The sequence below is a fragment of the Canis aureus genome, chromosome 4 (assembly GCF_053574225.1).
Source record: "Canis aureus isolate CA01 chromosome 4, VMU_Caureus_v.1.0, whole genome shotgun sequence".
In the NCBI taxonomy this organism is placed as follows: Eukaryota; Metazoa; Chordata; class Mammalia; order Carnivora; family Canidae; genus Canis; species Canis aureus.
The window spans coordinates 58,392,041-58,443,251 of record NC_135614.1 but is presented as its reverse complement, the minus strand read 5'-3'; the positions used below and the strand labels follow the sequence as shown (position 1 = coordinate 58,443,251).

At 37.9% G+C, this 51,211-nt stretch overlaps 1 long non-coding RNA gene and 1 pseudogene across 1 annotated transcript; both read left to right on the top strand.

The window, feature by feature from the left end:
- The first annotated feature begins 6,882 nt into the window (after positions 1–6,882).
- LOC144311904 (keratin, type I cytoskeletal 18 pseudogene) lies at positions 6,883–8,261 on the top strand (annotated as a pseudogene).
- A 2,224-nt stretch (positions 8,262–10,485) lies between these two features.
- LOC144311903 (uncharacterized) lies at positions 10,486–41,121 on the top strand. Its single transcript, XR_013377388.1, has 11 exons — positions 10,486–10,704; positions 11,015–11,116; positions 11,429–11,540; positions 13,353–13,498; positions 14,332–14,482; positions 26,660–26,738; positions 27,663–27,812; positions 32,753–33,152; positions 35,403–35,606; positions 36,366–36,449; positions 39,195–41,121. It is a non-coding gene; the product is annotated as an uncharacterized LOC144311903 (long non-coding RNA).
- Positions 41,122–51,211: the final 10,090 nt, after the last annotated feature.

The following is a 51,211-nucleotide window of genomic DNA, read 5'->3' as shown; positions in this document are numbered from 1 at the left end:
GGGCCAGGAGCCACCCCATCCATCAAGACATCCACAGCAGTAGTGGACCTACTATAACAGTAAAACATATGCAGCTCATACATGGGACACCACTGGAGCACCTGGCTTTGGTGTCTAGGGGATTATTATACCTGTGGGCTTCAAGGATGTTTCCTAAATAAGACCACTCTTTCAAGAGCATGAGAAATAGCTGAACATACACTCTGAGGAAGTGGGATTTATTTCAGGAATACAAGGATGGTTAAACATCTGCAAATCAATCAATGTGATATACCACATTAATAAAGTAAAAGATAAAAATCATACAATCATCTCAATAGATGCAGAGAAAGCATTTTACAAAACCCAAGAGCCATTTATGATAAAAACAAAGTGGGTATAATAAAATACACCTCAACATAATAATAAATATGGATAATAAACCCATAGCTATCATCATACTCCATATTCAATGGTAATACGCTAAAGGTTTTTTTTTCTAAGATCAAAAACAAGATCTGAAAGCTCATGCATGCCACTTTTATTCAAAATAGTATTGGTAGTTCTTGCCACAGCAGATAGGCAAGAAAAACAAAATTATCCAAATTGTAAAAGAAGTAAAACTGTCACTATATGCAGATGACATGATACTATATACAGAAACCCTAAAGTCTTCACACACACACACACACAAACTATTAGAGTAAATGATTTCAGTAAACTTGGAGGATTTAAAATCAATATACAGAGGAGCACGTGGATGGCTCAGTGGTTGAGTGTCTGTCTTTGGCTCAGGTCTTGATCCTGGGTCCTGGGGTCATGTCCCTCATCAGGCTCCTTGCAGGGAGCCTGCTTCTCCCTCTCCCTATGTCTCTGCCCCTCTCTCTGAGTCTCTGAGGAATAAATAAATAATCTTAAAAAATAAAATCAATATACAGAGATCTGCTGCATTCTATACACTAATAACAAGCTATCAGAAAAAGAAATTCAAACAATCCTGCTTATAATTGAATCAAAAAGAACAAAATACCTAGGAATAAATGTAATCAAGGGAGTGAAAGACCTGTACTATAAAAAATATAAGAGAATGATGCAAGAGATTAAAGACACAAATAAATGGAAAGCTATACTGTGCCCATTGAATGGAAGATTTAATATTGTTAAAATATCCTTAAAATCCAAGGAAATCCACAGATTCAGTGCAATCTCTACCCAATACCAATGGCATTTTTTTCACAGAACTAGAAAAATAAAATAAAATTCGTATGGAACCATGAAACCCAAATAACCAAAACAATCCTGAAAAAAGAACAAAGCTGGAGGTATGTTCCCAGATTTCAAACAATACTACAGAGCTATAGTAACCAAAAAGGTATGGCACTGCCATAAAAACAGACACATAAATCAATAGAACAGAACAGACTACTCAGAAGTAAATTCATGCCTATCTAGTCAATTAATCTATGCCAAAGGAAGACCATCCAATGAGAAAAGACAGTCTCTTCAATAAATGGTATTTGGAAACTGGACAGCTACATGCAGAAGAAAGAAACCAGACTACTTTCTTACACTAAACACAAATATTAACTCAAAATGGATTAAGGACCTAAATATAAGACTTGAAACTGTAGAACTCCTAGAAGATGACATGGTCCTTAAGCTCTTTGACATCAGTTTTAACAAAATATTATCTGGATCTGTCTTTTCAGGTAACTATAACAAAACAAAAACCAGTGGAACTATATCAAATTAAAAATCTTTTGCACATGAAAGAAAACCATCAATAAAACAAAACAAAACAAAAAATCTAATGAATGGGAGAACACATTTACAAATTATGTATCTGAAAGGGGTTAACAACCAAAATATATGATAACTCATACAACTCAATATTTTAAAAAAATCCATTTTAAAAATAAATGGAGAATCTAAATAGACATTTTCCTAAGGAAGATATACACATGGCCAATAGTTATATGAAAACCTATCAACCATGTAAATATGGCTCAGCATCGCTAACTTCAAGTAAATGCAAATCAAAACCACAATGAGGGATCCCTGGGTGGCGCAGCGGTTTGGCGCCTGCCTTTGGCCCAGGGCGTGATCCTGGAGACCCGGGATCGAATCCCACATCGGGCTCCCGGTGCATGGAGCCTGCTTCTCCCTCTGCCTGTGTCTCTGCCCCTCTCTCTCTCTCTCTCTCTGTGACTATCATAAATAAATAAAAATTAAAAAAAAAAAAAAAAACCACAATGAGATGTCATCTCACATATGCTAGAATGGCTATTATCCAAAATACAAAAATTGTAAGCATCCACAAAGATGTGAAGAAAAAAGTGCCTCCATGCACTGTTGGTGGGAACGCAACTACTATGGAAAATAGTATGGAAATGTCTCAAAAAATTAAAAATAGAACTACCATACTATTAAAAAAATTCCACTTCTCGGTAGTTATCTGAAGAAATTGAAAACACTAATTCAAAAAGATATATGTATCCTTATGTTCATGGCAGCATTATTTACAATAGCCAAGCTATGGAACCAACATAAGTGTCCATCAATCGAAAAAGATGTCATTGGTATATATGTACACAAACACACATGAAGTATTATTCAGCCATAAAAACAAATGAAACGTTGCCATTTGTAACAACATACATGAAAGTAGAGGATATTATGCTAAGTGAGTTAAGTCAGAAAAAGAAAAACACCATATGATATTCATTCATGTGGAATCTAAAAACCAAAACAATTAAACAAAGAAAATGAAACAGAAACAGACTCATAGATACAGAGAAAATGGTTGCCAGAAGGAAAGGGGGTAAAAAATGGAAGAAATAGGTGAAGAGGATTAACAGGTACAAACTTTCAAATATAAATAAGTCATGGAGATGTAACATACAGCATTGGGAATGTAGTCAATAATACTGTAATAACTTCATACAGTGATAGCTGGTAACTTACTTAATGTATATAAATATCAAATCACTGTGTTGCACACCTGAAACTACTACAATATTTTATATCAATTATTCTTCAATTAAAAATAAGAATACTATACAACCATATAATTAAGAGCTCTACCTTAGAGCTAGATGCTCAGGTAGAGGCTTTGACTTAGTCACTAAATGTGTGACCTTGAGTAAGTCACTAAGCCCATCTAGATAGCAATTTGTCTTTTGCACAGTGAGGGGTAGGATAAGACCAAGTGTTTCATATATTCTGCAAAATGGCCCTATGTGGTGAGACAGTATCCATTTGGCAAAACTGTGTGTCCTCTATTCGCTCTGCTAACCGAAGCAGTCCTACTTTTCTATATTCTATATGTTAGGAATCTGTTTCTGTTTCGTTTGCAAGTTTCTGTCACTAAAAATGGAACTAAATTTCCTCTAAGTCATGTTGTAGCTCATAATAGACCCTGACATTTCTTAGGGGAAAGCAGTCAGAGGTGAAAACTAGTAAGTGTGTCCATGAAAGATCCACTTTGTCTTTAGGATATAATGTCTTTAGTATATCAACTCCCAAGGAAATCCTTTTAGGTTGAGATTTGTGCTACATTATATATTTCTAAAACTTTCCCCAGCTGTTCACATTCACTTTTTTTTTTTTTTCTGCTAGGATTAAACCCCTCGATTGCTCTTTTACAGATTTCTAACCGATTAACAGCCAGGATTTCAGGCAAGCAGAATCCAATTAACATACTTAATATATCCATCAATTATTAATTTAATTAAAACATTTAGTAAATTGCCATCACTGTACCCAAAGCTGGATGAGTATCTTGAATACTTTGGGGAAGTCTGGATTGCAACATAGACATTTTTTGTATCTCTTAGGGCCTAAAACTGGAAGAAAATAAAATGGCCTGTTCCTTCCTTCCTTTTCACTCTCAGATAATTTGGAAAAGTTTAGCTCCTCCTAAAAAATTCAGACTGCAAATTGGCTTTTCCAGTGTCAACAGTTCTTTCAATTTTCAAGCATACACTTAATTTCTCTAGATAACTACTATACCCTTAATTCAGTCATTCTTCCTTATCTACTAATCATGACCTCGTCTTAATAAACCAGTCTTGGTTATGTTATGCTATGCTATATAAAATTAGGTAAGGAAATGACATTAGTTGTTAAATGTTCAGTCTAGTAAATAAGTAATACAAGTCCCACTTTTTGATACCTTGCCCTCCCACATAACAGACATCACAAATCAATTACTCCACAACTTCTCCTTTCATCTAAGACTTGTTCAGCCCTGTCTTATCTTTCTTTTCTAGTCACTTTTGAAACCCTAAAACCACTTTTACCAAACACCATATACTGAAACTCCTCCTTGGATGCCATGTCTAGATTCTCATATTCCTCTTCTATCACTCTCAACTAAACCTAGACATCATAATACTTTTGTGTCTGATGAACACAAACTTCACAAGCCCAGGTAGAAGAAAAAAAAATCAGCATAGGTCAGAGCTTCAAAGGAGCAGTGCGGACTATAATAAAGCTCTTTCTTCCTACCAAGCCCCCTCTGACCACACCCCACTTTATCAGGGCACTCCAACTCTCCTTTCTTCGGGGAGGCTCTCTTCCTAAAAGCTTAAATGTGGGCAATTGCTTGACAGAGCAAGCCAAGAGTGCAGTAATCACCTCTATTGTTACTCTCCGTGTCCTCTGGGTAGATGTTAATTATAGCTTTTGGAGGCAACTAGTAAAGTAACTGGGGTAGGGAGCCCTGAGATTAGGTGGATTGATTTATCTGAACTCTTCTGGTTCTTTCCAGGACCTGTGCTAAACGGGGTGAGAAATTTGATTAACTCTAAAGCAAGGCAAACTATTCAAGGAGATGATTTAGCAAAACAGGAGTATAGGCTTCTCAGGTAAACTCCGGTTCCAATCTGACCTCTGCCACCCGCTAGCCTGAGGACATTGGCCAATTCTGTTTCTTCTTCTACAAGACAATATTAGTAATTCTTTATCACATGATTGGTGAGACAAATTTTTAAAAATATTTTATTTATTTACTCATGAGATACAGGGCGGTGGGGGGGGGGGAGAGAGGGAGGGAGAGAGAGAGGTAGAGACACAGGCAGAAGGAGAAGCAGGCTCCATGCAGGACGCCCGATGTGGGACTGGAGCCCGAGACTCCAAGATCATGTCCTGGGCCAAAGGCACATGCCAAACCACTGAGCCACCCAGGGGTCCTGAAATAAATTTATTAAATGAATTTATTCATTCATTTCATTCATTAAATGAAATCTCATTCAGTAAATGAGATTATGAATATAGGGTTTCCAGCACATTCCTTGGCATAGAGTCATCATATAATAAATTTGTATCAAATTCTATCAACATGCAACTTCAAATAAATATATAACAAGTTGGGATGCCTGGGCGGCTCAGCAGTTGAGCATCCGCCTTCGGCACAGGGTGTGATCCTGGAGTCCCGGGATCCAGTCCTACATCCATCTACCTGCATGGAGCCTGCTTCTCTCTCTGCCTATGTTTCTGCCTCTCTGTTTCTGTGTCTTTCATGAATAAAGAAATAAAATCTTAAAAAAAAGATATGACAAGTTTTTCTTGTTAGGTAAGTGTGTCAAAGGAACAGGAATGCCTAGACACACCAGCAGAATCACAGTGGATCTCAAATTTTCTCTTGGGATATGATGAAGATAAAGGTTTTACACAAATCTTCTACTCAATAAATTATTTTTCTCAATTCTAACATATTAGTTTTAATAAATTCTTACTATTCCTGAAATTAGTCTTAAAACTGATACTTACATTTAGCATGGTACTATAACTTTCTCTTGAAAGTTTGTCTTAAAATCCATAGGATGTCTTATACTCAAGGATGTTTTAATTACATAATTAAGTGAAAGAGTATTATTAAAAAATGTATCATCTCCTTTAAGAAATGAGCATAGCTATGCTCTGAGAAGCCTAAAAGACCTGGTTGACTATCCCAGGTGTCACCAAGTTTTTCCTTCAAATTTTTACTTTGTCCTTGAGTCTCTCTCACTTTAATTCTTTACTACATCCCTATCTTCTAACTACTATTTTCTGATCACTTGCTATGTTCCAAGTACAGTGCCAAAGGCCTTATAAAGCTCATTTTATTTTACTGCTTACAGCTCTAGAGGTGTAGGAAATTAAAGGGGTAGATGTGGAGGCTCTGATTAAAACACTGAGGTACAGACAGGTGAAGTGACATGGTTCTAGTTTATAGTATCAGAGATGGGGGTCAAGTTTAGGTCTGACACTGAAGCCGTGATTCCTGAGCTTGACCAAAGTTCCTTGATTATAAGAAAAAGGCTTTACAAGGAAAGAAGTACCATAGTCCCCAATAGGGATAACCTCAGAGATAGGGCATAGTGGAAAGCAGAAGAGGGTGCTGTCAAAGTAGCTTCAGAGAAGGAAAATTAGCAAAATCAAAATATACATTGTGTGCCTTAACATTATTTTTCAATCGGTGAATAATATACATTTTTAGGCTCCATGGAACATAACATGCAGAGGAATACGAGATTGATATTATATAGAATGTATTTAATATATACATTTATATATTTTTATATATTTTTCTATATTTTTACACTTTAAAAACAATAATTGATTAAAATTCATGGTGGAAAATATTTTATTGGGGCCATAATTCAAAATGGGAAGTTTCATCTTTTAAACTATGTGGATGTAAAAATACTTCTTTAAAAACAGTAAATGATAGAAATGTTAAAACAGAAAAAAAAGAGAAAGAAAAAGTAAAGCAAAAGGAAAAAAACTACAAAAGTAAGATAAACAAGCGATAACTGGCAAATATTCATATGTTATATTAACTACATTTAAATCACTTACCTGGCCTGGCCCAAGCCTGAGTCCTGGCCTCCCGAGTCATCCTCTTGCTCTCTGAGCAGCATGAGCTTCACCACCCACTCCACCTTCTCTTCCATCTACTGGTCCCTGGACTCTGTGCAGTCGCCCAGCCACCGGGTCCGGCCGATCAGCAGCAGCGCGGCCAGCGTCTATGCAGGCGCAGGGGGGCTCTGGCTCCCAGATCTCCGTATCCCACTCCACCAGCTTCCCGGGCGGCTGGGGGGCTGGGGGACCTGGCCGAGGTAATGGCCGGGGGTCTGGCGGGCATCGGGGGCATCCAGAGCAAGAAGGAGACCATGCAAGACCTGAATGACTGCCTGGCCTCTTACCTGGAGAGGGTGAGGAGCCTGGAGGCTGATAAACAGAGACTGGAGATGAAAATCCAGGAACACCTGGAGGGACCCCAGGTCAGAGACTGGGGGCATTACTTCAAGACCATCGAGGACCTGAAGGCTCAGATCTTTGCAAGTGCTGTGGACAATGCCCGCATCGTTCTGCAGATTGATAATGCCCATCCTGCTGCTGACGACTTCTGAGTCAAGTATGAGATGGAGCTGGCCATGCGCAAGTCTGTGGATAATGACATCCATGGGCTCCGCCAGGTCATTGATGACACCAATGTCACTCGGCTGCAGCTGGAGACAGAGATTGAGGCTCTCAAGGAGCAGCTGCTCTTCATGAAGAAGAACCACGAGGAGGAAGTAAAGGGTCTACAAAACCAAATCGCCAACTCTGGGTTGACGGTGGAGTTGGATGCCCCCAAATCTCAGGACCTCAGCAAGATCATGGCAGATATCCGTGCCAGTATGATGAGCAGATATCTGGGCCCAGTATGACGAGCTGGCTCAGAAGAACTGAGAGGAACTGGACAAGTACTGGTCCCAGCAGATGGAGGAGAACACCACAGTGGTCACCATGCAGACCACTGAGATAGGAGAAGATGAGATGACCCTCACGGAGCTGAGACGTACTGCCCAGTCCTTGGAGATCAACCTGGACTCAACGAGAAACCTGAAGGCCAGCTTGGAGAACAGCCTGAGGGAAGTCGAGACCGCTACGTGATGCAGATGTGCAGCTCAACGGGGTCCTGCTGCACCTGGAGTCAGAGCTGTCCCAGACCTAGGCAGAGGGGCAGTGCCAGGCCCAGGAGTATGAGGCCCTGCTGAATGTCAAGGTCAAGCTGGAGGCTGAGATTGCCCCCTACCATTGCCGGTTGGAAGATGGGGAGGACTTCAGTCTTACTGATGCCCTGGACAACAGCAACTCCTTGCTGACCATCCAGAAGACCACCACCCGCAAGATCGTGGACAGCAAGGTGGTGTCTGAGACCAACGACACCAAAACTCTGAGGCGTTGAGGCAGCAAAACAGAGTACCCTTTGAGGAGAAGGAGGCCAATTAAAGATTCAGAGGTCAAAAAAAGTCACTTACCTGTTGCATGCATAAAACATCTCCACTCACATGCTTTATTCTGACAAAGCCTACAGCAACTCCGAGCTTTTATTTTCCTAAGAGGTGCTGGCTTATAACAGCTGTCCCAAAGCAATTATCAATACTCTCAAATTTTTCTCAATTTGGACAGTAAATTATACAGTTACCCTAATATTACTCAAGCTTTGACTTTTTAAAAAATATTACATTTATTTATTTGACAGAGAGAACAAGAGAGCATAAGCAGGGGGAGCAGCAGCAGAAGAGGGAGAAGCAGGCTCCACACTAAGGAGGGAGCCCCATGGGCCTGATCCCAGGACCCTAGGGTCATGACCTGAGCCTAAAGCAGATGCTTAACTGACTGAGTCACCCAGGTGCCCCTACTCAAGGAGTTTTGACTTTTTATGCTAGCCCTGCCAATTATAAACCATAACATATTTTTTATTCATCAGATTCCTTTAAATGGCAATTTCCCCATACGTACTAGTAGAAATGGTATCATAGTTCACTTTTCAACAAACACCAGGGAGTTGCAGAAACTTACAAGGTAAGCACAACATGATGACTGCCTCCTTCTACAAGAGTTCCTCCTCCTGAGAGCACCTGCTAACTTGACCCACAAAATATATTAATTCAGACTCCAGTGAGGATTGAAAAGACAGTAATGGACATTCTGACAGGATTAAAAGTGAGTGCTCATGGCAACTTATTATATTGGTAGAGTTTTCTCCTTGAAGCACGATTTTCACTTCCAAATATCACCTTAAAGTGTGATGTCTTCTTCAGAGCACTGAGTAATCCAGTATTGTGCTTTGCACCCCTCCAGATTTATCTTCCATTACTTGGGACTGTGACACTTTGAGAGGAGATGTTCTGGGAAGAGCAAGCCTTTTCTATGACAACACATTGCTTTCCACTGCACCAGGCTTCTTGGGAAGAGAAAGAAGTGGGCTGCCACCAAGAAGGAGAGGTGTTGGTTGTAAATTATCTATCAGTAAAATGTCTCTTAACAAAAAACATGTCTGGCCAACCGTAATATCTGCATTTTTTTTATGACTGAATTATTCCTTTGGACAAAGACTTTTTTCCCTCTAGGTCCAGATGTGGCCCGATAAGAGCTTTTAGCGGTTTTTATTAGGCACCCAGCATCCATCTTTCTTTTATATGCTCTACATACGCTCAGGATGCTGTGCTTTTTATATATGATTCAAGGGAAGGTGACCTTACCACCTAAGTCAAGTACAGATTTAATTGGTCCAAGCAAGCAGCCCAGAGTCTTTTCTGGATGATTGATAGGAGTCAGAGATGACTCCTTTGGTATGAATGGAAGGTCTCAGTCAATGCTTTATTGACGGGGTTCTTTCTCTGTTTGGGTGTCTGCATCTATCTCTTTGTCACCACAAAATAATCAGGATTACAATGAAGTGAATTAAAGAAGGCAGAGTGGAGACAAGGAAAAATCTTGGGTCTGTGGTAGTATTACTAAGCCTAACCTACCTCTGAACTTTGAGTAACAGACAAAATAAACATAACATTGTTTATGTAGATTTGAGTCAAAGATTTTGTTTCTTTCATCCTAGAGTATGGACACTGATTCAGTGTTTGGGGAGGCATAAGTGATTGATTTCCTTCACCACGGGAGGTGAAACAGTCTCTGTGAATGGCAGCAACATCGATCCAATTCAATTAAGCCAAAAATCTGGGAATTATCTTTGGTTTCTTCTTATTTTTTCTCACTTCAAAACTATTAGAAACTTATGTCTACTAGCCTCCAAGATATCCTGCATTCCATCTACTTTCCTTGAACTCCATCCTTGCATATGTGTACTGATTTTTGTGTCTGGGACATGTCCATATCCACCCAAATGATCTCCCACTACCACTAATATCTCACTCCCGTTGTGTTCATCTATGCCACAGAAATAAGTCTGAAACCTTTTAATGACTTTCCATCTGCTTGGGATAGAAGCTGTATATCTTATCAGGACACACAGAATCCCACATGACCTGCCATTCACCTACTAAACCTTTTTTTCTTTCTAAGACTTACTCTTCCTCAGCCACACTGGGGTCTTTTTAATCTGTCTGCTTAAGTTTATTTCTGCCCCAGTGCTTTTGCACTTTCCTTTCCATCTAGAAAGACTTTCTCTTGGTGTTTCATGGCTGAGTCCTCATCCTTCAAGTTTCAGCTTAATATTAACTCCCTGGAGAAGTATTTCTCGATTGCTTACTTCATGTTTCATTTCACCATTTTACTTTGTCCTATTAAACAATGATCAGGTCATCTATGTATTTCCTTTATTGCTACTGTCAAAATGTAATTATATTCTATTGTTTGTATGTATTCATTTAGGTCTGTCTCTTTATCAACAAGATCAACTCCACCGAGGGAGAAATCTTATGGTTATATCCACCTGAGACACTGACTTAGGAGGTAACTGGCTATGGCAGGTTTAAAACCTTACTGTGAATTCTTGGATACTCTTTCCATTGAGAGGTGGGATATCTGTTTCTTGACCTTAAATTTGGGAAAGCTTTGGCAAATATGATTCAGTGGAAGTGATGCTTTGTGACTTTTGAGAATAACATAAAAGACCATGCAGCTTCTGCCTTGTTTGCTGGAAATGCTCACTCATGGAATGCTGAGCTGCTACTAAGAAGTCCATTTCTCTGAGGTTGCCGTGCTATAAGGGTCACATATAAGCTAAGTTTAGTAAAAAGTCTAAGTTTATACCCTTCTTTAGCTACCCTAATCCAGGATCCAGATATATGAAACAAGATTCTATTTTGCAAGTAGACTCTCCAGCCTCAGACGAACCAGACTTCAGATATTCAAGACATCCCAGGTGACATTCTGAAAATTATAAAATCATACAGTAGAGAAAAGCTGTCCTTCCTGTCAGTACCCTTTCTGATTCCTAATGTGTGAAGTCATTAAGCATAATTAAATGATTTTTTTTATCCCACTAAGTTTTAGGATGTCTTCTAATGTAACAGTTGATATCTAGAATAATGGCCCCCATCAAATATTTGAAAATGTTTGATGAATAGTATTGAACACTCTCTTTGTAGGGACACTAATCCAGAAACCTGGGTTCTAGTCCAAGCTCTGTCACTCATGTTTTATGTGACCCTGAGAAAATCTTTCCCATCTACAGGTACCAAGTTTCTTCATGTACATTGAGGTGATATGACAACCTGTATTTGATTCCCTACACCAAATTCCTAGTCTATAGATGAGAACTAAGGATTCCAGTCACATGGAGAAAGGTAAATAGCCAGAAATAGGAGCTCTCTCTTCTCTGTGAATTTAAATCTGCTAGAAGGATATGAGCCTTAGGAGATCTGAGTAGGTTGTGGAAGGGGCAGAGGGTTGACAAGGCACACATTTTCCTGAACCTGAGTATTCCCAAGGGAATAATCTGTCTTTGTCCTTAAAGTCAGATCATGTAAGAGTACAGGGGCTCAGCGGACAGATGAGTTAGTAAGGGGAAAGGAAGAGACTGCAGATGAGTGGCTCCTGAAGGCTTCTATTTTCCAAAGAAACCATTTCCCTTGTTTCTTTCCAAGATTTTGAAATGTCTTTCTTTCTATAGTAGTGACTCCAGAATTTGGAAGATGAAACTATGACTATAGTGTAAATGTGGTAGAAAGACTGCTTGGTCTTTGGGCTGCCCTCAAAGTTGAGAAGCCCTATGTTAGTCATCACTCTGACCTTCTGTTGTGTAAAATGAGGATAATTATGCCCATCTTCATTATGAAACGTAGGTGTCTCCCCCAGGGCTCAGAGAAGTGAAGTGGAAGAGGACAGTGACATAGGTCTCCTGATTGGTAATACAAAGCCGTTTTATTAGAGTAGTCCCTAACCCCACAACATGGGTATCATGTTCTAAAGAAGCAGCAGCATGGACAGTCATGTATAACATATGTAAACACACGTTTTACCACCATTGGGGTTTCTGTGAGATTATTCACTGGGGATAGATCTTGGAGTCTGATTGGGTGAAGAACTAGTGAATGAGAGAAGAATTTCTGGGATATCATTCCCATCATGAGTAAAGGTATATAGGGTAGTGCTCTCAGCTTGTAGACTTTAAATGGCCACGATTCAGATCAACCTGAACAGAACTGAGGCACATTCTGGGAAGAATTAAACAGACTTCTGGGGGCGGGGGTATCTCATCCAAAAGAATCATTAAAACAAACAGCTCAGCTCACGTTATTGTCAGACACTGCATTATGGATTACTGTCATTCCTTCTGCTAAGTTCAAAGATAGCTTGAGAATCTTTCTCATCACAGTGGTAGAGCTGCCACAGCCACAAGATGAGTGCTATTCCATGAAACCAAAAATATTTTTAATCTCTGTACTCAGATTTCTTCATCAAGGGGCAAAAGTGATTCAGAATATGGTCTGGTGTTCAGTATTTAGATTTTTTTCCAAGCATAGGCCCCCCCAAAAATACACAAAGATAAATATGTCTATAAGAAGAGGTATCTGAGGTGGGGATATTTGAAAAAGTCACACAATTAGACACAAAACCTGGGCTTTCATAGCTATGGTTCAGTGCCCCTCTTGCATTACCTTGCAATCAATGCCCTACAGTTAAAACAGGCTAAACCAGCTGTAAGCAGCAAAATAAGAAGCACAATTTTATATAATAGGATTCTCTTTCATTTTGCCTGTTTGAATTTAGGAGTTAGTATAGAGGGAGTTAGTATAGAGCATGCAAATATATTTATATTTATATTTATAGTTAGTATATAGAGCATGCAAATATATATATATATTTATATATATATTAATATATATATATTAACTGGCTAGTTGACCTATATGGTTTGTTTAAGGATAAGAGTAACGAAATAACGGAATGATTTATGAATTAAGGTGGTATATGACATAAGGGGTTATTACCACTAGTTGTCTGAATGTATCTTTAAAACACTGATTCACTTTTAAGAGTTTAGGCAAACAAACTAGGAGAAGGCAGATATTTATTAGGAAACTGAGCAATTAGTCCATCTGATCAATTCAGCTAAAATAAGTTTAACTCTAATCAATCATTTCCTGTTCATCTAGTGTGTAATTAGGAATCAGAATGCAAGCAAAGGAAAGACTCTCCTCACATGAAGACACTATGGGTGGAACATAGTCTACTACTCCTGTGGAGAGGAGCCGCTCCACCACGATGAGGCAGGGAGAAGAGGATAAGGCGAATTATGATGGTAAACACATAGGCTAGCATGCCACCATACTCATCCTTCAAATACAATATAGACATTACAAATTAATTTTAATGCTTTTTTCTGTTCAGAATTGATGTGGCCTCAGACACCTTTTCCAAAAATAATCCAGGCTGCTTCAATGGCCAGCTGAACTTGACAAATGAGATAAAACTTACTGGCAGAGAAGGGGCTCCTGGACCCCAATGTTTATAGCAGCAATGTTCATGATAGCCAAACTATGGGAAGAGCTGAGATATCTATTGACAGATGAATGGATAAAGATGATGTGATATCTCTATATACAAGGGAATATCACTCAGCCATCCAAAAGTGAAATCTTGCCATTTGCAATGATGTGGATGGAAATAGAGGATATTATACTGAGTGAAATAGGCCAACCAGAGAAAGACAATTATCATATGATCTCACTCAAATGTGGAATTTAAGAAATAAAACAGAAGGCAGTAAGGGAAGGGAGGAAAAAATAAAACAAGATGAAAACAGAGAGGGGGGTAAACCACAAGAGATTCTTAATCATAGGAAACCAACTGAGGGGTTGGCGGGGGGGATGGGGTAACTAGCTGATAGGAATTAAGGAGGGCACATGATGTAATGAGCACTGGGTTTTATATAAGACTGATGAATCACTGATCTCCACCGCTGAACCCAATAATATATATTAATTGAATTTAAATAAAATTTAATTTATAAGAAAGACTTACTGGTAGAATGTTAGGAGCTAAGAATGGACTGAGAAATAAGATACCTGTGTATCCCAGCCTGGCCACTGATCTACTCTCTGTACTGTGGACACATTTCTTTCCCCCTCCCAGCATCAGCTGTCCCACCAGTGAATAGAACAAAAATCTCAGTATTACCTATGTTAGAATCATTGCCCTGGAATCTTTTCTTCAATCAATCTTACAGATGAGCTATGCTTGCCAAGACATCTAATGAGTTGGTGTGCATGCTGGGGTAAAGAGGGTGAGTATTTCCCTGGTGCCTTTGTAAAGTTATTTTAAATTTGTATGGTCAAATAGAAGCAGAATAATGTCACCTCGAATTGTTATCACTGGCTTTTTTCCCCCCATTCTAGCCTGCTTAAGGCTAGCCACTGCCGCATTATCTTCTGGGGCATTGGAGAAGGATGCAAAGGATTCTGAGCAAATTGGAAAGCCTAAGTTTTGCTCCTCACTTTGTTACAATAGTTTCTCTTTAGGATGCTACTTATTCCAAATATATCTACCCCTGTGTTCCATACCTCCCAGCTCCTAAAACGGATATAGTGTACTGTAAAACCAATGAACAACTAGATTGTTTCTCTCTTGTGAACTTCAACTATGACTTGTGGAACTGGAGCCAATCTGTGGAAGGCTCTTGGGTGGAGATGTTTCACAGAGACAGAATTTGGGCAGAATACTGCTTTTGTTCAAGGTGAGGAGGCAGAGATAAGTGTTCAAGAGAGCACAAAGCAGAGGGCCCTTTAGAGATGGAGCTATTTGCTTAGGTTCCAAGTATATAGTTTTTATTTCTAATTTTGTTGAGGCTCTGAGGGACTTAATCAAGTGTCCTGGATTCTCTAAGCTCTCCTTATCCTTACCACAAATTGTCTTTTGTTATAGCCAGCTTGAGCAGGTTTGTGGTCCTGCAGCCAAACCTTAGTCTGTTAAATGAGGGAGGAATTATGAAGGAGTAGTTTGGACTAAGAGAGTTCTGAGGTCACATTCATGAATCTATACTTGTTTCTTTCCACATTGATGAACTTAGTTTCCACCCTGAAATTAACGTGGTGTCAGCTGACTGTTTTCTATTTTTTAAAGATTTTATTTATTCATGAGAGAGACACACACACACAGAGAGAGAGAGAGAGAGAGAGAGAGAGAGAGAGGCAGAGACACAGGCAGAAGGAGAAGCAGGCTCCATGCAAGGAGCCCAACATGGGACTTGATCTTGGGTCTCCAGGATCACGCCCTGGGCTGAAGGCGGCACTAAACCGCTGAGCCACATGGGCTGCCCAGCTGACTGTTTTCTTGAGGAAACTTTCTTTGCCCATGGCCTCATCCTTCTCATCCACTGAATTTTCCAGAGCATATAGTTGAGTGCTATGTGAACACTCACCACTTAGCCCTTTATGAGGTTTCCTCTAATTCCATTTTCCCAGAATTATCAGTCTCCTCTGTGTCTGCCTCTTTTATATCTCTTTGCTGCCCTATAATATAATTATTTTTCCAAGTTTATGAACACAAACTTAACCCTCAGGCACTCAAGATGACCCCTGAAGACTGACATATTTCTAAGAATCCTTTCACGTGTGGCTATCTCAACCAGTTTCCCAAAATTATTAAGGAAACAATCTCTGAGTTTGAATCTCAGCTCCACCAATTACTGAATATGCAACCATGCAATAATTACTTAAGCTTTCTGAACCTCAGTCCCTTCATATTTAAGATGAAGTTAAATCAAATCACGCATGTACTTAATTAGCACAATCCCTTTGATATTATAGTCAGTCAATAAATGTCATACCTGTCAACATCATCATCCCTAGCTCAGCATACCCTTGCCCTGCTTCTCATGCCCACTCACAGGTTACAATGCAAGTCAATCAATGCCTCCTTCAGGGAGCTTTCCCTGTACTTTTCTACTTCTTTATATATTAAAATGGTTATAACATTTAATATATTACAAAGTGATACTTCATGTTTTTTATACATGTAAAAGTATTTTATACTTTATACATTTTCCCCACATATGTGAGATCCTTAAGGGCAAGTAAATTGTTGCCTGACACCGCTTTCTTTCTCATCCCAAAACAGTCTGCCACAAAGTATTTTTTATTTTACCCTTCAAATAGATCCCAAATCCTGCCTCTTAGCTCTCAATCTCCACTGAGAGGACCAATTATGATGTTAAGTGATAGTCATATAAGGTCTCCCAAACAGGTGGTCATACCCATTTACACAAAAGAAATAAGAAGAGCTGAAACAAGTGAAGTGGCCCACCCAGGGTCACCCCGGTGTAAGCCTAGAATGGAGTGATTTTTCGGTTCAGGCTTTAACAACTTCGAAGACTCCCATAAGGGGAGCCTATTCTGTTCTGAGGTAACCACTTCTTAGATGGATAACTCTATTTAATATATAACACCCCTCACCTTTCACTGAGTTCAAGTCCACTTTTCAACAACTTATGCAGTTTCTAGTTCAAATTCTTAAACCATTCAGGATAAGTCTTATCCTTTATCCTCCTGACATCCCTCCAGACACTTCAAGTCAGTGATCTAATCTCCATTTATTCTTCCTTTGAACCTGAGCAGTGCTGCCAGGTCTATCTGATTGCAGCAGAAATAATTAGAATGGCTGGGTAAGTATAACAGGGAGGATTCCAGGCAAGGACAAAGAGTCTATCTCTTCAGCAGCAGAAAGGGAGAGAGCAAAGTGTTACCTGATATATGATAGAAGAATATAAATGAAATGCTGTAGGGCATCTAATTCGGTGTTCCTTGCTACCTGGTCCTGTTGCCTACCCAGAAGGGGACAGTAAATGAAATTAGCAGAATCTAAATTTAGAGAAGATCAAAGGAAATCCTTCTCTACACAATGTGCAATTATCCATTACTGCAGGATATTATTGAGGCAAATTGAAGCAAGAAGAATTTGGAAAAGGATTAGGTGCTTATATGAATAAGAACAGCTTGTGCAGTTACTAGCAAGGATAACAATTACATGGCCAATTAGTCCCCCGGTGTCAGGGTATGCACTGAGCTCAAGCTGGGGTCAGAGAATGTACTGCCTACAGAAGAGTACAGTAGCATCCAATTTTCTAGGAGTATTATTGGATTTTCCTTTGACTAATTCCTCTAAAGAATCTAAGGGAAAACACTTCAGTTAGTAGAGTATGAATCGCTTCAGTTTGGCTTTTGGATCTGGGTCAGAAACAGAAATGGCCTCTGAGAAATCTCCGTATAAAAATGTGACACCAAAGTCCTGGAACAACGGTTTCAAAATGGTGGGATGGGAAGGATAGTGCACAGGTCATCTGAAGACCTGGTTTCTGATCTTATTCCATATTAGCTGAATGACTCAGTGACATCACGTACCTTTGTGAGCTTCACTTTCCTATTCTATAAAATGATGGCCATTATTGTAGCTTTGTGTATGTAAACGTTTCTAGTTCCTCAGACCTCATAGCCTAGATGGGTAAAATCAAGAAAGTTGATTTTTAAATTGATAGAGAAGAGGGGTCGGTTTATATAAAGTACATAATGGCAGCAAAAAGGATTTTGCTTCATTTACCCATGAGGAAAATGTCTAACTCACACACTCAACTTTGAGGACCTTATTTCCTCATTGTTGACAGTCATTCCTCCCCTTTATATTATAGGCCATGGGGTCACCGATACTGACCACTCTCACACAGTAGTCTTAGATAGCTCTTTGCTCCAAAAGCTCTTACAATAAAGCTTTTCTAAGTCTCTAAAACAGGAAAGGCCCACCCTTAGAATCATATAATATTTACGTATAAAAATTTTTCTGTCTTACTCACTTGGACAAGTTCCCTCAGGGTAAGGTCATAGGACAATGTATATCTATGAGGAGAGGTCAGGAACTGGGGACATGCTTTTAGCTTCTTGAACATCCTTCCCTTTATTATGCCTTCGCATTTGAATGACCAAAAGAATACAACACCCATATCAGTAATGTATTGTCTTCGTAGATAAATTAATCTCCAGTGGGCACTCACATATCTGCATTCTCAAATTCACAAAGGGACTAGAGGAAAAGAATAATTAACAAATGAAAAGTTTTTATACTAGTAGTGAATCTGGGAAGCACCTGATATGGCATATTGGGGCTTATTCTATGTTCTATCCAAAGAATACAGGCACAATAGTAGAATTTGCTACCAAAAGACCACTCCTGTTAGAAATACACTGCCTCAGTTAATTTTGCGCTGCCTCAACAAAGAAAAGGAATTTCTGACCATGTCCACACTCTGTGGTCCAACTATCACTCAGCAACCTCTCCCTGTGTAGGCTGATGGGAACTCCTAGTTGTCAAGTAACACTGTAATTAAATGCTTGTGGGCTTGGTTTGTTTGTTTGTTTGTTTTAATTTGTATTTAGAAGATTTAAATGCACATAGTCTATGGGAGCTAGTATCACACAGATGAGCATAAGACTCGCTTTGGAAAGATGAGAAAATCGAGAAAAAATTTGGAACATCTAGAAGCTACCATTGTTCAAATGAGAAAGAACAAGCTAGAGATGAAAACTTGTCTTTTCTACTTCTTTAAATGTTGTTTCTGAGGTATAGCCTCGTAACGGATGGCTCTACAAGTAAGGAGTACAGATAACTAACAACGTATGAAAAATGGAAAGTAGATTAAATTGTGGACACAAGATGTTTTATCTCCCATACCTGGCTCAAAAGCATTAATTAGTAATAAAGCTTCCCAATTATGTTCACTCAAGCTAACATAACTCCAATGTTAAAATTCATTGAAAATATCAAAACAATAAACACTTCTAAATATCAATCCTGTCAATAAAATGTATCAGTACTGAAATTAGAAATAAAAATAATCTAAAGTCATTTTAAAGGAATATAACATAAACAATGGATTATTCAGGCATGCAACAATGGTATGGTATTAGGCAACCTATGAGTGTAACATGTCAATAAATAGATCAAAGGAGAATTATCTCAGTAGAGGCCAAAATCAAACTGACAAAACTCAATACCATTACTGCTAAAAACTCTTGCTAATCCACGAAAGGAATGCCACCATTTTAACCTGGAAAGAAAAATATATCTAAAATCAATTGTTAGCACTGGACACAAGGTAAAACTATAATGGCCTATTAACTAAAATCCAAAAAAAAGAAAATTCTGTCAACCACAAGGTTATGAAAATTCTAGACATTAAACTTAGGTAAAATCTTATAAGATAAATGGAATAAAATAGAATATATACAATACATATATATAAATATATAATATATACAAAGATAAGACATATACAAAAGAAAAGCTAAATTTGTATTAACTGCCAGGGCACTGGAAATAATGAGCCTAAGCAAAAATAGAATAATTACTTAATCCTACTAGAGTTTAATAAGATGACTTCTTAAGAAAAGACAATGGTTATTTACCTAGGATCCTTTAAAAGTCAGTAATAAATGTTATTTTTTTTCAGCAAATGTGTCTTTTAAAAAAACTTTTCATATAATAAGTAAATATAGAAAATATATTGAACTAAACTTAATTAGTAATATGTAGGACCTACTTAAAATATACCTTTAACTACGGACATAAAATACCTCATAGGAGTAAAAAGGGTTACCATGTTTTTGAGTAACAAAGGTCAAAATTTCAAATATTTTTGATTTTCTGTAAATTTTAAAAGTTGATACTCATTGAATCTCAATGGAATTGTTTTCCTCACAAGTGAACAAATGATTATAAAAAGAATAAATGAGAAAGAACAACCAGAGAAAAAGATAAAGAATAGTGGGTGACTATTGTCAGCCATCCAAAATTTGTATAATAGTTTCATTATTACAATCCCAGTAACAGCTGCAGTCAGATGAATGACACAGAAGTGAAATTCCAGAAACAGACACATGTACATCCCAGAATTTAGTTTAAGATAAATGTATCATTTTAGATCAGCAATTACAGGATTCAATAAGTTGTGCTCAGAGAAAAGGAAGCTGGGTCTTTGTCACAAATAATCTCTTAAAAAAATCTTGGACTAACTGAATAGTTAAAAGGAACTAGAGAGGCACCTGGGAGGCATAGTCCATTAAGCATTGTGTCTTGGTTTTGGCTCACATCATGATCGCAGGGTCGTGGAATTGAGCCCTATATCAAGCTCCACACTCAGTGGGTGTAAGATTAAGATTCTGTTTAAGATTCTTTCTTTCCCTCCATGTCCATCCCCTACTTATGCATGTGTACTCTGTAAAAATAAATAAATAAATCTTAAAAAAAGGAAGTAGAAAAAAAAAAACTCTAGAAAATATTTTCAATGATTTGAAGGTGTAAGGAATTTCTAAGCATAAAATATAGAAACTATATTTGAAACAATAGGCTATATCTATAAAGATAGGCTATAACTATATTTGAAAAATATAGGCTCTATAGGAATATGATATTGAACAATTCTTTTAATCTGCCTTGAAGAATATTAAAAGATAACTGAAAAGGTGGAATGTTTGCAGCATCTGGGACAGGAACAGGCAACATCATAAATATAAAAGAAATTTATAACTTGAAAATAAAAAGATGGCCAAACCAGTAAAATACACAAAAGATACATTGTAGGCAATCTATAAAAGATAAAATAAAAATACTAATGGAACACAAGTCATCACCTAACAATGTAGAGCAAATAATAAAATAACCATTTTTCATCTATCAAACTAGAAGGAATTATAAAATATATCAACTGAACTGACACAGATGTTGGCATTTTAAATTGCATCAAAAGCATTTAAAATATGTGTAATCTTCAACCCATTAATTCAATTGTGGGTTTTTTTCCCTGAGAAAATTATTGTGGGTATATACAAATATCTTATGTTCTTCATAAGGACATTTACTGAGCATTACACTTAAAATAATGAAGAAGTTGAAACAAACTAAATGCTCAGCAGAAGATTGGTAAAATATATACCAGGGCATTAATATTATCATCCTTAGTTATGTTACTGAAGATAAAACAGGGTAATTTTTAAAAATATTTTATTTATATATTTGAGAGACAGAGGGAGTGTGTGTGCGCATGAAGAGGGGGAGAGGCAGAGGGAGAAGCCGACTCCCCACTGAGCAGGGAGTCCAATGAAGAACTGGACCCCAGGACCCTGGGATCATGAAGGCAGATGCTTAACCAACTGAGCCACCCAGACATCTGTAAACAGAGTAGTGTTTATAGCAGACTTTAACCTTAAAAACAGGTTATAAATAAACAAATACACACACACATACACACACACACACACAGTTTGAATTACAAAACAAAACAAAACTGGTAACATTCAACAGTTTTGGTCTAGAAAAACGGCAATTTTATATAGTCTACCCAGTAATAAATTATTGTGTCTGTTTTGTAGATTACACACACATATATATACAGAAATTAAAGTATAAGGTTCTGGAAGGAAAAACATCAATAGTATATGTCTCTAACTGGTTGGCACATGGAATTGTTGACACTTCAATTTTTTCTATAGTTTATAATTTCCTATATGTTTTAAACTCATCTTATCATATTTTAAAAATAAACAAGGAAAGGGCTCCTGGGTGGCTCAGTTGGTTGTGTCTAATTCTTGATTTCAGCTCAGATCTCATTCTCAGTGGTATGAGTTCAAGCCCCATGTTGGGCTCCACGCAGGGCATGGAGCCTATTTAACATAAACAAATAAACAGATAATACAAAAATACCTCCAAATTGTCCTTCCCTACCCAAATGCCCGGACTAAAATGAAGCTTCCATACCACTGTCCTCCTTGTAGAGTGACATTTATCCCAACTAATACCATAGGATGTTGAAGGGGGTTATTTTTTTCAATTTGTGACATCAGTTCCAATCTGTTAGCTTGTCTTTTCATGGTAACAAGGCACAAGTGGCCAGGAGAACAGCCAGTTGTAGAAGCCAAAATTAGCTCATATGCAAGTCCCTCATCAGACAAAGGTTGCTACTATTAATCCTGAATGATGGGAAGACTTATTGTTAAAGAGATTTAAACATGAAGTAATACGAAAACTTTCAAGAGGGCATTAACAGAGAAAAAGCCCATCTAAAAGAATCTGGCACCATACATTTTTGCCGGAACCAACACTGAGAAGATAATAGGCAGGCAGTATTTTTTTGACAGCTAAGGCCAAAAGGAAAGCACAGTGAGTTGTAGAATTGTCATTTTCTGACAGTAGAAATTATATAAATCCATCTACAGAGACTATTTTATTTTCTGTAGGATTAAACTGAAGCAAGAATTTATCATATAAATCTAGGTATGAAGGACATATAGTGATATAGTGCCTCATTCCTCAAGGTGTAGCCCATGTAGCAGTGTATCACCTGGGAGCTTGTAAGAAATGCTTGTAAGGATATGGGGCCTCATCCCAGACCTCCTGCCTCAGAATATTTGTTCTAACCATATCCCCAGGTGATTCAAATATGTGAGAAGCATTCATGTAGTAGACATGATGTCTTCAGCTCTTGTTTAATGGGAACACTGGTCACCCATGGGCAAGAGGAATTCATTAATGGAGAGAACACCTAAAAACCCCTATCCCTCTACAGTTAGATACAGACCCTGGAACAGAGTCATTTCTTATGGGCAACTTTGAGGAAAAGCTTTAAAGAGTCCGATAACAATTCTAGAGAAAAGAAGAATTGGGTTGCAGAGACAAGAGACATTAGAAAATACTTGAACAGTCCTTTCACATCGAAGAAGACGTCAAAGCAGTCTATCATTAAGATGGTCATGCCTAACACTGACAGTTGGAAATTGAAGTAAGAGGAGTTCTCTTAATATTAGAAATTTCTTATAAATAGGAACCAAGGGCATGGACTACCAGAAGGCCAATATTCTGTCACCCCCATTACCATTTCTACTAGCAGAAACTATTAATTGAATTCTTATTCTGTTCAAACAGTTTTTGTTTGGTTTTGTTTTAAGGTATTTTACCTTTATATTATTCACCTTTTTAATCTATTGTCAATTCAAACAGAATTCAGAGACATTAAATAATTTATTTAAGGTCACCCAATTAGCAAGGGGCAAAACTAGCATTCAAACCAAGCTATATTGCTTCCACAGTGATTCTGAAATGGGAGATACTAAAGAGGGTCTTCAATGGTCAGATAAACTAGAAACAACTTAATACTTCCCAAACTTTCCTTGCTGAGTATCAGAGCCATCCTAAGTGCTTTTGTAGAAATCTAGATTCTAGAGCCTCATTCCTAAAAAGCCTGTTGTGTTTTGGTTGGGGGATGGAAGGAGATTGAAAAAATATCCCTATTTTAACTTCTGGGATAATCTATTATTCTGTGTTTCCCCTGGTCTAATTTAACCCAGGTGTGGGACCTAGGAATGGGATATATTACATATATCCATCCCTGGTCGTTACTAAAAGAAGGCATCCAGGGATGAGCCGTGGATTTCCCACAACCCCAGAATACAGTAGTGGAACACAGGAGCCCCCCTGGGTTCTCCAATTTCTATGAAATTGCCATGTGACCGAGGAAAACTCATGTACAACTATGTGGTTCTTTATCTGAAAAATGGGAATAATTATACCTTGCTGTTCCCTAGGGATATTACTAGGCACTTTTAAAACATGAAACACTTTTATCTTCTTGTAGGGAAGCAGGAGGTGTTTTGAATAATAATGACAATGGAAATAAAAATAAAAATAAACGCACAGAACCAAACATTTTCTCTAAGAAAACACGTTCTTAAATGCATTAGCTGTCCAAAAAGAGACAAATAGAGTTGCTTTCATTTTTTTCATTTTCTTTATTCTCATAAAGCTCATTAGCCAGCAATTATGCAACAAATGCACACGGAAATATAGCTGTAGTATTTGAATTTTGTCTGACTGCTGAAATGTCTCAATATACTAATGAAGAAAAGATGAAAATTCACACGAACTTAGAAACAGTCAGTTTGAATCCCTAAGTGCACAAGTCAGTTCAGTGCATTATGCTGAGATGCTTCTTAAACAGAGAAATAAGATGCTAACACCTAATATATTTTAAAAATGAAAAATGATATAAGAATTTAAATAACCATCACCTGTGACTAGTTTCATTTTCTTCTCATGGGAAGACTGTATTTCTCTAGATAAATGTTACCTTTTTTATCTTAATGGTATAACATCATCAACATTAACACCTTGATAACTGCTTATTGAAAACAGATATAGTGGAAAGAAATATAAACATTTTTGAAAAACCTCTGCTTATTCTCAGTTCCATGAACTACTAACTTTTTAAAAAAGTATTTTATTTATTTACTCATGAGAGAGAGAGAGAGAAGCAGGTGCCAAGCAGGGAGCCTAAGGTGGGACTCTATCCTGAGTCTCCAGGATCACACCTTGGGCTGAAGGTGGCGCTAAACTGCTAAGCCACCTGGGCTGCCCCAACTATTAACTATTAAACTAGGGTAAGTTCCTTAACTTCTCTGGGAAATTAGGGTGATAGTTCTTCCTCAAATAGATGGTCTGAGCATCACAGATAATTTATGTAAGTATTTGGCACAGCACTTGGCACATTGTAACTGTTCAGCAAATGTCATTGTTCTAATTCTCCCTTTTTGCTTAACTAGTAGGAAAATGGGAAAAATTCTCTCATGTAAGGGACCTGGATGTTCCAAATCAATGCTTCCTTATGAGGAGGTTCCTATTTTAGGCCAGCTCACTGGTCCTCGGGTTCTTGAATTATAAGCAAGATGGTGTATATGAGAGTTTGAATATAAGTACAAATGCCATTTATACTTAAAAGTGTTTTGGTGTTTAATGCTTTCAGAGAATTGCAGGGTACTTGTACTGTAAAATCTAAAGTGCCTGGCTTCTCTTGATAAGAGTTATAAGTACAACTTTCAGTCCTGTGAGAGAGTTTTTAGCCCTCCAACACCCTGGTAAAGCAAGATACATACTTCAGTCTCTGCTAGAGCACTAAGTGGAACTTGTGGGTAGAACTGCTCGCTTTGCCGCAACTGGTCCAGGTGCCCCAGTGCCTCAGTGGACCTGTGTTTCAGGGGAATGATGCCTTCTCTTCCTGTACAAACCACTCTGCTTGGAGTGGTAACAACATGACCCTCATCCTCGCCTGAGCTCAGGGCCCTCTCCTTCTTCCTACCAGGTCTGGAACTGGCAGAAATTGTCATAAGGTTTAATTTTTTTTATATTATTGTCATTTGGAGAATATTGTATTCCATGTGAAGGCCCACTCAGAGGAAGAGTCTGTTCTTAGTTTCAAAACTAGAACTACACAATGTGTCTCTAATCCGCTTGAAACATCAGCAAAGCGAATTTACTTGTTCCTGCAAACAGAAGCAAAAGCTTCAAACAAGGTCTGTCCCGGAAACAGCCTTTGCCCCACCCACCCCAGCATGTACTCAGCCCTTCAGGAGAACTAGTTCTCCTGGAAGCCTGGTTTGCTCCTTCAACTGGGGAAGTGGCACTTTTTCTCCTCTGGGATTTTATACAGAGGAGCCTGGACCAAATGTTTCCTATGGCCTTTTCAGACCAGAGTGTTACGTAGCAGTGGTACCAGTTGTTTTAATTTCTACCTGTTAAAGTTGTGGAAGGACTTGAGCTATCATCTCACTGGTCACTATTCCATCATCCTTCTTTCCCTAAACTCAGTCTTATTGATCAGTGCATCACCAAATCCATCACTTACTATTTTGCTCACCTCCAGTTGGCTTGAGCACTGTCAGGTAAATAGATTCAAGTACAGAACTGCAGGTACCGCTGAGCATATAAGAAAACATGCCCTTTCCCTGAGACGTAGGGTTGGAACTGATCACCCACTCCATAACCCCTACACGTGGGTAGTCATCACTTGCACAGTGTATGCAGGAGACCTGCCAAAGAATAGTAGAAACATACATGTGGGTCAGTCTCTATTATCAACATTACTCCCATCAATTCCGATCTGTCAACACCACTTGGAACTGTTCTTATACATTAAAACTATTGAATGTTAACGAGGAGGGTTAAAATTTTCAATGCATTTGATAATCTCTGTTGCTAATCCTGCATGCTTCTGAACTGACCTCAATATTAAGTCATAGCTAGAATTCATTTCACTTACTCAGAAAACATATTGTGGACCGAGCTGAACACTGGGCAAGATATTCTACATGCATCACCCTGCTTAATATTACTGGAGATTATTTTGTAGGTACTATTGTCATTTCCACTTAATAATGAGGAAGTCAGGATGCAGAAAGGTTAAGGGACTTGCCCATCTTTGTACAGCTAGTGAGTGGCAGATGAGGAATTTGAACACAAAAGCCTATGGTTTTTCTAGGATACCAAATTGCTCTGCTAGAAATTTTATTTTGAGGAGCTAGATGTAAAAGCCCCTTTTAGTGAATTACAGAGCCCCTGTTACTTAGGCCATGTTTTTTGTTTGTTTGTTTAGGGTGATAAGGGAATTTTGGAAAGAAGGAAAGTACCCACTTCAGCAGGGCAGGAAATGCATAAAGCACAACCAGATCACAGTGAGTACCTTAGATGAGCCAGTTCCCAGAATACATGGGCGGGGGGCTTTCCTTTATGGGTGGCTGACATGTTTATAGTAAGAAGCTGGGGAGAAGCAGCAAGAGGATCAGAGAGAAAGGAGAGCAGAAAAATCAACAACCACTATTTGGTAGAAGGTGGAAGGATGGTGGAGGTCAAGCTGTCATTTTTTCCTGGCTGGTTTTAAGACATTTTTATTTTTGCAATTTTATTATGGCATGTCTAGATATGCATCTGTTTTCTTTAAAAAAAAAAAACACTAGCAAAAAACCACTAGCTTTAGATTCACTGTGATTCATAAACCTATCATTTGATGTTTTCAATGGCCTGCATACATTTTTTTTCAAGCCATTACTTTTTCAAATATTGTCCCGGCCCCATTTCCTCCCTTCCTCCAAGTCCAGCTGCTCTCCAGCTCTTGACAATTGGTTATCCTATCATTTTGTCTCTCTCTGCTGCATCCTGGAAAATTTCTTCTCATCTACCTCTCATTAATTCTCTTTTCAACTGCATCTAATCAGCGGCCAATCCCACCCCCTGGATTTTAAATGTCAGGTGTAGCTTCTATTTTAGCTTTTATTTAATTTTTAAAAACCTGCACTAGCACTAAATTTTCTTCTCCTTTTTAGACTTTCTCAAGCTTGTCTTTTTTTAAAAAAAATAAATATAACAAGCCTACTTGTTTTGTAATCTGTATTTGATAATTTTATGAAGTCATGGGGACTCAGTCTCTACAGCTATCATTTTTGCAGGCTTCTACTCTCAGCTGCTTGTTGTTTGGGGGCATTTGTTTATCTGGGGCTGTGGGCTGGTTGTTGGCTTTTAAAATTATTTTGGGGGTGTTTCTTAGGATCTAAAATGAGGAAACATTCCTCCAGAGAGTTTTCATTTCCCTTTCTCTGAAGCTTGGATTATTGATCGTATGAAACCACTTTAAATACAAGATTTGTGGAGTTTTGGATCCAGGACGAGACTGGGTTGAATGGGTTGTCTTCCCGTTCATACCCATCCTGAATCTGCTCATCCAGGACAATGGTCATCCCAACTCCAGGAGGGTAAGCAAAGAAGAATGGCTTACACTGATTTGCCCTCACCTAGATTCATGTGCAAATAATGTTTTTCGGACTGCCCACCTTGGGCTGGCTTTGAGTTTCCACTTGCTTGACCCAGAGGTATTGACAAAGGGGCTACAAATCATTCAGTGATGGCTAGAAAAGATTTTTCTCCATCCTACTCAATAGGTTCATTATCAAAAAGGCAATAAGAAGAATAAACATAGAAAGTATTTTCCATGTTTGAAACTCACTGCAGTGGTATTCACTGCATTTTATGGATAAGGCCATTGAAGCACAGAGAAGTTAAGCTAAGCTCCTGAGATCATCCATTGTTGTTGAACAGTAAAGCCACAGTGGAAAATGCAGGCTGTCAATTGGGCTCACATTCTTAACCATGACAAGACTAGGATATTTGTGGGCCCTCTTCAAACAGGGGTATGAAAATTGCTCTATTATACGGAATGTCTCCATATACCACTCTATTATCTGGTCCTGATTTTTTTTTTTTAGTTTTATTTTTAAAACTCACCTTGACAAATCCTGTATTTCTAACTTTCTTCTCTTTACAGTGCTGTGGTTGCCTGAACTGGTGTCTGCCTAGTTTCTTCTAATTATACTTATACCCCACTCATATTGGCACATCCGAATTTTCTTATTCTTTAAGTACCAGTATAAATATCACCTCCCTAAGCCTTTCAGCATGTGAAGCACCAGACACTTGGATCATGTCCTCTGTAATGCCAATTTGTTATTTTCCAGTAAAGACACTGATGTTCTGATAAGTTAAACAATTTATTAATGCCAGACTGATATCTGGCCTAGGAAGGATTTGATTCATAATCTGCTTCCAAAGCCTGTGTTCCTAACCATTATCCTGTATTTATCTCCTATCTCTAGATATAAGTGCATTTTGTATATACTTCAAGAAGCTCTTTTCACTTTTTATCTTATAGGAGTATTATTTTAGGACATGCCTCCCACTATATAATAAACACCTTGGGAAATAGGATTACTTCTCATATAATAAGACTAGCATGATGTTTATACATAGTTAAGTGCACAATCTGTCTTCTGATGGTTGCATAGACTGCTGAATACAAGGAGGATGATTTTATCAAGGACTAAAATTTGGCTTATTATGAGATTCTTTATCAGCGTTTAACATTTTCTTTGCTTAAGTGCTTTCTGTACTTCATGACTCTTGGTGAGATGTTCCATACTAGCCTAATGTCAATTGATTTCTGAATGGACTTTCAGTGGTGTTTTAATTATTGATTGTGAGATAAGTCACAATCAGCAAATAATCATCTAGAAATTGCAAAGACATTGCCATTGGTTATTGGGCACTTGCAAAGAGCCGATGAACCTTACAAGAACATTGTTGGTGTTTAATGAATGATGGAAAAACCATTTAAGGTCATCCTTTCAGTTTCCAATTAGTTGTATACTTTAAATCTTTAAAAAAATGTTTAGTAACTGGCCAAATCACTTGGTTTTATGATGGGGGGAGTGCTGTGAGAAGACTCATAGCTAACCAGCCAATAAAGAATGTAAGTCAGAACGTAGACTGGGAGAATTGCAGAATGATCATTATGATCTGTTGCTACACTTGTTATATTATATACATCATTATGTTAATCCTGCTGGTAGTTCTCATCATAAACAGGTCAAACTAATTACCCAGCAGGGAGACATACAGCACTGGCTTCTAAACTTATTTATAAAACCTTATGAGGTATCCTTTAAAACAGGAACTTGGTCTGTAATTAACACAAGAGAGATGTGCCTATTAAATTGGAAATACAGCCATTTGGAGAGACATTTAGATGAACACACTGCTTCTTATCTTGGATGCAAAAGTAACTACCACCTCTAATTTTTAAATCATCCTGTGAGACTCTGGAGGATTAAAGTATTTGCATGCCCTCTAGGAATGCACTGCAGAGTAATAGGGCCCTGGTGATGTGCCCTAACAACTGAGCTGCACGGCTTATTCATTTTTCTGCAGATTGTGAGACTCAGAGGTTTCTTCTCCATTATGGGATTTAGTTTCCTCATCGATGAAAAGAATTTGAACCTGATAATCTCTCAGAATCATTCCAGCTCTAGAATTTGTGATAAAAATTTTCATGACACACTTTCATCAACAGGCTATTCTTTTGTTGCTCTTCTTATGATAAACTCTTATAATAAACTTCAGACTCCTTTTGTGACTAAGCCTTGAGGCAGAGCTGAAAACATGGAGGGAATAATGTATACATGCAAACTGTACTCTGACAAGGCAAACGGCTAAGGACTGTGATGGAATTAGGAGTGATATGCTTGGAGGTACAAATGATGGCAGTGATGATGTAAATGATGATAAAGATAATTAACATTTGCTGAATGTTTGCTTACTATGTTCTAGGCCCTGCTGTCAATATTTTGGAGATATTATCTTAATTAATTTCCCAGAAAATCTTAGCAGTATCCCAGCACTATAACCATCCATAATGCAGATGAGGGAACTAAAATACAGAGTAGAAATAAAACATTATTTTTTTTGGGGAGAGAGAGTATGCATGAGAGCAGGTGGGAAGGGCAGAGGAAGAGAGAGAATCTCAAGCAGACTCCACACTGAGAAGGGATCCTGGAAAACCACTTGCCTTATTTCCAGGAGAACAGATCCTAATTCCACTCCTCTTGCTGAAGAATAAAAGACAATGTAAAGAGAGAGGTGCATCTAGACACATGCCTTTGGAAGTAAAATGATTCCAATCTTAGCAAAACTTGTCCAATAAATAAACCTAGAATTTGGCCAATTTAGTATGTATTTTTTCCTGACGATTGGGCATAGGATGGAAGAATGGGGGAGGTAGAAAAAAGGATCTCCTTTTCTTCTAGAGGCTTGCAGATCCCAACTCACTGTGAAAATCCAGAAAGCCTTCCTGGTAGAGACCAAATTTAAAGTGAGCCCAGGATTTGCGCAGGTTGAGATAAGAGATGGGTATTCCAGATAGGAAAGGCACAGGTAAAGACTAAAGGAACTGGAGGGCAAACGAGAAGAATCAAGTGTACATATAGAGTAGCACTACAAGATAAAGCAGGAAGGAAAACAGAACAGAGCCTCATTAGAGAGGATGAGGATGACTACGTAAGATTTATCTCTACAAGTCCAATTAGAATTGTGTGAAAAAGAGAGAGCCTGAGATTTGAAGAGCAAAAGTGTTGTCAAAACTTCCCTATTTCATTCTATTTGACCAGCTACTATAGTATAGCGGTTATAGTCAACCTGACTGCTTAGAGGCAGCCCTTTGGCTGATTCTAAATGTTGTGCTCTGGTTTCTTGCTACTCCTCTTTTCTCTCAGCTCTTCGTCATCGTGAAAGGACATTCCCAAGAGGTCAAGGAGAGTTTGCTTCCCTCTCTTGCCTTCCCTGATCATAAACTGCTTTATTAAAAAGCTATTCCTTGAGTGCTTGCCTCTTTTCCTTAGGCCTGAATAAGCAATTGTTGCCCAGGGTGGTTCAGAAAGCAGTCCCCAAAGCACCAAACATTTATCATCTCCTTCCTTAGCAAGTAAGAGCCAGGAAAAAAACCCAAAGACCTGTTATTCCCCACTCTAATGAGCATCCAGAACAGCCCAGTGTTTCCACAGGAGGGAGCAATTAAACAGAATGAGTGGCAAGAAGACATTTCAAAAGTCAGATGGAAGACTTGGAGGGTCTCCATTATCAGTCAGTAGACAGCAATTAGGGAGAGGCTGGAATTCCAAACTAAGGCAAAGCAATTGTTAGGCAGGCAAGGCACAGGAACAAGGAACAGATGCTATTTTCTCTGATTGACTATTCCTTCCTACAGCCTCCAAATGATCTTTAAAATGGGTGAAATAGGGGCGAAAGGCACATCTTTTGGTCTCTTCAACCCAAGACAGTTAGAGAGGTCAACAAACTATGACATTATAGCCAGTTGTCATAGAAGGAATTCCAGAGCCAGAGCCACGTCTCCTGGGCTAGAATTCAGAATCTACCATTTAGTGGAGATTTCAAGAGTCTCAAGTTGGCAACTTCCGGACCAAAATTAGCCCAAAAGCATACACTACTTAAATCACATAAAATTTTCAAAAAACAGTTTGCCTTAGAGGCCAGCATTTAAATCTTAGGAAATTTCACATACTAATCTGGTTTTCTTTCTTTTTTTTTCTTTAATTTTTTTTAAAAATTTATTTGTGATAGTCACAGAGAGAGAGAGAGGGAATGAGGCAGAGACACAGGCAGAGGGAGAAGCAGGCTCCATGCACCGGGAGCCCAACGTGGGATTCGATCCCAGGTCTCCAGGATCGCGCCCTGGGCCAAAGGCAGGCGCCAAACTGCTGCGCCACCATACTCTGGTTTCTCTTCAGATCGTATAAATCTTTCGCCTTTTACTAATCTAGTTTTCTAGCTTCTCCTGGGAGTGATTGTGTGGAACTGAGCATGGTCTCCCATGTCCTCTTTTCCCCCTTGCATGTTCCTCATCACTCCTGTTGTTCTTCGACAGTATGTCAAGGTCATTTACATTTATTGTGCTTGCACTGGGCTTTTTTCCTTCATAGTTCAGAAGCATTCTTTATCTTCTTACTTTTAATATCATATGGAGAAATGAAAGACCAAAAGAAAGAGCTTCATTTTTTATACCTGACTCATTTATATGCTTTGCTAATGCCCTGTGGGCATTAGAGGTTATATCCCCATGTAGTAATTGCTTGCATTATTAACACTCTATATGTGTCAGGGGTCTTTTAGTTAACACCCTGGACAAAGTACCTAGCTACTATATAGTACTATTATTATCTTCACTTTATAAAGAAACCATGGTGCTATGACTGTGACCAAGGTCACAGGTATTGTCAACTAGGGCTCAAACCCAGGTATTCTGGCTCCAGAATCTAGCTAGAATCTCCTGTATATGCTTCTATTACAGGAACCCAACTGGAGAACCAAGAAACAAACACAATGAACACTGGACATATATCCCCGCCATATGAAAAGAGCGCGGCTCCTCCTCACCATGGGACCATTAGACACCCAACATTATTTACAAGTCTATGAGGAACAAGGTGCCCTTAGGTTTATATGATAGAAGAAAAATACAGGTAATAAGGTGCATTTTTCCTAAGTTATACCTGTCCTGTTATTAATGCTGTATTATTTATTTATATTTTATTATTCTCACTTTCCCAATTTTTATATAATGAACTTTTAGTATCAGAAAAAAATGTTACATTCCTGAAAATATTGTTGTTTCTGTATTTCAGAAGATTAATTCCTCCATGCCTCTCCATCATGAGTGAGCTAGAGAGTGACTAGCAAATGGTATAAAGGTACCTACCTGCAATCTTCTGCAAAAGTTGTTTAGATCCCATGATATTATTATTTTTTTTCCTTTTGGAGACAAATGTTTTGAAAGGATGAACCACAAGTAAGACTTAGATTAGTAATATAGAAGGCTAAAACCCAGAATTATGGTAATGACTACCTGAAAAATTCATTTATCTCTGGGTATGTAATTACCCTGGCTTCTTTCTCCAGCACAAATAATTGGGACCAACCAGTATGTCTATAAGTGAATAAAGAAAAACACTTTTCTCAGGGCACCTGGAAGTTCATTCGAGTGTCTGACTCTTAATATCAGCTCAGGCCCTAATCTCAGGGTAGTGGGATCAAGCCTGTGACTGGCTCCATGTTTAGCATGGAGTCTGCTTAGGACTCTCTCTACCTCTCCTTCTGCCCCTTCCCCTCCTCATGCATTCTCACTTTCTATGAATAAAATATTAAAAAGAAAAAAAAAACTTTCTCTAGATATATGGGAGCTAGTACCTATTTATTTCCAGCTCTGCTTCCTGGGAAATGACTTCTCTACTCATTCTGGTACAAGGTCCCATCTCAGAAGTTTCTCAAGTAACCCAGAAATGGCCATGCTATTCTTTCCATACTATACCATTTGCTCCATCCTCCCCCAAATTTTGCCCCATGATAATATACTTTATGTTGAAAGTTTGATTCCTTATTGCCAAGCCTTACATCTATTAAATATATAATAAATATATGTGTGAAGGAGAAAAAGAGGAAAAGGTTGGTTGTGCTTTGTGACATGAGAAAACTTTCCCCACATGTCTTTGCTTTTAATGAGGGTGATCATTTTAGGGTGGGTAGTTTCAGGATGGCAACTAGAAAAGAGGCCAGAAGGTCCTGGATTTTAATATAAAAATATCAGACAATGTTTAATTATTGAAAGTGTTTGGAATTGATTTTTCCTAATGCAGATAAAATCATGCTACCTTACAGGAGGTTATAAAAGAAATAGAAACCAGAATGGTCAAATGGAAGATGTGGACATACCTGATCCTGAATTGGGGCAAATTAAGTAATATCATTTTGGAAAATTATGAAGAAAAGGAGGAAAAAAGAAATGAGTTAGAGGGAATTTAAATACACTTATACTGGTAAAAGTGTATAGGAAAATAAAAACAGAAGGAAGAAAACCATACACCCACCTTTGGAGACCAACAATATTTGACTTAAAACTTCTTCCATGAAGCCTTCCCAGACCACACATTTAGATTATACCTGTCTTCTGCACTTTCACAGAAATTTTTTAACTGCTATAGTACCTCTATTATATGCACTTTTCTCTCTACCATTAGCTTGTAAGCTCTATGATTCTGTTGTAAAATTTATATCTTCAAAAGTGACATATGCCACAAACTGAGAGATTAAAAAAGATTGAAGATCTAAGCTACTGCTTCTGAGAACTGCTGGGTTGAAGGAAACAGCAAAATTATCTAGTCCAGATGTCCAAGCAAATCTTAAATGCTCACCTGGCAGGGTCATGTAGGAGGGCAACCATGCACAGGAAGAGGGCTGCTTTGGAGGATGCTGATCTTCTAACTGTGCATCATCTCACAGCTATGTCTTGCTCTGCTAGCAGGACCCTTGTCTGCAGAAGGCTATTGACTATCACTCCAACCTTGTCATGCATTCTTTTCCCCCTCACATATTAAACTCTAGAAACCTGGCCTTTGTTCTGCTTCTCTTACACTCCAGGGTTATTTCTACCACAGCACATTTCACTGTGCAGTTCCCTTTGCCTGGAGAGCATATTCCCAGATCTTTGCACATTAGTTCTATTTCTAATTCATATTTCAACTTCAGGGTTACTTTCTCTCTGAGGACACACCTTACCATCCTACAAAATTAGCTCTCCTTCCAAGGTTTCCTGCTTTACCTCACTGTTCTTATCTTTATAGCATTCATCACTACCGGGAATTACCTTTTTTAATCTGTTCACTCATTACTCTTTTTTTTTCCTGCTTTTCCACTGAATGTAAGCTTCAGGAGAGCTTGTTCTATTCCTGGCTAGTGTTCAAACTAGTGCCTGGAACACAAGGCACTCAATAAAGTTTTATCAACAATGAGTGGAAGAGGGAAATGTGTTTATTGAACATCTACCACGTGGCTGGCACTGTATTAAGTACTTTCAAATATATTTTATTTTATTTTATTTTATTTTATTTTATTTTATTTTATTTTATTTATTTTATTATTTTATTATTTTATTTTATTTGCCATAGGTTTTGAAGAAGGCATTACTAATCCCCAGTTTGCAAGTAGAAAAAAAACCTGGAGAGATGGAGTAACTTGTCCAGGGTACACAGCAAGTGGGAAGAAGAATACAAAAAATGCAGCAGATCTACCAAGTCAATACAGCTCCAAAGTCCATGTTTATTTCATTTCATCAGACAGTTTTAATGTACATCAACCTCTTTTTCAACAAAGTGAGCAGCGTATTCTGCGACTCCCGAGTCTGACCTTTTGAAAGTATCTTGCTGACAGTTAGAATCAATACTTTTGCGTGTCAAGCTCTAATTTTTGCCACCAATCTGACATATTATTCCCATGTACCTCTGCCTCCTTTGATCCAAGCCAAAGACTGTCATATTCCATTTGAGAGAGAACAGAATTCAGAATGAAGGTTGTTACCATTAATTCCCTACTGCAGTCAGGAGTCTGCCATCTAGATTTGGAAGACTCATGCCTTCAATTGGAATTTTTAAAAATGCAAAAAATAGCTTCCCTTCTTTGGGCAGTTTGACATTTCTAAAGTCGTCTTTTTCATGATCATGTCAGTCAGATGCTATTCTTCTGTTGTATTCTGTTATAGTGCTTCACGTGGCCTACACAGTCCAGCATGATCTGGTTGTTGTCCACGTCTCCACCTCAACTCCTGCCACTTCCCCTCTCACATATTTCAGCAGTGCATTCCTATTTTATTTTCGGTTAGTGCTCCATGATCTCTAATACCTTCATGTCAAAATATCCTCCAACTATAACTTCATCTGATTTAATTGCTCTTTAAGATGTTTTTTCCTAAATGTGGCTCTCTCTGTCAAGTATTCCCTGATCATCCACATTCTGCTGGCTGACTTTGGTATCTCTTGATCTATGATTAGTGTACCTTCTCCATAATACAGTATAATATCTCCATAATAACTACACTGTATTTTAATGAATACTTGTATTTTTCTCTCTACTAGATTACTGGCAATCTGAGGCAGTGTCTTATGAAAGAAGTAGCAGCAGAAAGACGTGATATTTATGCAGTTCATATGAAGTGCGAGGTATTGTATCAGACACTTTACATATATTATCTCTTCTAATGCAGGCAATAATTAGTGTTAGTGTATACTGAACATATTATTTGTTCATTTGAGCATATTGTTTTGGACACTTAACATTGATTTCTCACAAAAGTATGTTATATATATCATTATTCCAATTCCATGGGTGAAAAACTAAAGGTCAGAGATGATAAATGGCTTACTCAAGGCCCAGAACTTTAGCAAATAGCAGAGCAACAATTCAAATCCAAAGGGAATACTCATTCTTTATTAGGCCACATACCTATGGAAATGCTGTTTATGTCAATATCTGTTGAACCAGTGAATTTATTTATATTTACTAAGCCTGATATTTGAGGTCATCTATAAGCTAGTGTTATCACCTACTCAATTCAAATATCCAAAGACTCTTCCAGCAATCCAAAATAATCTTTTTATACTCCCCAGCTCATCCTGTTCATCCCTTCACACTTGGCACACCCAATTTGAAGGATGGCACTTTTCTTCCCTGACTATACAAATAGGCCCCCAAATCCCAGGTTTATCTTAGAACTTAAGTTAGAGAAGTCTAGACAACTTCTAACTTCAAGATCACTATCTGTATGGTAAATCTTGGTACATCTTTAGCATGCAATCAAGCAATAGATTGTATAGGAAGAAATCGGTGCTTACAGTTCAGCTTTAGAGCCCAACTGCCTTAGTTCAAGTACCAGGTCTACCTTTCACTGGCTACATGAGTTTGGGTCAGTGCTTGTTTCAATTTCCTTATCTGTGAATTGAGGATAACAAGAATACATAACCTCACAGACTTGCTTTAAGAATTAAGTCAGAAAATTCACTTCTGTCATTAGCATAGCTTCCGCTTCATTTTAAGGACTCAATACTTTATATTATCATCTAATTAGACAAGAGATTATCAATACTAAAAGGAACTAAGTCCTTGATTTAGAAACAGGGAAACAGACCAGGAACAGTATAGCTATTGATTCAAAGTCATACTGTTTAACTAAGAATCACATACAAGTAAGTCTTCATGACTTCCAACTGCAAACAATTATTTATTAGCTGTTTATACCCAACAAGTATGTGAAGCTTCAAGGTATGAACACTTAATCTTCTTTTATATTCTTCACTGTTCCTAACCAAGTGTCATTAAAAATTCTCTAAGTAATGGACTGAAGAGTTTCTGGAAGAGCGTAATTTTTAGTTAAGCCTTAACATGCAACGGTATATTTTCCTGCCATTGCGTCAGCTTCTTTTGAGATGGAGACTAGAGCTACATAGTAGCAGCAGTATATTCAGAAAGGAGGAGAAAGGAGGAGGAAATGAGGAAAGAGAGGCCCATTATGAATAATCCTAGAAATAGAATCACCAGACTTGCAAATTCCAAGCATCTGGGGAAGGAATCAGACTTGTTATAGGAAATGGCTATTTACTGAGGGATGGAGGGACTTTGTTTCCCTAATCCAGAGCCTTCTACGCCTTATGTTTCTAGGTTTCAAAGAAAATGCAAATTGGGAAGAGAATAAAATCATTTATTTTTGTCAAAATATCTCATCTAATCCAAGACAAACTTTTCCCAGACTTACAGACCATGGTGAACAGTTTCCTCTCTAAAGTCCAATGACACAGGATCTGAAGAATCCCTCAGAATTGTATAATCCAAATTTGTAGCTCTTATTTTATGGTACTGCCATAACCAAAGTTAGGAAGAAGTGAAGTTTACCATCCTATACCTGTGCATCATTTCTACTTTTCTCCCACTATTTGTCATCCCTACAAGGGCTCTCATGTCATATGCCACCCTGTGGCCCAAAGCTTCACCAGAAGACTGTATTCTACCCTAGTCAGTTTGCCAGAGCCCAACATTCATTATTTTCCCTCAAAATTCTGATTCTCTTAATGTGAGAATGATAACCATACTGTGAGATTCTTGACAGTAGGGCCTTGTCTTATGCATATGTTTCTCCTAAAATAGCAAGAAGAATGCATATAGTAGAAAATCAATACATATTCGGTAGGTATGTAGATGGACAGAAAAATGAACAAATTCACTAAATGTGAGAAAGGAAGAATCTATACAAACTAATTTATGTTATAGTCAATAGAGTAGCTCTTTCATTTGTCCTTTCATTTTAGTAGGATTTTTTTCTCCCTAAATGCAATTCTGCTAGAGAAGATGATAGCGCAAGTATCTTTTTTCCTCATTTCTTTTAGAAATACTCTTTAAACAGCCACATATTTCACATATTTGGTAAGGATCGGATGTATGATGTGCAAGTATCTGACTGTTGTCTTCTAACACGTAAATTGGGAATGGGTATTAGGACCCAGTCTAATTTTGATGAGCTTGTGTTATCCCCCTGCCATTCCCAATGGATACATTAACACAGAAAATAAATAATAATAATATAATTCCAAATGTTAAGGACTGAGGAGAAAAGCCTAGTCAGGTAAGAAAGAGAACTTGAGTTCAAAATATCTGATGCAGAACAGGCTTTTACCAGAGTCAATAGAGTAAGCATTATAGGAGAAATTAGAATTGAAAACTTTTTGGGAAAAAAAAAAAAGAGATATATTAGTATTAAAAGGATTGCAATGGGAGGATGCAGACTGATACAAAGGAACTTTGTATCCTAAATGTGAAGACTTGAATTTGAATTCTGTTTCAATGAATAATTAATTGTTCTAGAGCCATGGGGCATTCATTTCATCACTCTAAATCTTTTACGTCCTCTACAAAAGGAGGAAGCCAACTGCAAAGTGCTGGAATTGTTCATTTTAATGAGAAGGAAGCATCATTCCCACTAAAGAAACATGATTACTAGAGATGATAATCAGAACCCAGTGTGAATAGTCATTCTTTCTTCTGCCACCACAGAGGGGAGAACCAGGGGACCAGGTAAACTCCTTCCTTGCAGCTCAGACCAGGCCTGCTTTCATCAATTCTCTGCTGCCCTTGGGATTTTTCAATACCCCGAGTTTTGAGGAGACCAGTGATTCACCCTTTTTCTACAGCCAGCCGACAGATCACACAGTGACCGTGGCTTTGAGGTGACATGAGCAGTTGTTCAAAGTCGAGCTGTTTCAATTTATCTCTTCCTTTTCAATTTAAGCTTCTTTCCAAAGGAGCTATAAACTATTCTAGTTGAAGCTATTTCCTTTCATCACGGCTCCCTCAGATGAAAGACAAGGCAAACATCATCCAGTAGGACAATGGTATTTGGGTGCTTTCCTTGCTTTCTTGTTGCCAAAGAATGATCAAATTCTGATCTGAAGACCATTTGACAAGACACTTCAGGTTGGCCTCTTATGGTCTTAATATTTATGTCGTAAAAATCTCTGGAACAGCATTATTCAATAGAAATATAATGTTAAGTCACAAATGTGAACCTCATATTAAATTTTCTAGAATCCACATGACAAGAGTAAGAAAAGACGGGTGAAATTAATTAGCATATTACATTTAATACAATATATACACAATATTATCAATCAAAATGCAATCAATATGAAATTATTTGTGAGATTTTTTTCCCTAAGTCTACAAAATCAATGTGTATTTCATACAGCATATCTCAATTCAGACTAGCTATTATTCAAATGTTCAGTAGATGCATGTAGCTAGTGGTTGCTGTTTTGGATGGTGCAGTTCTAGGCCTTGGCTGCCTTTGCTTGTTCAATATGTATCTTTACCAATAGAGTATAAAGAGGCTTTTTCCAGGAGTAATAAAACATTAACACAGAACGGGCTATCAAAAAATGCTGTGTTGAAGATGAAAACACATGTTAATAATTTGTTTTAAAACACCATGATTTCTTAAATTATTTAGGAGGAGAGGTTGGGAAGTAATGCTGGAAAGGGATTGTCCTACAAAGGAATGAAGAGAAGAGTCCATGATAGAGATGATGATTCTAAATGTAAATAATAATTTCTTAAGTATATGTGATCTAATAGGATAGGTAGATGTTTCCAGAGATCTTTATATGTCACTATGTAATCCCCAAATAAGAGAAAACAATTAGTATATTTTATAGAAATCTAAGGGACAAATTCTATCTCTTGAAAGTTGAAACACTATAAAGATTGCTAATGTTCATGGTTAGAATGAAGGGGAAAGGAGCCTACACTCTCCATATGATACTGGAGGTAAAACTGATATAATATTTATGACAAAAACTTGTCAAATATCCTTAAAACTTCTTTCAACACCATCATTTTAATTCCATTTAGTGGGGAAATTACTAGACAAGGAAATAAAAATGAACATAAAGGATGCCTGAGATTACTGAAAACTTGGGAACATTTAAGTAGCCACTAAGAAAGTGATAATTAAACATATTGTAGATATGCACATATACACTGAATAGAATATTATGCAGCCATTAAAATGTCAATGTAATTTTATATTTATTGAAATATATATGTTTATTATTAAATGGAAAAAGTCAGGTTTTGGAACAATATGTAAAAGACATCATTTAAAATACACACAAGTGGGGATACTTAAATTCTGTTTTGTACTTTTGGGGAAATAACCTTATTTTAATGAGCATACAATCTTTAATCAAAACAAACAATAAATCTCTGTATTTTGAAAAAAGCACTATATCCTGGGAACTTTCTGAATAACAAAAAGAAAAAAAAATAAAGATAAAAGAGGATAGGCTGTAGTGGTTAGGAAAGCCTTCTTTAATGAGAAGAGCAATGACATAAGAGAATATAAGGAGAATATTTTTCATCAAAAGTACATTTTTCTATAACCCATTTATCTCTAAAGTGATTTAGCTGCAAGTCCTTGATCTTCCTTAACTTGAAATGTAGGAGAAAAAAGCCACATCAAAGCCACAGCCCAAAATGGGCTGTAAAATGAGTTCCTATTGGGCAAGTTTAAAGATTACAACCTTCACCTGGCCATGCACTCAAGTTTACCTGGGGGAAGAATAAAAGTGTTGAACTGGGAAATAAAATAATAGCAGAGCAATTAAAACATAAAAGCAGCTCAGAGAAAGGTCAACTGAGGATGTGTCATACAAAGGACAAAACACTGGTTAAGTTCTTTCGATGGGGAGAAACAGAACACCAGTCGTCTCTTGGCTCTCTGAGAAGGACCCAGTCTTACTGTACTTTCTCTGTAGCATGAATTGTGCCCCATCTCTCCTTTTTTACCCCTTCTCACTTTATATGATCTGCTCCCTTGTGAACTCCCTCAATAGTCTCACACCAGCTTGAATCTCTCCCACTCACTCCCTTCTAGGTGCTGTCCTTCCTTAATTCCAAGCCATCAAAGGCTCCCCAGGCTTTCTGGATAGCCCAGAGGCTACAAACGTGTGGCCAACAAGTCACACCCTTAAATGTTTGGGGTTGTCCTTGTTGTTATTTTGTTTCATATAATGGTTAAAAAATGATTTAGTTGGCCACTCTTAAAATGTACACTATTTCACATCAAGCCACAGACCTTCGGCTCCTGATTAATTACACACTGAGCAACACTGAGCTCACATCCATGGGATACAAAATATCCTAGAACCAAATTCCACCTGCCCATTATCAATGAGAGTAGAGTCCTTGATGATTTGCTTCTGGCTCACCTTCTCTTCCCTTTCTCTCTTCCTCCCTTTGTTTTCTTCACCCATTTATATTACCTACTCTGTCACTGCAGGGACAGAATCTAACAGCCTTTCATGGTGTAACTTAGGGCACTTTCCAACAAAGCCTAGCCTACTTTCCTAGAATTATTTCCCATTTCACTCCTTCTTCCACTGATCTCTTCTCTGGGTACCCTCATGTGTTTTTCTCTTCTCCAAGCCCCATATCCTGCTTTCCTATCTTAAAGACAATACTTAAGTATTATGTATAAATTTTCTATTGTCTCCTCTGACTTTTCCCACCCACCTGCAAGTCAACTCTTCCTTCTCTAGATTTGGTTAGAAATTAGCATTCATATCTTCCACTTGGAAATCACGAATTACCATATGCTCACTTTCTGACACTCAGTAAGTCCTTTCCCAGTAACTCCACATTCTCCAGAGAACAGAGTATAATGCTCAAAAAAATTTTTGATTGATTGATCGATAGACAAATTGGGCAATCTCTGTCTACCTTTTTCATCTAGACTAGTTTCAGCCACATATCAACCATAAGGCAGAGAACAGTCAAACACAGAAAGCACAATCTTGATGATGGATGGGTTGACTGGACAGTTGCCAGAAAGTCACTAAAGTGACACCCCGTAAATAGCTTCCTAATGCAAGAAAGATTGCTTTGATAATTGCCAAAGCTCTTTTCAAATAAATGAGTGCTATGATTACAAAAGAGTTTTGCTTATTACATTTTCCCATTGAACCTATAAAACAGAGCTTAGTTCCGGGGCCAATTTGTAATTTTAAGTTTTTTTCAAGCTCCTTTGCTTGCTGAAGAGTATTTCTCATGACTTGTGCTTTCAACAGAGACAGGCTCTTTCCCTGAGAAACAGACACATCAATTTTATCTTGTACACATCAGTGGTAAGTAAAGCCTTTGTAGTTCTGATTTGTATCTCAGTGATCACGTGTTATCCATTGAACTTCACTAAACTATACTCTGCTTGTTCACCTGGTAACTAGGGTTTATACACCTGGTATCTGGATCATTCCTTGCTAGGCTCTGAGTCCAGGAAAAGGAAACCTAGGTTAAAATATAGGATCAGAGAGAGGTTAACTAATTAATTTTCCTTGGACATAATTAGCAAGAGGCATCCCCTGGGCTAAAATTCAGTCCCATTCTTTCTTAAAAGTACTTCTACTGCATTATAATGTCAAAAGACTCTGGAGGTTATTAAGTAAGCCACTCATACCAACTTTAACCAGGAATTTTCTGAAATATCTAATATTTGCATCAATTCTAGGATAGCCTACTTCAGAAGTCAGCAACTTAAAGTACATGGGTCAAATCTGGCCCGCCACTTTTTTTTAATAAGTAAAATTTTATTGGTACACAGCCATGCTCATTAGCTATATTATATATTAGCAATTTCCAAAAAAAGTAGAGTTGCTTATCATCTTGGTTAAATGAATGAATTATGAATTTTTCCAAAGGCAGATAACTCCCTTTACAAAGCATCAAGCCCCACCTGATAAATGAGTGAATGAACAAATGAATGAATGAATAAATAAACTCCTTTAAGAATTAACTTGGAGTACATAGCTCTGGAGCAATTGATGCTGGTCTTACCAAGGTCACAGAGTTGGAAATTAAATCCAAGAACTTGGAGTTTTGGTGGGAGTTTCTACTCTTTAGGCTAACTCAGTTGCTGTTTTAGTGATTAAATGTGAAGCCTTTGGCATCCAGACTATTTTATCTACTCATCTTTGGTTTACTATGAACCTTAGTGGGAAGGTGTGATCAAATGCAAGCCTGAGGACCTAGTGAATCACATGGATTTGATGCCTGTGCAGAAACATGGCCACACATCACTCCCCAGAGACTACTTCTAGTGGTCCTTGCCCATCTTGGAGGCTTCTGCTCCTCTCATTCTCATTGAACTGATAATGAAGGAACAGTGAAAAAAGGTTGACAGCTCTCTGACCTTTAGTTAATTGAACAACAGATCCTGCAGCTTCCAGAAGCATCAGGAAAAGGAAATGAAAGAGATACATCACACCAATAAACATTTTCTGATCTAACCATCAAGTAAGTCGTATATGTGACTATGGAATTATTTGGGGTGGGGATAAAAGAAATAGATGCAGCATCCAATAAGAGTGGTTTAAAATTTTACATTTGTACCAGAGAGGGTTATGACACACCACATTAAGACTATTATAACTGATAGGCAGCCATAATGTCTACTTTGGAAGTCCTGCCATACTGTGGTGTAAATTTAAATTGGCATAATACCTCATGCCAAATAGGTATTTTATATGAACAATTATAATGATAATTTTGAAGACTCCAAAAATTGAGGCACTGGGTGGCTTATTTTGCTAAGCATCCAACTCTTGATTTCAGCTTAGGTCATGATCTCAGGGTTGTGAAATTAAGCCTTACATCAGGCTCCACACTCAGGAGTCTGCTTGAGATCCTCTCTCCCCCACACCCCCTCCTCTCAACTCTCATGCTTTCTTTGACTGACTGACTGACTAACTAACTGAATGAATGAATGAATAAAATCTTTTAAAAAATACTCTAAAAGGATGCTATCAACCCAAGCTACTACCATAGTGGTACTTGAGTCCATTTCAGCTAACATTAATTTTATTTTTCATTGGGTAGGAGCAACCTGAACACAGCTGTTTATACAGGAAATATTACATTCACTAATGACAGTCTCTTAAGCTCCTGATGATGCTACTCATCAATGTGGACTGTTTAAATATTTCTCTGATATGAGGCTTTACTTTCCCTTGTTGGAATTTTGTGTAATAAACATGCATTGCTCTCCAATGTTGGTATTTTATATAACACGTGTGTTAAGAGCCTATTATATGCAGAACACTGTGATATAATTAGAGTGAGACTGACAACTACTTAGCCCCTTCACTCAAAAGGTTCCCAGTCCAGTGAGAGGAAAAAGGACCTGGAGGGATGATCTGTCCACTAGGGTCTCATTTCTTAGTATTCACATTGGCAAGGAATTTGAAATGTTTGGAAGGAAGCAAGGCAAGGAGGCATCATGGCAAGGTAAGCTAGGTAATGGAACTAGCCATAATTTCTCTTCAAATCATAGTTTGTGCTTTGCAATTACCCGTCATAACCCTTTTTGCATGAGATTCCCTAGATTCACAACCAGGCCACATAAAAATAGAATCTCTAATAGGGCATCCTGGAATCTGCATTTTAACAAATGCCACAAGAGATCTTTGAGCACATTCAAACTTTAGAACCAATCATACCACTATTTTCTGACTCCTCAGCCAGAAACCACAGGTCATTTTACATGTATTATCAACATCCTTTAAATCAGTGGGCAGTAAACACTGTGTATTTCAGAGTCAGCTGGTAGGGTTGAGAGGTGAGTGACTAAAATGCAGACTCCTTTCTGCTTCTGAAAGTCTGATTATATTGCTCTAGGGTGGAGCTTCTAACACAAGTAACTTTCTAATCGCATCTTGAAAAATGTGCCGTAAATCAAACTGATCAGTAAGTCTCATTACCTCTACATCCTTAATATCTATAATTCTTTTTAAATCTTCTCTCCCGACCTACATTTACAGCATAAGACTACTCTTGTTGCCTACTAAAACTTCTGAAAAAGCCTGCTAATTATTCTTCCTGTCTTCAGTCTTACCTGCTTCCAATAACTTGTTTAAGCTGTTTTAAAAATGAAGTACCTCAAATATGCATAAGTAAGCATGTCTCTCCCTGGCTTACATTTCACCTTTGATTCTCCATGTCTATAGAGTAAAGTCCTACTCTTTATTTTTATGCCTGGCATACAAGCCCCTCATGATCTGGCTTCTGTTCTTTTTCTTATTCTACTCAGTTTGGTAATTACCCTCCTCACTTCACTCTCTGCTCCAAGCATCATAAATTACACATAGTATAAGGAATCATACTCATAGCTCTGTGTTCCTGTCTTATTATACCACTGTGTAATTATACTTGTATATGATGACTTAATGAAGGTCAGTCTCTGTGCTCTTCAGTAAGCCGCATGAAGGTAGGGCCACATTTCATTGACCTAGTGTCTAACACATTCTCTGAGCTTATATAATCACTCTTAAAATTTTTGTTACATAAATAAACTATAATGCAGTTTCAAGGCTTCATATCTAAAAATATGTTAATTCTCCTACTTAGAAGAACTTCCTCTTTCTGTATCCCTTTGCCTTCTTCCCATCATCAAATCATTCAAATACTAGTTAAAGTGTTCTGAGCATATTCCTTCCTTGCTTACTTTCCATTTTTTGAGAATCATATCATATCCCTTGATGTGCCTAAAGCAGAGTGTATTGCTTCTATCTGTTAAGCTCTTTACATACTTCTCTAATTGTACTGAACCCATTATATTAGCCAGAATGTCTATCTCTATGACATAATGAAACACTAGAAAGCAGCGACTCTATTTTTTTTGTATTTTTTTTTAGCTTTTTTGTATTTTTTTAATTGGAGTTCGATTTGCCAACATATACCATAACTCTCAGTGCTCATCCCGTCAAGTGCCCCTTCAGTGTCCGTCACCCAGTCACCCCATCCCCCCGCCCACCTCCCCATCCCCTCTCCACTACCCCTTGTTCATTTCCCAGAGTTAGGGGTCTTTCATGTTCTGTGTCCCTCTCTGGTATTTCCCACTCAATTTCTCTCCTTTTCCCTTTAATCCCTTTCATTATTTTTTATATTCCCCAAATGAATGAAACCATATAACATTTGTCCTTCTCCGATGGACTTATTTCACTCAGCAGGGACTCTATTTTATTCCATTTTGAATTCCCAATAAAAAGTATAGCACCTGACATAGGAAAGTTGCTCAATAAATATCTATGAACAAATAATCATATAAAAGAACAAGACAGTGAAACAAGTGAATGAATCTATAAATGAATTAGTGGTAGTAGGCTGGTACAGCAAACTTTTATGTAAGCTTTCCTGAGATCAGTTGTAGTTCAAAACCTCAGAAGTCCAGTCAAACTGGAGAACATGCCAATGTTTGGATTTCTCACAGAGATTACTGGGACTAACCAGCAGCCCCACTGGGCTGGGAACAAAGGTAAAGAAAGGTCAGAAGTTAATATCTTGTAGTCAGTGTCTTCTCCAAACACAGATCAGAACATGTCATAGCTGTCATCATAGGCTATCAGTCACCTCCCAATACCTAAAGGTAAATGTTCAAACATTTTAACCTGTTATTCTAGGCTGCTTAATATCAAGGCCCAAATTATCGTTTAGCCTTTAATATATATTCCTTCCTCACACATTCGTTGCTCTTATAAAGACCACAAGGTCATCTACCTAGAAATACTTTTCCATATTTTAGCTCATGCCTCTCCTTCAGTTGGCATTATCCCATTATATTACTATTAAAATGTCACTGACTGTATTCCCTAAGCTATGCCTTTATTCCCATGATTTGTTTATTCCATAACTGGAGGCCTGTATTTCCTACTCCCATTTATCCATTTTGTCCATCCTCCCACTCCCTCTACTTTAACAACCATCAGATTTCATATGATTTCACTCATAAATGGAATCTGGCTAAACTTTTATGAGCCATGCTTTCTTACCTAGGAAATGAGATAATATCACTATGTTACAGGGATGTGAGGATTTAAAGGAAAAGATGTATTTACAGTGCCAAAATTTAATCACCTTTCCTACATGCCCCATCTAGGTGGTCATCCATTAGATGCTACTGAGGAAATGGGGAATATCCATTGTGCCTCAAATCACTCAGTGTCAAAGCTAGGAAGAACTTTGTAGTCACTCTAAAGTCAATCCTCACCTTAAATGACTCCTCACAGTAAATGAATCTAAGTTTCCTAACTAGTAGTCCTCTGCTCTAATTTTATCTCACCACCATGCCAGCTCCACACTCTACCTTCCTTTCACTGGATACCGCCTCTTGATTTGTATGTCTCTGTGATCCATATTCATGTCAGTCCCTCTAAAATATTTTCTGAGAAAAGATTGATAATTAAATACTTGATGAAATTCTAGGTGTTATATATTCCTTCTTTCATCATTCACTGCCAACTTGCCATCACCACGTTGCTTTCTGGCTACTCCCTCCCCAGGGTAGAGGCAAGTTGTTTTAGAAGGAAATGCTCAAAACAAGTCTAGGAGCTGAAGGGAAATAATAAGGCCCTCTTTGGTCCCATTTTTTTTTTCTTCCCCACTCCTTAGGCAGTAAGCAAAAAGAAATTCTACTGATTATCCAGTAAACAGCACAGGGTTTTCTTCCTCTTCTTCAAGATCATTGCTAATTTTTCCCTTTGGAAAAGGGAATATTTTTAAGTGATAGTAAAGGAAGCTAGCTTGCTTGCTTGCTTCCTTCCACAACTGAGAAATACATAGTTTAGACTACTGAGATTCAAAGTACACACTACTTCAGAAGTTAGAACCACAGACTGGTTCAGGAGAACCTGAATGCATAAAAGTAAAATACAGAAAACACAGTGAAATTAAACAAATTTTTTTTTAATTGTCCACTTCTCAGGCCCCAGAGATGCTTTTCTAAGTCTAGCACAGTAATTGAGACAAAACATAGGAGCTCAAGAGACTGCATTTCAAACTAGGACTCTGCAAAGGCTTCAGGGATAAAGTTAGAGTGAGTATTCAAACACAGTGGGTGGGTAGAAGTCATCACTTTGACAGCTTGGTTGACCTGAAATACACTTTGAGGGGCTTCTCCCTCCCCTCTCCAGTTGTACCTCTTCTTGAATCGAGCCCTGCTGAGACCTGGGGATGCTAATTATGTCACATTATATCTGCATGAATGTGGGAACAATGGAAACAGAAACGTTCAGATAAATTACATGATGTTTGAGAGTTTTAACAAAGACTCCAAGACAAAGAGACAGGAAACTCAAGTTCATATTCTGGTTCTACCACCAATGGACCTTATGACTTGGAGCACTTTTTTCCTCTTGCTTATCCTCAGCTTTCATATCTGTAAAATGAACAGATTAATGGTTCTCAATCCCAGATGGTTGTAGATTGAAATTACACAGTAGTAGTAGTAGTAGTAGTAGTAGTAGTAGTAGTAGTAGTTTCACAACAAACAAACAAGCAAACAAAAAAGAAAGCAAAAAAAAGTGACTGGCCTCACACGAGATCAATTAAATTTGAATCCTAGAGATAAAGTTGAAGCATCAGAATTTTTAAAAGCTTCCTAGATACAGGCAGGCTTGAAAACCAGGTGGGGTGAATTATCAATCCCCAAAACTTGGAAAAGTCAAATGAGGAACTTTACAAAAGCTTAATGTGTTATTATTCCACACCAATTCAGAAATTATAATGAGAATGAAGAATTTACATTTTTTATGTGTTCCCTGTGTGTGTGTGTGTGTGTGTGGTGGGGGTGGTTATGGACAACAAAATGTGAACATACTTGGCTAGTCTTTGAAGACACTTTAAGCTTTTACAAGTTATCATTTTGTGGCCTCCTTAACAGTGGGGCAAGATCACAATGAACATAAAGAAATTAAAGTATCAATGGCCAGGATTCTATTCGATCTCAAAGCAATAGTGTTTGAAATGAGGTGGTTGAGAACCAGTGAGAAGTGTATATTCAAGTGAATATGTGAATCTGTGTTCTGTAAGCCAAAGTAAATAGTAGTTAAAAAATAAGACTGGATTTATATCACCTGGTTTAGATATAGATTTACTATTTAATAGTTTAGCAATCTTGGGTACTTAAAAAACATCCAGGGATCCCTGGGTGGCGTAGCGGTTTAGCACCTGCCTTTGGCCCAGGGCGCGATCCTGGAGACCCGGGATCGAATCCCACGTCGGGCTCCCGGTGCACGGAGCCTGCTTCTCCCTCTGCCTGTGTCTCTGCCTCTCTCTCTCTCTGTCTGACTATCATAAATTTAAAAAAAAAAAAAAATCCAAGTCACATTTTTGTCATCTATTAAACATAAATAATAAACAACTGTCAAAATATGAGAGAATGCGAGTAAAACATTTAGTGCACTGCCAGTGCCTTGCATAGGCTCAATACCCAGTAAATCAAACTAATTATCACTATTAACATCCATATACCTACATGGACCAGGTTTTCTCTTCCTCTGTGTATTTCTAGATGGCCATGCTTCAAGAAGTCAGATGAAGGCCTACCTCCTCCAACAATAAAGATTTATGATGGCTCTAGTATTCATCTCTTTTCATTTCTAAACTACAACAGCATTGATGGCAACAATGGACTTCCAATATATTCTATATCATGTTTTATTCCTGTTCAATGTTCTATATGATGAGGGAGCAGGAGGCAGGATAAGGGCAAAAGCACAAGCTAATACCACAGGAGCCCCCCTCACCCAGGTGGGATATATGTGACATTCTTTATGCACCCCTGGCTTTCCCTAGAAAAAAGGAAAAGGAAAAACAAATGGTTAACTGATAGAAATCACAGTCATGCAAAATATGAATCTCCATCAGTTTGCAACTGTCTTAATAATTTACAAGAAAATAGTAATCTCCTATAGAGTCAATTTCCTGAAACCATAACATCACCCTCCCCTGCATAGGACAGAAAAATCTTATATAATCAGTCACTCCTCACAACCCAAGGGCAGCTCTTTTTGCCCGTGGGTCCTGTTCCTGTGCTTTCATAAAACCACCTTTTTGCTCCAAAGACATCTCACGAATTATTTCTTGGTAGTCATCTCCAGTTCCCAAAACTCCAAACCACATCACATACATGTACAGTGATGCATGGACTGACATTTCTACTGGAATTATATACTTCTGAAAATTCCTTGACTTAATTTATTTGGAGATGACAGAATGGGAATGGAGAAAGAAAACAACCAGGTGTTATAAAAGATGGCCAGCTTTGCTCAAAGTCTTGTATATTCCTTGCCAGAATTAAATTATTCTTTGACAAAGTATCCCTCTTCCAACCTCAGATTACTCAAATATATATTTGAATGACTTCACTCCTAGTTTCAAATGTGGAGTATAAGTTAGGTTGGGCCAATTAACATGTATAATTTCCCTGCAGTAATGATGTGTTTAGAAATAAATATATGTCCTTAATATACCAAACAGAATAATTTCAAATATAGGCTAGAAATGATAAGAAAGAGGTGATTACTTTCTAATGGAAACCCCAATATGATAG